General features: G+C 51.7%; 1 protein-coding gene across 1 annotated transcript; it reads left to right on the plus strand.

Moving 5' to 3' along the window:
- Window positions 1-13,450: 13,450 nt before the first annotated feature.
- On the plus strand, window positions 13,451-54,105 carry LOC119524492 (obscurin-like; the record flags this gene model as incomplete). The annotated part of the gene is made up of 31 exons (XM_037823195.1): window positions 13,451-13,742; window positions 14,281-14,547; window positions 16,114-16,380; window positions 16,469-16,732; window positions 17,054-17,317; window positions 20,294-20,557; window positions 22,556-22,819; window positions 23,425-23,688; window positions 24,808-25,071; window positions 25,395-25,658; window positions 26,263-26,526; window positions 28,409-28,672; window positions 29,812-30,075; window positions 30,420-30,683; window positions 31,806-32,061; window positions 32,643-32,650; window positions 32,956-33,219; window positions 34,036-34,302; window positions 34,487-34,753; window positions 34,846-35,118; window positions 35,600-35,872; window positions 36,272-36,468; window positions 36,620-36,695; window positions 45,166-45,438; window positions 45,546-45,821; window positions 47,739-48,026; window positions 48,151-48,474; window positions 49,341-49,714; window positions 51,253-52,120; window positions 53,021-53,299; window positions 53,988-54,105. Coding segments are annotated over 31 exons (8,352 nt in total), but the record flags the coding sequence as incomplete, so codon positions are not given.
- Between the last annotated feature and the right edge of the window lie 12,411 nt (window positions 54,106-66,516).

Raw genomic sequence — 66,516 nt, forward strand, 5'->3', positions numbered from 1 at the left:
ACAATCAGGTACCTTCACTGGAGGATGGCCATTGGCTTCTGGAAAACCTCTGTTAGCTGGGAAGGCACATGGCTGGCATCTGCTTGCTCCCAGGTTGCGTTTCAAAATGGTGTTCTCCAAAATGTCAGCTTCAGCCTTCAACAGCTGTCTTCAAAATGTCTCTTTAAGCTGCAGCACTCTCCAAAATGTCACTCTCAGTTGCTCTTGGGGCATTTTGTCCTCTATTAGCTGCAGTTGCTCTTTAAAATATCACTCTCAGTTGCTCCAAGGTCCTTCTGTCTGTGAACTCCTTTATAGGACTCCAGTGATCCAGTTAACACCCACCCTGAATGGGTGGGGTAACACCTCCATGGAAATTATCCAATCAGAAGTTTTGCCCACAGTTGATTGAGTCACATCTACACGGAAACACTCAATAGGTTCCAACCTAATCAATACTAATACGTCTGTCCCCACAAGATTGCATCAAAGATAATGGTGTTTTGGGGGTAACATAATACTTCTGAACTGGCACACCCAGACAGGCAAATTTGGGGGGAGAACCAGCAGCCCATATTATTGTTTACTGGGACTCTTTGCTATTAAAATCTCCATGTTTGAACTGCTTGCTCTCCACAACCCTTACAGGCAGGGTGAAGATTGTTATTCTCAGCCTGTATTAGGAAACTGCAGCTTGAGGTACATCTGTGAGTGGCCCAGGGATATCGGGCAACATAGAACCCACCCCTTCTGGGTGCAGCCTTCTCCAGGTCACTGAGATTTGGGCCTGGCAGATCTCCCGAAAGTCACTTGTAGAGGGCCTGCCTGATCACAGGAGATAACTGATTTGGTGTTTGAAAGACCAAAACAATAATACTTCTTTGTAACATGAACAAGGAAACCTCACTCTCTTTTAAAGTTTTTTCTTTTAATTATCATAATAGAAAATGACAACATAACAGTCAAAGAGAGAAGGTTTCACAGCCACATTTTTATATCCTTTGAGCTTATATACTTTTCATCAAAAGAGCACATGGAAATTCTACATTGAGAAACAGCCTTTTCACTGCAGTAAAAGTTAGTGATCTCTTAGAGAAACTGGGGGCTTGAATAGGAAAGGGCTATAAGAATAGTCAAAATACCTTTTAATTAAATAAATGACTTACATGTACGAGTTGGTTATGAAAGCATCAGTATAAGACACAAACATTTCCGATTATCTTGGCATAAAGAACTGGCATCTGAGCGGTGGCTTGTTGCAAGAATAAGGCTTCTGTAAAACTTTAGTTTAAATAGTATAAAAAGAACTACTGTACCTTCACCTGGGGAAAACAGGGGTAGGGCACATAGAAAAGGGTCAGAAATAAGAGATCTAGATGTTCCCAAAGGCTGTTAGCAGCCCTTACCACCCTCCATCTGCTCTCATTTTCTTTTTATTGCTTTGCCTTTCCTTTTGAAAATTAAACTTTTTAACTCGGTGAAAGCATTTTTTTTTCAGCACAGTAAAAGCCCTTTTATCTAATAAAGTTGATACTCGTAGTTAACCGAAAAAGTCAGTCAAACCGAGAGTCATTAAGCAATAAAAGATACTCTTAAATACTGAAAACATATAAATGTTCTCTAGGCTATTGGTGTGGGACAGACCCTTTTCTCTGTGTGTTGGACCTCTGAGCAGATGGTCCTTGTTTGTTTATTTATTTATTTATTTATTGCATAAATTATTCTCCTCATGCACCATCTATAGGATTTTCCCACATCAGTTCCTTTAAACTGGAGGCATGTGAATGCAAAAGAAATGAAAAAAGGAATCTGAGGCCAGGAGTTGTCTCAATATTTACGAATTCTTTCTAATCAGTTAACATACTAATTCAACAGCAAAATTCTTTTTCCTAGCAATTCACTCTTTTTAAGCCCCCAAAGCATTTTAACTTAACATTTAATATAGCCAGAGCTCAGTTTTTTAAAAAAATTTTGAGAAGTTGTGGGTTTACAGAAAAATGCAGAAAATACACTTCCCAATACATCTCCCCCCCCACAGTTTTTCCCTCTTATTAACACTTTTTGTTAGTGCAGTTACCTTTGTTAAAGTTGATGAATCAATGTTATTATAATTATACTGTTAAGTATAGTCCATATTAAGTATACATTAGGGATCACTGTTTCTATTGTACAGTCCTATATTAAAAAATTTTTTTATCCTGGGAACATATATACAACCTAAAATGTTCCCTTTTAACGACATTCAGATACACAATTCAGTGCTGTTAATTACATGCACAGTGTTGTGCTACCATCACCACCCTGCATTACCAAAATTTTTCCGTCACCCCAAAAAGAACCCTTGTACCAATTAACCTTTCACTCCCCACCCCCTGACCCCCATCCCAGCCCCTGGTAGTATGTATTCTACTTTCTGACTCTATGAATTTGCTTACTCGACTTTCTGCATTTCAGTGAGATCATAAAGTACTTGTCCTCAAGGTTCACCCACGTTGTCACATGCATGAAGACTTCATTCCTTTTTAAGGCTGAATAATGTTCCATCATATGTATATATCATGTTTTTGTTATCCACTCATCTGTTGATGGACACTTGGGTTGTTTGCATCTTTTGGCAATTGTGAATCATGCTGCTGTGAACATCAGGTGTGCAAATGTCTGTTCGTGTCCCTGCTTTCAGAACCTGCCGGGTATATAACCTACTCACAGGGTTGTACTTAGCTGCCCGAGGGAAGCGCCAAACTGCCTTCCACAGCAGCTATACCTTCTCCATTCCCACCAGCAGTGAATTAAGTGTGCCTGATTTCTCCACATCCTCTCCAGCATTGTTACTTTTGCTTTTTTTAATAGTAGCCATGCTTGAGGGTGTAGATAGTATCTCATGTGGTATTTGTTTGCCTTTTTTCTAAGGGCTAATGATGTTGAGCATCTTTTCATGTGCCCGTTGGCCATTTGTATATCCTCTTTGGAGAAATACTCTTCTAGTCTGTTTGCCCATTTTTAAATTGGGTCATTTTCTGTGTGTTGAGTTGTAGGATTTCTTTTTATTATTCTGGATATTAAACACTTATAGATATGTGGTTTCAAATATTTTCTCCCATTTCTGTAGGTTGTCTTGTCTACTTTCATAAGGAAGTCCTTTGATGAATAAAAGTTTAAAATTTTTATGTAGCCCCATTGTTCTAGTTTGCAATGCTGCCGAATGCAAAACACCAGAGATGGACTGGCTTTTATAAAAAGAGGGTTTATATTTGGCTACACAGTTACAGTCTTAAGTCCATAAAGAGTCCAAGGTAACGCATCGGTAATTCGGTACCTTCACTGGAGGATGGCCAATGGTGTCCGGAAAACCTCTGTTAGCCGGGAAGGCACGTGACTGGCGTCTGCTCCAAAGTTCTGGTTTCAAAATGGCTTTCTCCCAGGATGTTCCTCTCTAGCAAGCTTGCTCCTCTTCAGAACGTCACTCACAGCTGCACTGAGCTTCCTTCTCTCTGAAGTCAGCTCATTTATATGGCTTCACTGACCAAGGCCCACCCTGAATGGGTGGGGCCATGCCTCCACGGGAATATCTCATCAGAGTCATCACCCACAGCTGGGTGGGGCACATTCCAAGCAAATCTAATCAGCACCAAAACGTCTGCCCCACAAGACTACATCAAAGATAATGGCGTTTGGGGGACACAATACATTCAAACTGGCACACCCATTTGTCTATTTTTTCTTTGGTTGCTCTTGCTTTTGGGGTAAAGTCTAAGAAATTGTTGACTAACTCAAGCTCCCGAAGATGCTTCCCTATGTTTTCTTCTAGGAGTCTTATTTGTTTGGTTTCCTTTATTTAGGTCTTTGATCTATTTTGAGTTAACTCTTGTATATGGTATGAGGTAGGGGTCCGCCTTCATTCTTTTACATGTGGATATCTAGTTTTCCCAGTACCATTTGTTGAAGAGCCTGTTCTCTGTGCCACATCTACTGCAAGAATGAAGACCATTCTCAGCAGCCAGCCCTTGACATTCCAGAAAAGGTAAACATCATGCTGAAGAGATGCACAGTGATTGTGAAGGGCCCCAGGAAACCCTGTGGAAGGACTTCAATCATATCAGTGATAGAACTCAGTCTACTTGAGAAGAAAAAGAAGAGGCTTTGGGTTGACCAATGGTGGCCACCATCCACACTAACTGTAGTCACATACAGAACATGACCATGGATGCTACACTGGGCTTCTGTTACAAGATGAGGTCCAGGTATGCTCACTTCCCCATCAGCATCGTTATTCAGGAGAGTGGGTCTCTGGTTGAAATCCAAAATTTCATGGGTGAAAAATACATCTGCAGGGTTCGGATGAGGCCAGCTGTTGCCTGTTCAGTATCTTAAGCTCAGAAAGATGAGTTAATTCTTGAGGGAAATGACACTGAACTTGCATCAAATTCAGCTGCTTTGATTCAGAAGGCCAAAACAGTTAAAAAGGATATAAGAACATGTTTGGATGGTATCTATGTCTCTGATAAAGGAACAGTACAGTAGAGTTGTGCAGCAATGGAAACAAGATGCCAGACCTATTTGTGATTTTAAAGATGCAATAAATTCGTCTTTTGTTCTAGTTTGCTAATGCTGCCCTTAAGCAAAATACCAGAAATGGATTGGCTTTTATAAAAGGGGATTTATTTGGTTACACAGTTACCGTCTTAAGGCTATAAAGTGTCCAAGGTAATGCATCAACAATAGGGTACTTTCACTGGAGGATTGCCAATGGCGTCTGGGAAACCTCTGTTAGCTGGGAAGGCATGTGGCTGGCTTCTGCTCCAGAATTCTGGTTTCAAAATGGCTTTCTCCCAGGATATTCCTCTCTAGGCCGCAGCTCCTCTTCAAAAATGTCACTCTCAGTTGCTCTTGGGGCGTTTGTCCTCTCTTAGCTTCTCCAAGCAAGAGTCTGCTTTCAACAGGCGTCTTCAAACTGTCTCTCATCTGGAGCATCTCTCTCAGCTCCTGTGTATTCTTTAAGGTGTCCCTCTTGGCTGTAGCAAGCTCGCACCTTCTGTCTGAGTTCTTATATAGAGCTCTAGTAAACTAATCAAGGCCTATGATGAATGGGCAGGGCCACACCTCCATGGAAATTATCCAGTCAGAGTTATCACCCACAGTTGGCTGGGGCACATCTCCATGGAAATACTCAAAGAATTACAAGCTTAACTACACTAATGCATCTGCCCACAGAAGAGTGCATCAAAGATAATGGCATTTTGGGGGCCAAAATACATTCAAACTGGCACATCTGTTAAAAAAATCAGTTGACAAGAGGATCGTGGCAAGATGGCAGAATAGGGAGCGCTGAGGACTATGTTATTCCACCCAAACAGCTATTAAACAGGAAGGGACTGTCTGAAACCACTACTTCAAAACTGTGGAGTCCAGAACACTGTGTAGCATCCAGGGAAGAGCAGGAGAAAGAGGTTGGCAAAGTATGGGGAAGACTAGTAAACTGCTCTCTCTGCATGACAGTTACCACTGCCCATCCCACATTCTCGTGGCAGGCTACCATGGCATCCAGCTGGCTCACCAGTGTGAGAAATGATGCAAAAATCCTTTTCCCTGACATCAGGGGGTGGGCATGACTGATGGCTGATCATGGTTTTGGATTAGCAACTTCGGATCACCCAGGGCCTGGTTCTGAGTGCGTCTGTCATCCCAACCTGTCTCTGACAAAGGTGGCTGACAAGATTTAAAGATGCTGCACTTCCTCGGTGCTGCAGGGGATAGTGGGAGGGCTGCATTTGCTGGACAGGTCAAGAAAGAGCTGCTCTGGGGAACCGTGAAAGGAGCACCTGGTCCCCTTCCTGAGCTTTTCCCCAGGGCAGTTAACAGATAGTCTGCAACTCTTTCATGCATCCCTGTCCATCTGTTGGCTGGGAAAGGCTGATTTTAGAAATTCCTCTCTAGCATGCCCCTCTCCCAGAATCTGTTTTCCAGGCAAAAGCAGCATGAGACAACAAAAGGAATGTAAAAAACTGCAGAGGTGGGCATTCTGGGACAGAGGCCTCTTGGCTTCAGACACCTGGGAAACAGAGGAGACAGGTAAACTCCTGTAAACAGGGGAACTCCGAGACAGCTAACAAGCATAGGCCCAGAAAGACAGAGAGGGCCCTATGTGCCAGTTTGGATGTATTATGTCCCCCCCAAAACCATATTTTTTTAATACAATCTTGTGGGGGCAGATTGATTAATCTTTTTGGTTAGGGTGTGACCTCTTGATGGAGAGTTGACCCCACCCACATTCAGGGTAAGTCTTGTTTAGTTTACTGGAGTCCTTTAAAGGGAGCTCACACAGAGAGCAGAGAGATGAAAATGCCCTGGGATATGCTAAGCCAGGAGACACAGACGCTTGCTGAAGCTTTGAGATGCTAGCCCAGAGTTTGCTCCAGAGAAGCTGAGAGAGGACAAAACACCCTGATAGCAGCTGAGAGAGACTTTTGGAGAGATGCTTGGGAGCTGATGCTTGGAGATGCTTAGAGATGCTTGGAGTTGTGAACTAAAGGATGTTTGGAGATGCTAATCTGAGGACTCACAGGAGCTGAGAGAGAAGCCAAAATGCAACCCGCGAACAAAGCACCAGCAGAGTGTTCTAGATGACATAAGCCTTTCTTCAGTGAAGGTATCCTCTTGTTGATGTCTTACTTGGACACGTTTATGGCCTCAGGACTGTAAATTTGTAACCAAATAAACCCCTTTATAAAAACCTAACTGTTTCTGGTATTTTGCATAATGGCAACATTAGCAAACTGGAATACCCTGTGCTTCATATTTGCCTTGTGCAGACATTCCTGATTGGAGGGCTGGCACTCAGGGAAATCTCTGTCATATCATCAGGTAATTGCAAAAAGAAACAGATGTATTGGACTAAATCTTAAGAGTTAACATTTTAAAATATTTAAAATATTACAATGTATGCAGCATAAAACAAAAGATTATAAGACAAAGAAACAGAAAATGAAGACCCATCTAAAGAAAAAGGCTAAAAATTCAGAAAATGCCAATGAAGATTATGAGGTTGTGGACAAATCAAACAAAGCCTTTAAGAAAATGATCCTAAAAATGCTTAAGGAAATGAAGGAAAATGCAGAGAAAGAACTAAAAGATACCAGGAAAGCAATGAATGAGTAATATGAGAATCTTAGTAAAGATGTAGACACTTATGAAAGGAACCAAACAGAAATACAGGAGGTGACCACAATAACTGAAATGAAAAATTCCCAGGCGGGTTTCAACAGCAGAATGGAACTGGCAGAAGAAAGAATCAGTGAACTCAAAGACGAGAAAATTGAAATAAGTCAGGATGAGAAGTAGAAAGAAAAAGAATTTTAAAAGGTGAAAATAGCCTAAGAGACCACTGGGACACCATCAAACATACCAATATATGTAATATGGGAGTTACAGAAGGAGAAGAAAGAGAGAAAGGGGCAGAAGGAATATTCAAAGAAATAGTGACAGAGAACTTCCAGAACTTAGAAAAAGACATGAATATGCACATCCAAGAGGCCCAGAGAACACCAAACAGAAAAAAAATGAAGAAAAACACACTGCTTCATATATTGATCAAATTATTGAATTCAAAGAACAAGTAGAGAGTTCTGCAAGCTGTGGGAGAAAAACAATGTGTTGTATACAGGGAATTCCTAATTAGATTGATTGCTGATTTCTCATCAGCTACTATGGAGGCAAGAAGGCAGTGGGTTGAAACACTTAAAGTGCTGAAAGAAATCAACTACCAACCAAGAATTTTATATCTGGTGAGACTTTCTTTCAAAAAACAGAGAGATTAAGACATTCCCAGATAAACAAAAGCTGAGGGAGTTCATCACCACTAGATCTGCCCCACAAGCAGTGCTAAAGGTGGTTCTTCAGAATGAAAGGAAAAGACACTAGACAGTGGTTGAAAAAGTCATAAAGAAATAAAGATCTACAGTAAAGGGAACCATTTGAGTAGTCATAAGTGCCAGAATTATTGTATCGTTTATTTGGTATGTAACTCCACTGCTTACTTCCTATAGGTGCTAAAATGAAAATTCATGAAAAGTAATAATAAATCTACAGTTTTGGACATACAATTTACAAAGATATAAGTAGTAACAGGTACAAAAAAAGGTAGCTGGACAGAGGGATCTAGGAAAAGAATATGTGTATCCTATTGAAGTAAAATTGATATCAAACCAAATACGATTTTTCTGTACTTGGGGATGTTAAATTTAAACTCTGTGGTAACCACAAGGAGAATATATGAAAAATATATCCAGATAGAAAAGAGAAGATACTCAATATGGTACAACACAAAAAAATCAAATAAATATAAAAGGAATTAGAAGAACTGAGGGACAAAAAAGGTATAAGACTTACAAAGACTAAATAGCAAATGACAAGAAAGTCCTGCATTATCAGTTGTGACTTTAAATATAAATGAATTTAACTCTCTAGTCAAAATGCAAAGATTGGCAGAATGGATCAAAAAGGCATGAACCAACTGTATGCTGTCTGAAAGACACTCACCTTAACTTCAATCACAAGTAGGTTAGAAGTGAAAGGATAGAAAAAATGTATCATGCCAGCACTGAACAACAGAGGGCTGGGGCAGCTATACTAATATCAGATAAAATAGAGTTTAAGTCAAAAACAGTTACAAGGAACAAAGATGGTGATTATATACTGATCAAGGGGTCAACTGAAGAAGAGAATGCAACAATTATAAACATAAATGCACATAGCCCCAAAATATATGATTTGAAGGGAGACGTAGACAGTTGTACATTAATAGTAGGAGGATTTAGTATACCACTTTCAATTATGGATAGAACATCTAGACAAAAGACCAGTAAGGAAGTCTAAGACTTGAATGATACTCTAAACCAACTAGACCTTACAGACATATATAGAATTCTTCACTCAACAACATTAGAGAACGCTTCTCGAGTGCACTTGGATCGTTTTCCAGGATAGACCATAGCTTAGGTCACAAAACAAGTCTCAATAAATTCAAGGTAATGAAATCATATACTGTATCTTCTTCAACCACAATGGAATGAAGCTAGAAATAAAAAACAAAGGGAGACCTGGAAAATTCACAGATATGTGGAAATGAAACAGGTACTCTTAAACAACCAATGGGTTTGGAAATTTGAGTGAAAATGAAACAGAGTGTGTGAAAACTTATGGGATGTAGCAAAGTCAGTGCCAAGAGGGAAATTTATGGCTCTAAATGCTTACATTAAAAAAGAAGGAAGATCAGAAATCAGAGCCCTAACCTCACAACTGGAGGATCAAGAAAAAGAGTAAACTAAATCCAAGGCAAGCAGGAAGAAGGAAATAACAGAAATCAGAGGGAAGATGAGTGAAATAGAGAGTTAAAAAACTAAAATAATCAACAAAATGAAAATTTGGTTCTTTGGAAAGATCAATAAAATCAATAAACACTTAGCTAGATTCTGAAAGACATAGAGAAATAACTAAAATAGGAAATGAAAGGGGGCATTACTACTAACCCCACAGATATAAAGAGGATTACAGAAGATACTGTTGATAACTGTATACTAACAAATTAGACAACCTAGATGGAATGGAACAAATTCCTATAAACTCGTAAACTACCTACACTGACTCAAAAAGAAACAGACATTCTCAAAAATGCATAGCTAATAGAGGCTAAAGCAATAATCAAACCTCCCAACAATGAAAAGCCCAGGATCACTGGCTTCACTGGTAAATTTTACCTAATATTCCAAGGAGACTTAATGTCAATTCGACTCAAATTCAAAACTTGGGGAGGAGGGAATACTTATTCTATTAGGCTGACATTACCTTCATACCAAAGTAAGATAAAGATAGCACAAGGAAAGAAAATTATGGACCAATATCCTTTATGAATATAAATGCAAAAATCTTCAAAAAAATTAGCAAACCAAATCCAACAGCACGTTAAAAGAATTCTTTTAATACACCATGACCAGTTGTGATTTATCCCTGGTATGCAAGGGTGGTTCAACATAAGAAAAATCAATTAATGGAATATACCACATTAACAGAACAAAGGGAAAAATGATAATCTCAATTGATGCCAAAAAAAATTTGATGACCACCCATCCCCCGCCTTCTTGATAAAAACTAGGAATAGAAGGAAATTTCCTCAACATGATAAAGGGCATATATGAAAAGTCCACAGCTAACATCATACTCAATGGTGAAAGACTGAAAGCTTTCCCTCTAAGATTTGGAATGAGACAAGGATGCCCACTGTCACCACTGTTATTCAACACTGTACTAGCAGTTCTTTGCAGAGCAATTAGGCAAGAAAAAGAAATAAAAGGTATCCAATTTGGAAAGGAAGTAAAATTTTCCCCATTTGCAGATGACATGATCCTATATAAAGAAAATCCTGAAAAATCCCCAACCGAGCTCCTAGAGGTAATAAATGAATTCAGAAAAGTGGTGGGGTACAAGATCAATGTGAAAAATCATTAGCGTTTCTATACACAAGCAATGAAAAATCAGAGGAAGAAATCAAGAAAAAAAATACCATTTACAATACCAACTGAAAGAATAAACTACCTAGAACAAATCTAACCAAGTATATAAAGGACCTGTATACAGAAAACTACAGAACAGTGCTGAAAGAAGTCAAAGAAGACCTAAATAAATGGAAGGTGGTCTGTGTTCATGGATTGAAAGACTAAATATCAAGATGTCAATTCTACCCAAAGCAATTTACAGATTCAACAGAATCCCAATCAGAATTCCAACAGCCTTCTTTGCAGAAATGGAAAAGCGAATAATCACATTTAAATGGAAGGGTAAATGACTCCAAATAGCCAAAGCCATCTTGAAAAAGAATGCAGTCAGAGGACCCACACTTCCGAATCTTAAAACTTATTACAAAGCCACAGTAATCAAAACAGCGTGGTACTGGCACAAGGGTAGACATATAGATCAATGGAATTTAACTGAGAGCTCAGGACTCAACCCTGCCATTATTGATTTCAATATTCATTATGCTCCTTCCTTTCTACTCCTTCGGAGACTCATTATGCATATAGTGGTATGCTTGATAGTGTCCCATAAGCCTCTTAGGTTCAGTTTTTTCCAATTCTTTATTCTTACTGTTCCTCTGTCTTGTCATTCCAATTGTCAAAAATTGTTATGGGTTACAGTTCCACAGTTTCGGTTCTTTCCTTATTATGAAATATAAGCTATACACAGAAAGGCGAAGATTTTCAAAGCACAATTCAGTGAGTAACCATAGAAAAAATTTCAAAGGATGTTATAGGTTATAGTTCCACCTCCTTCCAACTATCCCAACATAGCAGTGTCATATTTATATATATATATGTAGTTTCAGTATTCATAGACCTTTTGAAATCTTATCTTGTTTTTGCTACCCCTTCCTCTCACTTAATCTTTTTCCATTTTCAGGGGTGTCTAGGCAGTGAGCACCCTAACTTGTACATATTGAAAGAGGGCTGTTGACAGTATGGGGAACGTGGCTGCATCTGATTGTGGTTCTTAGAGAGGTTGTTGCTTCTGGGTTTTAGGACTTGTCTGGTATAGGAACACTCTGGTGGATTTAAGTGTCTGCGAGCTAAAACACAGCAAGTGAATCGTTTATAGAATCTCAGGTAGGGACCTAGGTATTTGGGGACTACTTTTGGAAAGGGCCTGGCATACTTTGGCCATCTGGGATGTCTAGCTGGAGCTTGCATAAGAGAAACCTCCAGGGTAGCCTCTCAACTCTTTTTGCGATCTCTTAGCCACTGTGACCTCAGCTTGTTATCTTTCTTTGCCCCTCTTTCAGTCAAGTAACATTTTCAATCGCTCGATGCCAGGGCCAGGCTCAGTCCCATGTCACCAGGGAGATTAATTCCCCTGGGGGTCAGGTCTCTCGTTGGGGGGAAGTTAATGAATTTATTTGTGGAGTTGGGCTTAGAAAGAGAAAGGCCACATCTGAGCATATGTTCAGTTCATTTTTAAAAAAATTTTATCTCTTTATGGGGATTGTCATATTGTTCATTTATTGTTTTCCTGATATCCACTGGTTTTTCCTTTGTGTTTTCCTTTATCTCCTTGAGCTTATTGAGGATCATTTTTTAAAATCTTTGGTATCTTCAAAGGGTTTTTATCTTGTTTCTTTCAATGGGCCATCATTTCCTGTTTCTTTGCCTTGTAATCTTTTGTCGCACACTGTAAAATTTAATATTTAGAAGTGTTAACTCTGGGAGTCAGTCCCTGAGCTGTCTATTCCTTAAGTTTGTATCCAGCAAGTGATAGAAGTTTCTTTGAGTGCCAAGAATTAATGAAAACAAACAAATGCAAAAGCACCTTTTCATAATCTTTGCAAATTGGGTCTGTGTTGGCTGGTGTTTTCCTTCAGAGTTTAGCCTTCCTATCAAGAATATCAGCCCAAGATAAATGTAAAGGGTAGGGTCCTCTCATTTCTGAGCCTGTCTTGTTTTGAGCTTGTGCTTGCTAGTGGCCTTAGTGTAATTCCGTTGTTTGAAAAATTTGAATGCCTCCTCTATTGTATGTCTTAAAGCAGGTAGCCCTTTGCCGTAGGCCACTTGGACTTAATGGTTTCTTGACTGCTTTAGCTTTCTGCAAGCTGTTTGTGCCTGCAGGACAAGTTCTTGGAAGGTGAGCCAGAGAGAAGTTTCCTGGCTCAGTCCTTCAGGTTGCCAGAGGTAGATTGGCGTGGATATACAGACACTCCAAAAGGCACATACAGCTTACTCTGCCTCCTCCAGAACAGGGTTAAGGACCCAAAATGGGAGCACACACTGGCTCCACACCTGTGCCAGGGAGAGGGTGGGGGTGGGGGCCGGGAAGGTCACCACGAGCCTCTCCTACCATGTTTTAAAGTTGCACGTTCTTGATTCGGCCCTCACCCAGTTACTGCAGCCCTTTAACTGTTTCCAGGGGTTCTGAGGAAAATGGCTCTACCAGCTCTTGCTGGTTGTTTCTGTGGGGGAGAGGCACCCTGAAACATCTTACGCTGCCATCTTGGTTGCCTGGAAGGTGTCCACAACTCTTTTTTCACACTCCTGTTTCAAAATCAGGTTTATTTACATTGTTATAATAACAAGCACAACTGGGGTAAACAGGTCTGGGAGCAAACAACCCACTCTTGGTAAGCTCAGCTAGCTTACAGGGTAGCTCACTAGCCCAAGGTATCAGCAGGATGTGGGAGTTACCCGGCATGTTTTGAAGAAAGACCAGACAGGTTGGTGGAGGTAGATTTGGGGCTCATAGGTTGACTTAAAAAAATTTTGAACAACTCAGCTCTGACCCAGTAACTGTTTCCTGGGTTGCATCAACGTGATCTTGTTAAGCAAAACTGCTCTAGCTCCTGGCTGTGATACCCGGCCTTGGTCTTGGGTGGCACCGTATTTCCTTCGGCAGCTGGCTGAGTCTGCACCGAAATGGGCTGGTGCCCCCTGACTAGCCCACACGTGTCCTTGCAGGTCAGAGAGTGCTCATTATTGAGGACCTGGAGGACGTGACTGTGCCAGAGGGCTCTTCAGCCACCTTTTGTTGCCGTGTCTCCCCTCCTGAATATGGGCCTGTCTATTGGTTCTTGGATAAGGCCCCCCTGAGTGCCAATGAGCTCAATGAGATCAAGGTCCATCCTGGGGGCTACCACGTGCTGACCCTGCGGCAGCTTGAGCCTAAGGACTCGGGCACCATTCACTTTGAGGCAGGAGACCAGCGGGCTTCGGCAGCACTGCAGGTCACAGGTGGGTTGCATGTCTGTAGAGTAAGGATGTGTGCATGGCACTGAGTTTGGGGCCATGAAAACCTGCAGGCCATACTCCATGTTATGGAGGTGCATTGACTTGCACATTCTTGATTCAGCCCTCACCCAATTACTGCAACCCTTTAACTTTCCAGGTGCTCTGAGGAAAATGGCTCTGCCAGTTCTTGCTAGAACTGCAGCTCAGCCTCATGGGGAGTGCTGTCCTGGGACTCATGGAGAAGGCATGACTATCTGCCTGTGTGGTTGAGGCTCTGAACCCTGGGAGTTGGGCTTGGGAGGCTGGGTTTGGCTCTTTTGGGATAAATTGGTTATATGTGATATGCTGTGGGCCCTTTGGGTTGGAGAATCACACATAGCCCACCCTATCCCCTCAACATCACTCCCTGCGACCATGCCTTGACTTGGAGCATTGGCTGATCTACCATGAATTCTGGGGCTTCTACCTATGGGCACCTCTGAGCAGCCAGCAGGGCAGCCACAAAACCCACGCATCTTGCTTCTCTTTCTTGGTGTCCCAGAGACGCCGACTGTCTTCTCCCGGGAGCTTGTGGATGTCACAGTCGTCGAGGGGGAGGACCTGACCCTCGTGTGTGAGACCACCACACCAGCCAGCCCTGTGCACTGGACGAAGGATGGGAAAGCCCTCCAGCCATCAACCCGGTGCTGGCTGAGTTATGAGGGCCGTGAGGCCCAGCTGGTCATCACCGGTGCCACTGTGCAGGACGGCGGGCGCTACAAGTGTGAGGCTGGGGGCACCTGCAGCAGCTCCATCGTCAGGGTCCATGGTGAGTCCTTGGGACCGGCAGTGACTCTCAGTAATGCCTGGGGCAAGTATGGGCTTGGGAGGGGGAGGTCTCTGATGAATCCAAGGCAGGGAGGACCCCAGCACCCTGTTCAGTGCCTTCTCTGTGTATCTTTACCACCCATGTGTGTCGGACAGAGTGGTGGGGGGTGGGGGTGAGGATGGGGAGGGAATCTGCAGCTTTCCTCCATTTCATCTGCATCTGTCTCTGTCTGTCTCCATCTCCAACTATCTCCATCTCCATTTGTCTCCCTCTGCGTCTGTCTCCATCTCTGTGCCTGTCTCTGTCTCCATCTGTGTCCATCTCCATCTGTCCCCATCTCTGTCTCTGTCTCCATCTGTCTCCATCTCTACCTGTCTCCATCTCCATCTGTCTCCATCTCCTTGTCTGTCTCCATCTCCATCTGTCTCCGTCTGTCTCTATCCATCTCCATCTGTCTCCATCTCCATCTGTCTCCATCTGTCTCTATCCATCTCCATCTGTCTCCATCTCCTTCTCTGTCTCCATCTCCATCTGTCTCCATCTCCTTCTCTGTCTCCATCTGCCTCTATCCATCTCCGTCTGTCTCCATCTCCATCTGTCTCTGTCTGTCTCTATCCATCTCCTTCTGTCTCCATCTCCATCTGTCTCCATCTGTCTCTATCCATCTCCATCTGTCTCCATCTCCTTCTCTGTCTCCATCTCCATCTGTCTCCATCTCCTTCTCTGTCTCCATCTGTCTCTATCCATCTCCATCTCTCTCCATCTGTCTCCATCTCCTTCTGTCTCCATCTCCTTCTCTGTCTCCATCTTCTTCTCTGTCTCCATCTCCATCTGTCTCCATCTCCTTCTCTGTCTCCATCTCCATCTGTCTCCATCTCCTTCTCTGTCTCCATCTGTCTCTATCCATCTCTATCTCTCTCCATCTGTCTCCATCTCCATCTGTCTCCATCTCCTTCTCTGTCTCCATCTGTCTCTATCCATCTCCATCTCTCTCCATCTGTCTCCATCTCCTTCTGTCTCCATCTCCTTCTCTGTCTCCATCTTCTTCTCTGTCTCCATCTCCATCTGTCTCCGTCTCCTTCTCTGTCTCCATCTCCTTCTTTGTCTCCATCTCCATCTACTTCTTTCTCCCCTGCTTCCATCTCTGTCTCGCTTCGCTCCCTCATTGTCTCTGGGTCTTGCTTCTCTCTTGCTGGCATCTGCCTCACCATCTCTTGGTCCTATGTCCCTGCGTGTACCTGTCAGTCTCTGTTATTCCAGCTTGTCTGGTTTTCTGTGATCTCTGTGTCCTCTCCTGCCTTTCCTGCCCCCCTTCTTCTTCCTTTCTCTGGCTCATCCCCATCCTTCACTGGGTCTCCTGCCAGCTGGCTCACATTCCCTCTCACCCACCTCCAGACCCCACATTTGCCCCTCCTGTGATAGCCAGCCACAGATCGCAGGGTCACCATCATGTAGAAGGGCTAACATGGGACTGCCCTGCACCTGCTGGTGGCTGCCCCAGAGCCTGGGCTGGGCAGGGTGTTGGGGTTGTGAGGGCCTGAGCTGAGCCCTGTCCTCTGACCACAGCCCGGCCGGTGCATTTCCGGGAGGGCCTGAAGGATGTGGAGGTGCTCGAGGGGGGCGCCACAACGCTGCGCTGCGTGCTGTCCTCCGTGGCTGCACCCGTGGAGTGGCGCTGTGGAGACACGGTCCTGAGGACGAGCAGCAAGTACGGTGTGCGGCAGGACAGGGCTGTGCTGGAGCTGGTGGTGCGGGACCTGCAGCCAAGCGACAGTGGGCAGTACTCGTGCTCCTTTGGGGACCAGAAGACAGTGGCCAAGCTCACCATGACGGGTGAGGCTCCCTGCCCCCTGTGTCTGTGCAGTCTCTTTCCACTACGGCATGATGTACACAGTGGACATTGGACATTTCTCTTTTTCAGCTTCGGGGGCAAAGTTTATAGGGAAACTGAGAAGCAAAGAGGCCACGGAAGGGGACATGGCCACGCTGCGATGTGAGCTGAGCAGGGAGGCCCCCGTGGAGTGGAGGAAGGGCTCCGAGACCCTCAAATCAGGGGGCAGATACAGCCTGAAGCAGGACGGGGCTGTGTGTGAGCTGGAGATCCATGGCCTGGCCATGGTGGACGCTGGGGAGTACTTGTGCGTGTGCGGGCAGGAGAGGACCTCGGCCACGCTGAGCGTGAGGGGTAAAGACCACATGTGGCCCAAAAGAGCAGTGTTCTGATGTCCAAGTATTAATTTTATGCCATCTGTCTGCACACACACTGCCATCCCTCCCTGTCTCTGTGACACCTTCTCCCATAACCCTGCAATCCCCTTTCACCCATGTGGGCTATTCCTATAGGCTGACCCAAGAAGAACCAGAATTATAGCCAACTTCCCACTCATCATGCTGCCTGCTCCCTGTCCCATTGGATTTGGGGTCTTATTCTCTGTCCCATCATGCTCTGTCCCCCAGAAATTCTCCAGACATTCTGATGTTCTCTCTGTCCATTTGGTTTCCCCAGCTCTCGATGCCCAGTTTATAGGAAGACTGAGAAACAAAGAGGCCATGGAAGGGGCCACAGCCACGCTGCGGTGTGAGCTGAACAAGGCAGCCCCTGTGCAGTGGAGGAAGGGCTCTGAGATCCTCAAATCTGGAGACAGATACAGCCTGAAGCAGGATGGGGCTGTGTGTGAGCTGGAGATCCGTGGCCTGGCCATGGTGGACGCTGGGGAGTACTTGTGCGTGTGCGGGCAGGAGAGGACCTCGGCCACGCTGAGCGTGAGGGGTAAAGACCATGTGTGCCCACCTGGACCGTGGCAGTGCCTGTCTGTGCTGCAGCCTTCCCTGCTGTGTCTGTGGGACTCCCATTGCTTCCTCCAGCACTCGCGTCTCAGCACCTGCTGGGTGTGACCTTCTGTCATTGGGAAACAGCAGAGAAGGAGAGAAGCCCCTCCCCACCCCCATGAAAGCCACGGCCTGGGGTACAGGAGGCAGAGAGTAGTGAGATAAGTACAAAAGCAGAGCACATCAGCCCTGCTGTGGCCTCCTGTAGGTGGCAAGCCCAAAAAGGGGGACAAGGAAAGGAGAGGTTGGAAGGCAGAAGGGGGTTTTCCAGGGGAGGATCAGCCTGGGTACGTGCACAGAGAGCATGGCACACCTGGAGAGAGCAGACAAGCTGCTGGGGTGAGACGGGGAGAGGGGAGACCTGGAGCAGTGGGGAGGGAGAGGGTGAGGCTGCGAGCCATGGATGCAGCCCCGGTGGGCACCCAGGGGTGGCAGCTCCAGACAAGTGGGAGGAGGGAGGAGCGGTGCATGGGCCCAGAGGTGGACAGAGATGTGGGCCACCAGGGTCGGAGAAGGCTCTGTCCTGTGAACCTACCTTTGCAGGCACCCTCCCCTGTGACCAGGCCTGGAGAAGGGGTGAGCCGAGGGTGCTAGAGCTGGGTTCAGCTGGAGGGTGAGAGCTGGGGGTGCAGGCAGGAGAGAGCTCCAGACTGTGCAGTGGGAGCTGGGGTTGGCCCGGCAGGGGGAGGGAAGAGGAGGCCCCCCGATTGGAGGGGGCAGGTAGAGGTCTTGCACACATTCAATCCATGCTTATGGCCAGTGAGGTCACCTGGGTGTCTCCCAGGGTCTGGGGTCTAGGGAGTGAGTGCACTGAGGAAAGGAACGTCACCTGCCACCCTCTGTGGTCCTGTCTCCCCCTGACCCTGGCTCGTGTGTGTGTGCGTCCCCCTCTCCTGGCCTGTGAGCAGCAGAGATCTGTGAGTCTGTCTGACCCTCCCCAAGTGTGACCACCCACATCACTAAAGGACTGAGGTCTGAGGAGGCCACAGAAGGGCCACAGCCATGCTGCAGTGTGAGCTGAGCAAGGCACCCCCGTGGAGTGGAAGGAAGGACGCCGAGACCCTTAGAGTTGGGGACAGATACAGCCTGAGGCAAGATGGGGCCATGTGTGAGCTGGAGATCCATGACCTGGCCATGGTGGACGCCGGGGAGCACTTGCATGTGTGTGGGCAGGAGCGGACCGTGACCAGAGCTGGGTCTCTAGGAAGGGAAGGCCCTGGGCCCCATGTCTCAGCTCAGGAGCTCATGATCTCTGACTTAGAGGAGAAACTGCAGGCTCTGGGGTGCCCTAGTTTTCTCCCCAGAAGGAGCTGGCCCTTGAAGTCTAGTCTTGCATTCCCATGGAGCCGGACCCTTGCCCAGGCCTGGCTGGCAGGTGAAGCAGGCAGGATGGAGCCTGGAAGGGTGTGAGGTATCTCAGAAAGCAGACCCAGCCTGCCTTCCTTCTGAGCAAGGGACACCCCCCCACCACCACCACCAGCACCAAGGGGCCCAGCCTGGGACTCTGGGCTCTGCGCCAATACCTGACCCTGCCTCCAGTCTCCTGACAACGACACACCTCAGAGCAGTGCAGGAGAGGATTCCGGAGGCCGGGCTGGGCACTGCAAGGCCGTCTGTCTACAGGTCTCTGGAGGACGGAGGTGCTGGGACTTCTTCAGTTGGCCACGCAGGGGACCACAGATGCCCAGAGGCCTGCCGCTTGGCTGGGCTCTGAAAGAGGTGTGGGGAGGCAGCCACGCCCACCGTCACACCTGGAAGGGGTGGTCGAGGGCTGCAGAGACCAGGCATGGTGGCCAAGAAGGAGCTTCCAGAAGTGGGGTGCTCCCCGTGTCATGTGTGTGTGACCTGTAGGGGTCACCCACACAACTCAGACACCCCTGGTAGAGGATGCTGTGCTGGGATTCTGGCACTTTCTGGAAGGTTACAACTCGACTGTTAACTCCCAATGATGCCATGAGCCTTCTCTGGAGAGCACAGAGGGGAAGGGACTGGGGTCTCCAGGGCTCCAAGTTATCTGCTGGTGTTCGGGGAGGCTGGCTCTGCGTGGGTGGACAGGCCAGCTCCTCTTCTTCCATCTCTGTGCTGTGCAGGCTGGACTGGCTTCAGCGCTGGCTTCCCATCTGTAAGGTTCCACGGTTCCCCACACTGCCCAGTTGGATTGTTTGCTCAATTCTTCGTTTGCTTGTTTATTCATCCATGCAACCCCTGCACCGGGGAGCTGCTGCTGACCAGGCAGATTTGGGCCAGGGACCAGGGCCTCCCACCCTCCACTGACATTCCAAGGAGGAGGGGCAGTTCCCACCTCCCTCCGGCTGTCATCCTGATTTGGGGCCCGTCATGATGGGTCCTGGCTTTGGACCACATGAGCAGCACAAGCAGGATGAGAAGTTGGAGCCAGTGTCACCGGGCATGGGCGTTTTAGCAGCCTTTGTGCACATCTGCTTCCCCCAGCTGCATCCATCAAAATCATGGACCAGCTGTGAAATATGGAGGCCACATTTCAGCAGGAGCTGAGCATGGTGGCCCACGTGCAGTGGAAGAAGGCCCTAAATCTGGTGTCAGAGCAAGAAGCAGGAAGGGGCCACGAGTGTCCCATGGGCTGGCTACAGATGATGCAGAAGATCCCCTGTAGTCACCTCCTCTGCCCCAGCCATCTGTCCTCGTACCCTGTGGCCGTTTCCTGGTGCCTCCTCTGTCTTGTCGTGACATCCTGTCCTCTGTCTCCTCACCAGCCTGGGCTTGACCCAGCCAGTATTGGCTCCTTTCAGTTCGCTGCTTCCCCTGCTGCATGTCCATCAGTCTGCACTTTTATCCTGTGCTCCCCCTCTGTAGTGTGTGTTTCACCGTGGTATCCGTGCCCTGTCCCTAATGTGCTCCACAGAGCCTGATGCTCTCTATTTCCATTTGACCCTCTCAGCTCTGCCTGCAAGATTTATACAAGATTTGAGACCTGAGGAGGCCACAGAAGGGGCCACGGCCATGCTGCAGTGTGAGCTGAGCAAGGCGGCCCCTGTGGAGTGGAGGAAGGGCCCCCATTCCCTCAAATCTGGGGACAGATACAGCCTGAGGCAACACGGGGCCGTGTGTGAGCTGGAGATCCGTGGCCTGGCTTTGGCAGATGCTGGGGAGTACTCGTGTGTGTGTGGGCAGGAGAGGACCTCGGCCACGCTAAGCGTGACAGGTAAAGAACGTGGTCAGCTGGATCCTGGCTCGTGTGTGCAGTGTCCCCACATTTTCACCTCCTGTTACCCTTTGTGTTTGAGCCACTGGGATTCTCCGTGGATGTCTGTGTTCTCTCCAGTGGGGGTCCCCAGGGTTTGCCCACTCCTTTGGCCTGTTGATGTTATGGAATCAGCTCTCATCTCTCTGTCTTCCGTTCGTCTGGGGACATCTGCTCCCTCACCAGTCACACGTCCATTGCTTGTTCTTCCTTTTGTTCCTTTGGCATTTGTGTGTTTCATGGTGGGCATCCATGTGCTGTATGAAGTGTGTCCATCTCTGTGCTGTCTGTGTGCTCTGGGCTCCCACCAATTCTGAACTTCACGCTGCCTCTAATACCTTCTAGTCCCCAGCATGGGTCCTGGGTGCTCTGTGACACACACACAGGCTGGACTGAAAGCCAGAATCCACAGCCCATGCTCAGCATGTTTAGCACATGGCATGTGTCTATATGGAACTCATGTCTTTCTTTTGTGTCCTCCATGTCCTGTCTCTGGCATGTACTGAGAGCATGTGCTGTGTCTGTGTCTCTCTGACCTTCACAGTCCTGCCCACCAAGTTCACAGGATGAGGAATAAGGAGACCACAGAAGGGGCCACAGCCATGCTGTGGTGTGAGCTGAGCAAAGTGCACCCTGTGGAGTGGAGGAAGGGCTCCCATCCCCTCAAATCTGGGGGCAGATACAGCCTGAGACAAGATGGAGCTGTGTGCGAGCTGGGGATCTGTGCCCTGGATGTGGCACATGTTGGGAAGTATGTGTGTGTATGTGAGCAGGAGAGGACCCTGGTCATGCTGAGTGTGATGGGTATAGACTTGGCAAGTGGCCGTGCAAGTGACTTCTCTGTTACTGCCATCTCCTTCTCATGACCACTCATCTGTCTAACCCATCCCACAACCACCCACTTGAGAATGCACTCAAAGAACATGCTCTGCAGGCATGGGGGATACACTGGTAAGTCAGCGGACCTCGTGGCTGTTGTCTGCAGTGCTGAGGATGGGGTAATGAGAGGGTCCATGAGGGAAGCATCTGGCCAGGACTTGCCTGTCATGCATCCCTTTCCCCAGCCCTGGAGCCCAGTGAGCACAAAGCATGACCACTGGAGCAATGGGGATGGTTCCAGAATTGAGGTCTGGTATCCAATATGGCAGGAAGAGGCAGGCCAGGTTGACCACGTGCTCTGCCTCTGTCCAGAGTGCTGACGACACCCCAAGAGTCCCGCACAGCCACAGGGTTTCACAGGTGGGCGTCGGACAACATTCATTTCTGAAGCTGCACCTGCCTGGAGTCTGGAGGGAGGAGTTGAGGACAGATAGAGGCTGGGAGAGCTGATGGGAGACCACACTGGAGACCATTGGGGTCCATAGGATGTGAGCCTACAGTGGGGCAGCTGTGATGGAGGAAAGTATTAGGGACAGGGTACAAATGTGTGAAGTGGAGGAGGCAGAGCTCCATGAGGGGTGGGATGTGGTGCTGGGGAGCTTAGGAGGTGGATATGGGCTCAGATGTGGAGGGATGGTGCCACCCTGGGATGGAAAGCACATGGATGAGCAAAGACAATGGTGGCAGGTGGGATGTGATGCACTGGTGGTGATGTTGGGTCTCCTGTTAAAAATGTTCACCACGTTATTAGAACATGGGTTAAGAGCTTGGAAGAGACCATGCATGGTGGCCTAAGTGCAGAAGAGAAAAGTGCCAAGCTGGTAATGAAAGGGCATGGGTGATGGCAAGGTGCCCTCTGAGAAGAGAAGAGGACAGGGTTGGAGCCAAGGATTCTAGCTACTCTGTGGTGTTTAGCAAGCTAAGTGCAAGAAGACCATACTTGGAAACACGATTTGGTTTGCTCTCTTCCCACATGCCTCCAACCATTTCTGCTTCTTTTTCCTCTCCTGGGTGTGTTCAGGTCTTATCCCCATATCCTCCAGAGACTCTGATGGCTTCTCTTTCCCTGGCCCTTCCTAGCTTTGCCTGCCCACTTCATCCAAGAACTGAAGGCCAAAGAGGCCACAGAAGGGACCATGGCCACACTGCAGTGTGAGCTGAGCAAGGAGGCCCCCGTGGAGTGGAGGAAGGGCTCCCATCCCCTCAAATCTGGGGACAGATACAGCCTGAAGCAGGATGGGGCTGTGTGCACGCTGGAGATCCATGGCCTGGCCGTGGCAGATGCTGGAGAGTACTTATGTGTGTGTGGGCAGAAGAGGACCTCAGCAACACTGACCGTGAAGGGTAAAATCCCTGTGTTGCTACCTGGACCCTGGCTATTGTCTGCACAGTGTCTCTACACCTTGACCTCCTGTCTCTGTTTGTGTCCGAGCCATTGGGCAACTCCATGGGTGTCTGTGGTATCTCCAGTGGGGGTTCCCCAGAGCCTGCCAGCTCTTCTGTTTTCTTGGCCAGTTGATGTCACAATATCCATGTTCATCTCTTTTGTCCCTTATACATCCAGGGGCATCTGCTCCTTCACTATTTGCATATCCATTGCTTGTACTTCCCTTTGTTCCTTTGGCATTTATGTTTCCTGGTGGGTGTCTTCAAGTTGTACCAGGTGTGTTGACCATCTGTCTGCTCTGTTTCCTTTATGCTCTGGGCTCCCACCATGTCCCCATTTTGCCCTGTCTCTAATGTCTTCTAGTCCCTGATGTGGCATCTGGATGCTCTGTGAGATGTACACAGGCTGGACCAAGAAATCCAGAATCCACAGCTTGTCCTTGGTACATCCAGCATGTGGTCCATTTCTATTTGGATGTTGTGTCTTCCATTCGTGCCCTCCATGTTCTGTCTCTTGCATGTGGTCAGAGAGTGTGATGTGTCTGTCTTTCTGATCCTCACAGCCCTGCCTGCCAAGTTCACAGAGTTCCTGAGGAATGAGGAGGCCACAGAAGGGGCCACGGCCACCCTACATTGTAAGCTGAGCAAGGCGGCCTCCGTGGAGTGGAGCAAGGGCTCTGAGATCCTCAAATCTGGTGGCAGATACAGCCTGAGGCAGGATGGGGCTGTGTGTGAGCTGGAGATCCATGGCCTGGCCGTGGCGGATGCTGGGGAGTATTCGTGTGTGTGTGGGCAGGAGAGGACCTCGGCCATGCTGACTGTGACGGGTAAAGACCATGTGTGGTTGAGCAAGTGACTTCTGTGTGCTCTCAGCCTGAGCCACCGGGACTGTGCTCTCCCAGTGTCAGTGTCATCACCATCTTATTCTCATAGTCACTTGTCTGTCTAATCCACCCCACATAACCCCCATTGAGAAATCCCTCAATGAACACACTCTCTAGGTCTTGGGGATACACTAATAAAAGACAGGAGACCTTGTGGTGATGATCTGCAGTGCTGGGCACGGCCACAAGGAGGGTCACATTGGAGGCAGTCACCAGAAAGAGATACCTGGCTAGCCGTTGCCTGCCCAGGACCTACAGGGAGTGCACATTCTCACTGATCACCAGGCTGCATCTACTCAGACTGCTGATGTCACCCTGAGTCCTGTATGGCCAAAAGGGGTTCACAGGGGCCCCTGACAGCATCCCTTTTGAAGCCTACATCTCCCTGGAGTCTGGAAGGAAGAGTGGAGGGCAGCCAATGGAGGGCTGGGAGAGTCACCGGGACAGCATGTTGGAGTCCATGATCCAACATGGTCCAACTGATATAAGCTTGGAGAGTGGACGCCATGATGGATGGAAGCAAATAGGACTGGGGTGGGAATGTAGGAATGGGTGACATGGAGGGGCAGAGCCAAGTTAGGGCTGAGATGTGGTGCAGGTGAGCCCAGGTCAATACGGGCTGAAGCAGTGGTGGGTGGGTGCCCACTACAAGGTGGAAATCCTATCTATGAAGGAAGACAGTGAGGGCTGGTGGGATGAGGTGTTGTGGCAGTGTCCATTGGGTCTTCCAGTCATGTGTCCATCACATCATTCAGTCTATGGGTTGAGAGCTCATTAGCAACCTGGAGTGGAACTCGAAGTTCAGAAGAGATAGGTGCCAAGTTGGTAATGAAAGATCACGGTGAAGGACAAGGTGACTTCTGAGAAGAGGAGCAGCCTGTGATGTAGCCACTGTGCACCACTACAAGTGGTGAGGGAAGATCACAATGTCAAACACTGGTCTGCACTTTCCCCAGGTGCCTCCAATATTTGTGTTTCTGCTTCCCCTCCTGGGTGAGTTCAGCTCTTGTCCCAGTGTCCTCCAGAGACTCTGATGGCATCTATCCATTTGACCCTTCCTAGCTTTGCCTGCCCGGTTCATCCAAGTTCTGAAGACCACGGAGGCCATGGAGGGGGCCATGGCCACGCTACATTGTGAGCTGAGCAAGGCAGCCGCTGTGGAGTGGAGGAAGGGCCCTGAGACCCTCAGAGCTGGGGGCAGATACAGCCTGAGGCAGGACGGGGCTGTGTGTGAGCTGGAGATCCGTGGCCTGGCTATGGCGGATGCTGGGGAGTATTCGTGTGTGTGCGGGCAGGAGAGGACCTCGGCCATGCTGACTGTGAAGGGTAAAGATCAAGAGTGGTCAGTGGGACCGTGGCCGGTTCCTGCACATCATCTCTGTGCTCTCTGTTCCCTTTGTGCTTGTGTCCTACCACCTTTATGCTTCCTCTGTGTGCAGTTCCTTCCTGTTCCATCATGGTTCACAGCTGCTCTGTCAAATGTACACAGTCTGGACCAGGAAAGCCAGAATCCAAAGCTTGTGCTCAGCATGTCTAGCACCTGGCCCGTGTCCATTTGGATGTCCTGTCTTCTGTTTGTATCCTCCATATCTTGTGTTTTCCATATTCTCAGAGAGTGTGATGTGTCTGTGTCTTTCTGACCTTCTCAGCCCTACCTGCTCAGTTCATCCAAGCTATGAAGGCCAAGGAGGCCACAGAAGGAGCCACGGCCATTTTGTGTTGTGAGCTGAGCAAGGCAGCCCCCGTGGAGTGGAGGAAGGGCTCTGAGATTCTAAAATCTGGAGGTAGATACAGCCTGAAACAGGATGGGGCCATGTGTGAGCTGGAAATCTGTGACCTGGACATGGAAGATGCTGGGGAGTACTTCTGTGTGTGTGGGCAGAAGAGGACCTCGGCAACTCTGACTGTGAAGGGTAAAGACCTTGGTTACCTGGACCATGGCTGATGTCTGTGCAGTGTCTCTGCATTTTCACCTCCTGTCTCCATTTGTGCCTGAGCCATTGGGCAGCTCTGTGGATGTCTGTAGTCTCTTCAGTGGTGGTCCCCAGAGTCTGCCAGCTCTTCTGTCTTCTTGGCCAGTTGATGTCATGAAATTCTTGTTCATTTCTTTTGTCCTTTGTTCATCCAGGGGCATCTGCTCCTTCACTATTTGCAAATCTATTGCTTTTTCTTACCTTTGTTCCTTTGGCATTTGTGTTTCCTGGTGGGCATCTTCATGCTGTACCAGGTGTGTCCACCATCTCTGCTCTGTTTCCTTTGGGCTCTGGGCTCCCAACAGCATATCCTCATTTTACCCTATCTCTGATATATTCTAGTCCCTGTTGTCATACCTGTATGCTCTGTGACAGCTACACAGGCTAGACCAAGAAAGCCAAAAATCCACAGCCTGTCCTCGGCATGTCCAGCACAGGCCCATTTCCATTTGGATGTCATGTCTTCTGTTTGTGTCCTCCATATTCTTCTGTCTCTTGTATGTGCTCAGAGTGTGATCTCTCTTTCTCTCTGTGACCCTCACAGCATTACCTGCCAAGTTCACAGAGTGCCTGAGGAATGAGGAAGCCACAGAAGGGGCCACGGCCATGCTACATTGTAAGCTGAGCAAGGCAGCCTCCGTGGAGTGGAGGAAGGGCTCTGAGATCCTCAAATCTGGCGGCAGATACAGCCTGAGGCAGGATGGGGCCATGTGTGAGCTGGAGATCCGTGACCTGGCCATGGCCGATGCTGGGGAGTATTTGTGTGTGTGTGGGCAGGAGAGGACCTCAGCCACGCTGACTGTGACGGGTAAAGACCATGTTGGTTGTGCAAGTGACTTCTCTGTGCTCTCAGCCTAACTCACCTGAACTGTGGTCTCCCAGTGTCAATGTCATCACCATCTTGTTCTCATAATCACTTGTCTGTCTAATCCACCCCACATAACCCCCATTAAGAAATCCCTCAATGAACATACTCTCTAGGTCTTGGGGATATGCTGTTAAAAGACAGGAGACCCTGTGGTGATGTTCTGCAGTGCTGGGCACAGTGCCACAAGGAGGGTCACGAGGGAGGCAGTCACCAAGGAGAGATACCTGGGAAGTTTGCACCTACCCGGGGCCTACAAGGTGTGCACATTCTTGCTTTTCACCAGGCTTCATCCACTCAGACTGCTGATGTCCCTCTCAGAGTCCTGCAGACCCCAAAGGGATTCACAGGGACCCCTGACAGCATCCCTTCTGAAGTCTACATCTCCCTGGAGTCTGGAGGGAGGAGTGGAGGGCAGCCAGTGGAGGGCTGGGAAAGTCACTAGGACATCATGTTTGTGTGTGTTCCAGTTTGCTAGAGCTGCCATTATGGAAAACACCAGGAATGGAATGACTTTTGATTGACTTTTATACAGGGGATTTATTAATTTCAAATTTATAGTCCTAAGGCAATAAAAGCATCAAACTAAGGTATCAGCTAGAGGATACCTTCACTGAAGAAAGGCTGATGTCATCTAGAACACCTCTGTCAGCTGGGAAGGCACTTTGCTGTTATGTGCTGGTCGTTTGCTCCAGGGTTGTGTTTCAAAATGACTTTCTCCAAAATGTCTCTGGGAATCTCTCTTGGTTCCTCTCTCAGCTCCTGTGTGCCCTTGCTTCTTTCTCCTAGGACATTTCTCTCTAAGTGTCTGGGGTCCTCACTTAGCTTTTCTGGGGCAAACTCTGGGGTTATTTTCTTAGCATCTCCAAATGTCCTTCTGTCCATATCTCCAAGCATCTGTAAGTGTCAGTGAGTGTGTTGGCTCTTAGCTTCTCTCCAAATATCTCTCTTAGCATCTCTCAGCTGTCTGTGTGAGTGTCCTTTAAAGGACTCCAGTAAACTAATTAAGACCCATCCTGAGTGGGCAGGGCCAGACATCCATTGAAACAATCTAGTTAAAAGTATCACCCACAGTTGCGTAAGTCACATCTCCATGGAAACATTCAACTGAAAGTTTCTACCCTAACCAAAAGGGTTGTAAATCTCCCTCCACAAGATTGCATTAAAGAACATGGCTTTTGGGGGGACGTAATATATCCAAACCGGCACCGAGTCCATGATCCAACATGGTCCAGGTGATATAAACTTAAGAGAGTGGATGCCATGATGAATGGAAGCAAGCAAATGGGACCAGGTTGGGAATGTAGCAATGGCTGACATGGAGGAGGCAGAGCCCAGTGAAGGCTGAGATGTGGTGCAGGTGAGCTCAGGTCAGTACGGGCTGAAGCAGTGGTGGGTGGGTGCCCACTACAAGGTGGAAAGCCTATCTACGAGGGAAGACAGTGAGGGCTGGTGGGACAATGTGTCGTGGCAGTGTCCATTGAGTCTTCCAGTCATGGTGTCCATCACATAATTGAATCTATGGGTTGAGAGCTCATTAGCAACCTGGAGTGGAACTCGAAGTTCAGAAGAGATAGGTGCCAAGTTGGTAATGAAAGATCACGGTGAAGGACAAGGTGACTTCTGAGAAGAGGAGCAGCCTGTGATGTAGCCACTGTGCACCACTACAAGTGGTGAGGGAAGATCACAATGTCAAACACTGGTCTGCACTTTCCCCAAGTGCCTCCAATATTTGTGTTTCTGCTTCCCCTCCTGGGTGAGTTCAGCTCTTGTCCCAGTGTCCTCCAGAGACTCTGATGGCATCTATCCATTTGACCCTTCCTAGCTTTGCCTGCCCAGTTCATCCAAGTTCTGAAGACCAAGGAGGCCATGGAGGGGGCCATGGCCACGCTACATTGTGAGCTGAGCAAGGCAGCCGCTGTGGAGTGGAGGAAGGGCCCTGAGACCCTCAGAGCTGGGGGCAGATACAGCCTGAGGCAGGACGGGGCTGTGTGTGAGCTGGAGATCCGTGGCCTGGCTATGGCGGATGCTGGGGAGTATTCGTGTGTGTGCGGGCAGGAGAGGACCTCGGCCACGCTGACTGTGAAGGGTAAAGATCAAGAGTGGTCAGTGGGACTGTGGCCGGTGCCTGCACATCATCTCTGTGTTCTCTGTTCCCTTTGTGCTTGTGTCCTACCACCTTCACACTTCCCTCTGTGTGCAATTCTTTCCTGTTCTGTCATGGTTCATGGCTGCTCTGTCAAATGTACACAGTCTGGATCAAGAAAGCCAGAATCAGCAAACTGCTTTCACACATGTCCATTTGCATATCTGGTCTTCTGCCTTTGTCTTTCATGTCCTGTGTCTTTTTGTGTTCAGAGAATGTGATGTGTCCATGTCTTTCTGACTTTCTCAGCCCTGCCTGCTCAGTTTGTCCATGCTATGAAGGCCAAGGAGGCCACCGAAGGGGCCACGGCCACTCTGCAGTGTGAGCTGAACAAGGTGGCCCCTGTAGAGTGGAGGAAGGGCTCCGAGATCCTCAAATCTGGAGGCAGATACAGGCTGAGACAGGATGGGGTGATTTGTGAGCTGGAGATCCATGACCTGGCTGCAGCAGATGCTGGGCAGTACTTGTGTGTGTGCGGGCAGGAGAGGACCTCAGCCAAGCTGACTGTGAGGGGTACAGACCACACATGATCAGCTGAAGCATGGCTGGTGTCTGTGTACTGTTCCACGTCTCTACCTTTAACTGTATCTATGTCTGAACTCCTGGGGCAATCCAGTTATCCATGGTCTCTCTAACAGGGTCCCCAGGGTCTGCCAGCACCCTTGTTTTCTCAGCTAGTTGGTGTGAAAAGTTCACCTTCATCCATTCTGTCCCCCGTGCCTCTGGGGTTGTCTGCTCCCTCACCATTTGTGTATCCATTGCTGGTTTCTCCCTTTGTTCCTTTGGAAGTCATGTCTTTCTTGGTGTGTCCATCACCCCCGTGCTCTTGTGCTCTGGGCTCCCACCATACCTGAACTTTACCCCACCTCTAATACGTTCCATTACCTTTCATGGTTCCCAGATGCTCTTGACACATACATGGGCTGTTGTAAGAAAGCCAGAATCCACAGCATGTGGTTGCCACATCTAGCATATGGCCTGTGTACATTTGGATGTCGTGTCTTCCCTTTCTGTCTTCCATGTCCTGTATCTTCCATGTGCTCAGAGAGTGTGATGTGTCTTTGTATTTTTGACCCTCACAGCCCTGCCCACCAAGTTCATGGAGTGCCTGAGGAATGAGGAGGCCATGGAAAGTGCAACAGCCACGCTGCGGTGTAAGCTGAGCAAGGCGGCCCCCGTGGAGTGGAGGAAGGGCTCAGAGATCCTCAGAGCTGGGGGCAGATACAGCCTGAGGCAGGATGGGGCTGTCTGTGAGCTGGAGATCCATGGCCTGGCCATGGAAGATTCTGGAGAGTACTCATGCATGTGCGGGCAGGAGAGGACCTCCGCCAGGCTCAGTGTGAGGGGTAATAATCTCATGTGGTCACCTGACCTCTGCCTGGTGTCAGTACGTAATGTTCACATCTCCACCTCGTGCCTCCATCGGTGCCCAAGTCCCTGTGGCAGCTCCATGGATGTCTGTGCTGTCTCCAGTGGGGGTCCTGAGGGTCTTTCCATACCCTGTGTTCTCAGCCAGTAATGTCATGATGTTTCTGTACATTCCTTTTACCTCTGTTCCTTCAACATCTGTGCATCCATTGTTTGTTCATGGTTTGTCTTTGACATGTGTGTGGTCCTTGGTGGATGTTCATGTCCTGTACTCAAAGTCCTTCAGGTGGGTTTGATGTTGTCCTTGATTGGCTCTTCCCAGCCGTGCCTGCCAAGTTCACTGAGGGTCTGATGAATGAAGAGGCCACCGAAGGGGCCACGGCCACGCTGCGCTGTGAGTTGAGCAAGGCGGCCCCAGTGGAGTGGAGGAAGGGCTCTGAGATCCTCAGAGCTGGGGATAGATACAGCCTGAGGCAGGAAGGGGCCATGTGTGAGCTGAAGATCCATGACCTGGCTGTGGAAGATTCTGGAGAGTACTCGTGCGTGTGCGGGCAGGAGAGGACCTCCGCCAGGCTCAGTGTGAGGGGTAAAGACCATGTTTGGCCATGCAAATGAATTCTCTGTGTTGCTATCCCTTTTCCACAACTGCTCATCTGTCTAATCCATTCCATACCCACCCATTGAGAGTGTACTATGGTTGAACACACTCTCTTGGTCCTCAGGATATACTATAAAAGACAGCAGAGCCCATGATGATGGTCTACAGTGCTGGTCTTGGGGCCAAAGAGGGTCCGTGACAGAGGGTGTGATGAGGGAGAGCTGCCCAGCAGCTGGCATCTGACCAGGACCTGCAGGCTATGCATATACTCACCAGGCTCCAGGGCCAGAGGAAATGGGAAAGGCTCCAGGATGAGGTCCAGTGGTGGGTCTGGCAATAAGACATGAGTCTAAGAGACCAGGCAGAGGCTGATGACAGACACCCTCAGAGTCCTATGGAGCTCAAAGGCTTCCACAGAGGAACCCTGGTCAACAGTCATTTCTGAAGCTGCATCTGCTGTTAGTCTGGAATAGGTGTTGAAGAGAGATAGAGGCTGGGAGAGTTGATGAGAGACCACACTGGAGTCCATCCAGGTCCAGAGGATGTGAGCCTACAGAATGGCAGCTGTGATGGAGAGAACCATGAGGGTCCAGGAAGGAATGGGTAAAGCAAAGGAGGAGAGCTCTTTATGGATAGGATGGGCAGGTGAGCCCAGGTGGGTACGGGTGAGGCAGTGGGGGGGGGGGGTACCTGCCCCAAGATGGAAAGCACATCTGTGAGGGAATAAATACATTGAGGGCAGGTGGGACGTGATGCCCTGGAAGTATCTTCTGTCATGTCTCCTGGTGGAGATGTCATCACATCATTGGATTCATGGATTGAGAGCTTGGAAGAGACCTGGCTTTCAGCTCTAGAGGCAGAAGAGATCAGTGCCAACATGGTAATCAAAGATCATGGGTGAGGACAAAAAGTCCTCTGGAAAGAGGAGAGCATTGGGATGGAGTCGACTCCTGCTCATTCTACGCAGGAAGACCATGCTGGGAAACACTGGTCCACTCTCTCCCCACGGGTCTCCAGCTACTTGTGTCTGTCCCCTTCTGGGTGTGTTCAGGTGTTGTCTCCAAGTCCTCCAGAGACTCTGATGCCTTCTTTCCATGCGACCCTTCCTAGCTTTGCCTGCTCGGTTCATCCAAGAACTGAAGATCAAGGAGGCCGCAGAAGGGGCCACAGCCACTCTGCAGTGTGAACTGAGCAAGGCGGCCCCAGTGGAGTGGAGGAAGGGCTCTGAGATCCTCAGAGCTGGGGACAGATACAGCCTGAGGCAGGATGGGGCCATATGTGAGCTGGAGATCCATGACCTGGCTGTGGAAGATTCTGGAGAGTACTCGTGTGTGTGCGGCCAGGAGAGGACCTCTGCCAGGTTGTGGTCACCTGACCTGTGGCTGGTGTCTGTACATCATGTCACGTGTCCACTTTGTGCCTCCATCTGTGCCCAAGTCCCTGTGGCAGCTCTGTGGATGTTTGCTCTCTCCAGTGGGGGTCCTGAGGGTCTGTCCATACCCTATGTTCTCAGCCAGTGATGTCACGATGTTCACATACATCCCTTTTACCTCTGTTCTGTCACCATCTGTGCATTCATTGTTCCCCCTTTGTTCTTTGACGTGTGTGGTCCTTGGTGGATGTCCATGTCCTGGACTCAAAGGTCCTGCAGGTGGGTTTGATGTTGTCCTTGATTGTTTGGCTCTTCCCAGCCCTGCCCGCCAAGTTCACAGAGGGTCTGATGAATGAAGAGGCCACCGAAGGGGCCACGGCCACGCTGCGCTGTGAGTTGAGCAAGGTGGCCCCTGTGGAGTGGAGGAAGGGCTCTGAGACCCTCCAAGCTGGGGACAGATACAGCCTGAGGCAAGACGGGGCTGTCTGTGAGCTGGAGATCCATGGCCTGGCTATGGTGGATGCCGGGGAGTATTCGTGTGTGTGTGGGCAGGAGATGACCTCGGCCATGTTGAGCGTGAGGGGTAAAGACCATGTGTGGTCAGCTGGTGATCTGCACGTCATTTCTGTGCTCTCTTTCCTTTGTACTCTGGTCTCGCCACATCTGTGCTTTCCACTGTCCATACCGCCTCTTAGTCCTTGTCATGGTTCTTGGCTGCTCTGTTCCTCGGTCCAGTGGCTGGTGGAGTCCTCCAGCCTGCACTCGGCATATCCAGCACATGGCCCATATCCTTTTGGCTGTTGTGTCCTCTCTTGGCATTGTCCATGTCCTTTCTCTTTGTTTTGCTCCAGAGCATCTGATGTTTTCTGTGTCTTTCTGACTCCCCAGCTTTGCCCGCCAAGTTCACAGAGTATCTGAAGAATGAAGAGGCCATGAAAGGGTCCACGGCCACACTGCGGTGTGAGCTGAGCAAGGCAGCCCCCGTGGAGTGGAGGAAGGGCTCTGAGACCCTCCAAGCTGGGGGCAGATACAGCCTGAGGCAGGACGGGGCTGTGTGTGAGCTGGAGATCTGTGGCCTGGCCATGGTGGATGCTGGGGAGTACTCGTGTGTATGTGGGCAGGAGCGGACCTCGGCCACGCTGACTGTGACAGGTACAGACTGCATGGGTTTCTCCCACCATGTCCCTAGCCTTGCGCCCCCACTGGCTCACTCCCTGTTTGTCCCACCTGCCCTCCGTGCCTTGCATCCTTGCCCCTGCCTTCTGCCTGCTTTCTTGTCATGACACATGCTCCTTGGGTCTGGGGTCCTGATTCTCTCCAAATAAGTTGAAGTAGCTGACCGTGGTGGTGGTTCCCTTCCGCTGCCCATCTTCCCATTGACCCAAAATGTGCTCTCTGCTGTCATCTGAGTGTCCTGCTGTGTAGCTCAACCCAAGTTTCTTATGTCCTTTTTAGGGAGCAGGATGTCCTGGAAGGAGAGGTGGGCCCCTAGAGTCTAGCTCCCTCCTTTCTAGATGAAATGTGTCTGTCCCACCTCCAGGTCTGAAGGGGCTTGGCTCTGACCTGAGGATGTGAGGGGACACAGCCCTGACCACAGGGGTCTCAGGGGACATGGCTCTGAACTGTGGGTGCTGTGGGGAACACAGCCCCTCCTCAGGGTCTCTGGAGACACAGTCCTACTCTATGGGTTTAGGGGGACATAGCCCTGCCCTGTGGCTCCCTTGTGGAAGACAGGCCTGAGGAAAGCGCTGGGTCAGATCTGAGGCCCCCTCCCCAAGATACTCCTCTTTTTTCCCTATTTTACTCTTGAAACAAACCTGGACCCAGGCGCCAACGCACCCCTGAGCTCCCACACACCTGGGGCTGGCCGGGGTCTGGGGCTGGCTGGGGTCTGGGGCAGGCAGGGTTTGGTTCGGGGGTGGTCTTGCAGCTGACCCCTGCCTCGTCCTGCCCTGTGCACCCCTGCAGCCCCACAGGTGGCGTTCTGGAGGGCGCTAGACAACCTGCAGGTGGAAGAGGGCTCCACGGCCCATCTGCAGTGTGAACTGTCTGAGCCGGACGCCACTGTGTCCTGGAGCAAGGGCGGCCTGGAGCTGCAGGCTGATGGGAGGCTGGAGAGGCGGCGGAGGGGCCCCGTGGCTGAGCTGCTGCTGCGGGACGTGCACCGGGACGATGCCGGGGACTACAGCTGCACCTGCGGCCCTCAGACCACCAGGGCCACCCTCACCGTCACAGGTGGGCTTAGACAGCTGGCTAGCTGAGACCCATCCCCCCGCCGTGCTTGGGGCTGCACAGTCCCGGTGTGCCATGGGGCTGATCCCTGAGAGCCGCCCTGGGGTCTGGGGTCCTCCAAGTCTGGATTGAATGTGCTCTGGGGAGGACCCGCCCTCAGGCTCTGCCCTCCCGCCCCTCCCCGCAGCCGTGCCTGTGGGGTTCCTGCAGGAGCTGCAGGCCCAGGAGGTGGACGAGGGCACGACGGCCCGGCTGAGCTGCGAGCTGAGCCAGGCGGGTGCCAGCGTGGAGTGGCGCAAGGGTGCCCTGCAGCTGTTCCCCTGCTCCAAGTACCAGATGGTGCAGGAGGGCAGGGTTGCGGAGCTACTCGTGTGTGGCGCCGAGCAGGAGGACGCGGGCGAGTACACCTGTGACGTGGGGCTCCGGCAGAGCACGGCCAGCCTCGTGGTCCGTGGTGAGCCCATGGCTGCCTGCCGCATCCCCTGGAGCTGGGGGTGGCCTCCAGGTGCCCTACTGGCCCTGAGTGTCCCCTCCCTTGCTCCCCAGCTCCCAGACCCAAGTTCAAGACCTGTCTGCAGAGCACGGAGCAGGAGGTGGGCGGCATGGCCCGGCTGAGCTGCGAGCTGAGCGAGGCTGAGCTGAGTGGCCCTGTGCAGTGGCTCAAGGAGGGCGTGGCACTCCCTGAGGACCCCAAGTTCGAGATGCGGTGCCAGGGGACCATGTGTGAGCTGCTGATCCATGGGCTCGAGGCCGAGGACACGGGCGAGTACACCTGTGTGGTGGGCGGCCAGAAAACCGTGGCCTCTGTCAAGGTCAGAGGTGAGCCCAGTCCCATCCTCTGTCCCCATCCGCTGGGTTACAAGCTCTTCCCCTCCTTCATCTTTGCACCACACCCCACGTTGACACCCTGAAACAAGGATGAAGCTGTGGTTGTGGCCCCCATACTCTGTCTTGCCTCCTGCCCTCTAGTTGGCTGGTGGGGCAGACTGGCATGGGCCTGCCATCTCTTGAGTTCTCAGGGGTCTTCCCTGAAGACCTCTCCTGGCCATGGTGGATCTGGCTGCCAGATCTGCCTGCCCCTCATCTAGGAGAGCTCCTGCAGAGCTCATGGGAGAAGTAGCAGATGCCATGTGGGGTACACGCAAGCCGTGGTGCAGGGAGAGCGCGAGGGTTGCCAGAAAGGCTTCCTGGAGGAGGAGGAGGAGGTGCATGAGCTCAGCCTGGAAGCCTCTGCTCTGGGCTCAGCTCCTGTTCCCTGAGGGCTTCAGCCTGGTGACAGATCACCCTCTCCTGCCCCCAGAACCCAAGGTGACCATCGTGCGGGGACTGTCCGATGCCGAGGTGCAGGCTGACGAGGACGTGGAGTTCAGCTGCGAGGTGTCGCGAGCCGGGGCCGCGGATGTGCAGTGGCGGCTCCAGGGCCTGCCCCTGCAGAGCAACGAGGTGACCGAGGTGGCCGTGCGGGACGGCCGCACCCACGTGCTGCGGCTGAAGGGTGTCACGTCCGAGGACGCGGGCACCGTCTCCTTCCACGTGGGCCCCTGCACGTCCTCTGCCCAGCTCACCGTCCGAGGTAGTGGGGCGCTGGGGGGCGAGAATTTTCCCCATCGGGGGCAGAGACAGGCTGCCTGCCCTTGGGGGCTTGGAGCAGGTGGGGAGATGGGCCCGTGGGCAGTTTCAAGGTGGGTGTCAGACTGGAGGGTGCTTTATGCGTGGCGTCCTAAGCCTGAGGGTGAGTCCGGCTGGTGGGGCAGATAGCAGTGAGCTCTCTCACCCCCGAATGCAGCCCCCGATCACCACCACCTCTGTCAGTCGGTGCCCAGGCCACAGCCCTTGCCAGTAGATGGAAGGAGCTGAGAGTGGTTCTCATGGGTGCCGTGTCTTCCAGAATTGGGGCAGGGTGCTGGGGGCAGACCCGAGGACGGTGGAGTGGAGCCCCCCGAGGCTGACGCCCGTGCGTCCCCGTGCCTAGTGCCTGAGGTGGCCGTGGTGGAGCCCCTGCAGGATGTGCAGCTCAGCGAGGGCCAGGACGCCCACTTCTGGTGCCGGCTGTCACGGGCCCCCAGCCAGGAGGCACGCTGGACGCTGGGAGGGGTGCCCCTGCAGGCCAATGAGATGAACGACATCACAGTGGAGGATGGCACGCTGCATCTTCTCACTCTGCACAAGGTGGGCCTCATCTGGGAGCTGCCTCCACCAACCTGGAGCTTGGGAGGGGAGAGCCCGGGGTCAGCTCCAGCTCCACTCCACCCAGAGGAGGCTTGCTGGAGGCAGTCAGGCAGGCTGCAGAGACTAAGCATCTCCATCTCTCCTTCCTTAGGTGACCCTCGAAGATGCTGGAACTGTCAGTTTCCAGGTGGGCTCGTGTAGCTCACAGGCCCAGCTGAAGGTCACAGGTGAGCAGCCCCTCTCAGGCCCAGCCCAGCCTCTCTGTCTGCAGGCATCTGCATTTTCTGGCACCACAGCCTCTTATTCAATGGGTCAGCACCCGCTGGCAGCTGTTGGAGGTGGGATGCAGCCAGAAACCCAAGCTTTCCGACACAGAGCCTGCCCTGGGGCTGGCGATTGTCTCATTTCTGTCTGGTAAAGCTATGGCCAGGCTGGGCCACTGGGTTTGGTTGGTGAAAGTTGCCTCAGGAAATTCTGTATTGGGAGCCCCTGCTCTGAATGAGTGCTGCCAACAGGAGGGAGGTGATGAGCAGCCTGCTGTGGGCCTGGGACTGAGGTGGAGGCATAGCTGTCAGACAGCCACCCCTGTGGCCCAAACACTTGCACACATACACCTGTCCGTGTTAACACACATCTGCACAGATGACAGGCTTGTGCGTGGTAAGGGAATAGCTGACCCATAACGTGTGTAAATCCATGGATATTGTACATGGCTTCAGGTGTGCAAATAGGATTTTAAGGACATTGCCTTCAAATTGGGTTGCACCTTGTCCCCAGAGCTGGTCAAAAGCTAGTGCCCGGCCCTGAGGGCCCTTATGCTGCTTTCATGCTCCTGGTTCTCAAAGTGGTGTTCACCCCATCATTCCATCCATCCACCATCCATCTACCCATCATCCACCCATTCCACCACCTACCAACACACCTACACATCATCCACCCATCCACCATCTATCCACCATCCACCCTTCCACCATCTACCTATCATTTACCCATCTACCATCCATACACCAATCATCCACCCATCCATTATCCATGCACCCATCATCCACCCATCCACCATCTACCTATGCACCTGCACATCATCCACCCATAATCCACCCATCCACTCGTCATCCACCCATCATCCATCCACCAATCTACCCACCCATCATCAACCCATCCACCATCCACACACCCATCATCCACCCATCCATCATCCACCCATCCACCTTCCATCCACCCATCCACCATCCATCTGCCTGTGATGTACTCATCATCCATCCACTCATCCACCCACGCATCCACACATCCACCCATCCACCCACTCATAATCTACCCATTACCATCCACCCACCCATCATCCACCCATCATCCATTCATCCACCCATAAACCATCCTTCCACCATCCACCCAACTATCATCCATCCATCCACCATCCATCCACACAGCATCTGCCTATTCACCCATCATCCATCCGTCATCTGCCAAACCACCCATCATCCACCCATCCACCATCCATCCATCATCCATCCATCATGCACCCATCATCCATCCATCCACCATCCACCCATCAGCCATCCATCCATCATCCATGTGTCCACCATCCACCCACCCATTATCCACCCATCATCCATCCATCCACCATCCATCCACACGTCATCTGCCCATCCACCCATCATCCATCCATCCACCCATAAACAATCCATTCACCATCCATCCACCCATCATCCATCACCCACCCATCATCCATCCATCCACCATCCACCCACCCGTCATCCATCCATCCATCATCCATCCATTCATCATCTATCCTTCCACTATCCACCTATCAGCCACCCCTCATTCGCCCATCCACCATCATCACCGATCATACATGCATCCATCCATCCATCCATCATCCACCCACCCATCATTCACCCATCTGCCCATCCATCACCCACCCATCATTCACCCATCCACCCATCAGCAGCTATCATCCATCCATCCACCCATCACCCATCCATCCACTAGCCACCCACCCATCATCCACCCATCATCTGCCCATCCACCCACCACCCACCTATCATTCACCCATCAACCCATCATCACCTATCATCTATCCATCCATCCATCATCCATCCATCCATCATCCCTTCATCTACCATCCACTCATCACCCACCCATCATTCACCCAACCATCCATCCATCCATTGTCTATCCATCATCCATCTATCCACCATCCACCCATCACCCACCTATCATTCACCCATCCACCCATCATCACCTATTATCCATCCATCCATCATCCATCTATCCATCATCCATCCATCCATCCATCACCATCCATCTGCCCACCCATCATCCACCCGTCATCTGCCCATCCACCCATCCACATCATTTGCCCATCCACCCATCATTCTTCCATCCACCCACCTGTCCATCTACCATCCATCTACCCACCATCCATTCATCTCTAATCACCATCAGTTCACCATCCATTCACTCATCCACCATCCATCCCTCCATCCATTATCCATACACTCTCCATGTACCCTCTGTCCATCCATGCATCCATCTGTCCATATTTTCATTCATCTTTCCATCCATCCATCCATCCATCCATCAAACAAATCATCTGTGCCCCTATCTTTTGCCATATTCCAGACCTTGAGGTGAACCAAATATAATTTTGTCCCCAGGAATCCCCTGATCTGCTTGGGGAGCTGGACTTGGAGACAGAGTATGTCCTCCTGTCCCAGATTCCTGAGTCACAGGGGTAGAGGAACATGGTCAGTTCTGTGGCTCCACAGTGCCAGTCCCCTCAAGTTGTGTGGTGGAATAGGAGTTTCATGGGTGTCCTGAGCAAAGGCAGGGAGAGTCTGGTGCAGTCATTGGGGTGGGCAGCTGCGTGGGGGCAGCATGGAGCTGAGCAGGGGGCTTAAGCCTGTGTGAGCCTACTCACAGATGGATGCCCAGCCCCAGCCCACAGTGCCATGCCCGGATCTCCCTGGGCAGGGCTTAGGCATGAGCATGTTTGAATGGATGTCCAGGTGCGTGGCCTGACAGTCAAGCTTTGGATCCAGTGCTGGGGACCAGTGAGGGGGAGTTGGTGGAGCAGGAGCTGGGATGGTGAGCCCGTCGAGAACGCAGTTGAGGAAGCAGTGTGGGGCTGGTGCTGGGGTGTTGATGGTGCATGCTGAGGAAGAAACGAGAAGGACATTAGAGCCATCCTGCCCTGCCAGGGGATTGTCCTGGTGACTCTGAGAGCTCTCTCGTCCCCTTCTGACCCTTGTCCTCCACCTTCTCATACCAGGGCATGAGGGGCGGGAGGGTTGTGGGAAGAGGTTGTCCAGCTTCATCTCTTTATGAGGCATCCCCCAGGATTGCAGAGTGTGGGGGCTAGATAGGAAAGGGGCTCAGGGGTATATACACAGGGATACACAATCTTCCCATCTGAGGGTGAGACTGGGGCAGGGGGCAATGCTTCCATCTTTCCAGCCTCAGACAACAGGTAGAAGTAGGAGCCTTTGGTTTTCCCCAGCTACATGCTGGATCTCTCTTTTTCTCTCTCCCCTGTGGCAGATTGGGGGGGCTGGCCAAGATCCCTCAGGGCTCTTGGTCACCATCTGAGGACGGGTTGGGAACGTATCTGAGAGGTGGAAAGGATGGCAGTGGGTGTAGGTGGAGGGCTGGAGTGGGCCAAGGCGGTCTCTGTGAAGCTTCCTGAGCTCAAGCCCCTCTGTGTAGCAGAGGTAGGGAGCAGTTGCCCCCAGAATTTGAGGGCTGGAAGGTGCTTGCACACCCCTGAGGCAGACCCTCCATCCTCTCTGGGTGGGCCGCAGAGCCTCTGCTTCCCCCACTCCCTCTCCCTGGCTGGCCCAGCATCTCACCTTCTGAGAAGGGCACGAACGCAAGTCCTCCATCTGGGGTGTGTGGGTGCAGGATGGTGAGCTGGGCCCGCTGCTCCCTGAGCTCCCTCCCAGCCCCTTGCTGACCCCCAGCCCCTTGCCTGGCCCCTCTTCTCGCCCTGTCACTCAGAGGCCGTGCTGCGCCTGGTGCGTGGCCTGCACAACGTGGACGTCTTCGCGGGGGAGGTGGCCACGTTCTCCTGCGAGGTGTCCCACACAGGGGGCCTGGAGGCCCGCTGGTGGCTGGACGGGACCCTACTGCAGAGTGGCCTGCAGAGCTCCATGGCGGTGCACAGAGGCACTGTGCACTCGCTCACACTCTCGGGCCTGGGGGTCTCTGACTCGGGCACCGTCACCTTCCGGGCGGGGCCCCTGGTCTCCATGGCCAAGTTGTTGATCAAAGGTATCGGCTGAGGGGGCTGCTCGGCCCCTCTCCAGCCCCCGCCACGCTGTGCTTGTGCTCCCTGCTCTTGCACGCTTCCTGTGGCACCCAGTAGAGGGTGGGTCAGGAGCCGAGCATGGACTGGGCATAGTCCCCATGGCTCTGTCCTCAGGGATGGTCTGTTGCTGCTCTCACTTCATGAGCTCAGGGGAGAGAGGGGGACCCGGAAGGCAGACCCAGCTCCCACTTGCTCTGCAGGCCCCAGGCGCTGCCCACCTGCCCAACCCCTGCCATCTGGGGCTCAGCTCTCTGAGCGTGCCCTGGCCCTGTGTAGCTTGCCCCTGCAGGCCGGCTCGCAGATCCCCTCTGGCTGGGACAGAGGGACTGGGCAAAAGCAGTCTCCCTGGGCCCCTCCAGGGGCTTCCCTGGCCCTGGGTCCCGGCACCCGGCTTGGCACGGCCCCTTCATATGTCTGCTTCCTGCAGCTGTGGGCTCTGTAGTCCTGGGCAGAGGGGCTGCAGCACCCCTGTTCACCCCACTCCTCATAGGGGTGTTCCAGACACCCCCAGGACAGCTCCCCAGTCCTGCTTTGCCTGGTGCATTCACTGATGGGGTTCTTATGGGACCCCTGGGGTCAGGGGGGCCTGGCAGTGCGGTGGTGCTAGAGCCAGAGATGGGTGAGCACGACTTCTATAATTAACTGACTCTGAGTACTTTACGATTAGAAATGCAAGTCATATGTCTATGTCGCAATTCGGGAATTGGGAAATCTCATCCTGGTTTAAAGGGCTAACCATCATTTGCTGAGTAGAGTTTCAACAAGTGGAGATGAGATGGGGGCATTGGTCTCAGGGGGCCTCAGGAAGGCCTGGGAGATGTGATGCTGGGCTGACGGATGGTGTTCTAGTCTGCTAATGCTGCAGAATACAAAACACCAGAGATGGATAGGCTTTTATAAAACGGGGGTTTATTTCACTACACAATTACAGTCTTAAGGCCACAAAGCGTCCAAGGTAACACATCAGCAATTGGGTACCCTCACCGGAGGATGGCCAATGGCCTCCGGAAAACCTCTGTTAGCTAGGAAGGCAGCTGGCATCTGCTCCAAAGCTCCGGCCTCAAAATGGCTTTCTCCCAGGACATTCCTCTCTAGCAAGCTTGCTCCTCTTCAAAACATCACTCCCAGCTGCACTCTCTTTCCTCTTTGAGTCAGCTCATTTATATAGCTCCACCGATCAAGGCCCACCCCGAATGGGTGGGGCCACACCTCCTTGGGAACATCTCATCAAAATTATCACCGACAGCTGGGTGGGGCACACTCCAAGCAAATCCAACCAGCACCCAAGCATCTGCCCCACACAAGACCACAAAGATAATGGCATTTGGGGAACACAATACACTCAAACCGGCACAGATGGGCTTTGTGAGGCCCCTGATGTGGGGGCCAAGCAAGGACGGGGGGCAGGGGCGTCAGGGCAGCGTGCCTAGCAGCAGCTCTGGGACCTGAGCCAGGACAGGGAACTTTTAGTAGGGAGTATTCTTTGTCCCTTGCAGGCAGCGTGAGCTCAGTGAAGTGCAGAACCCGGGTGGAGGGATTTGTGGGGCCCCGAGGCGAGGGCCCTGGGCCCATGTGGTCATGTCTCCTTGGGCAGCAGCACCCCCAGGTGCCTTGCCGTGCTCAGCACCCACCTCCCCTGCCGTGGCCCAAGCCCTGCAGCTCCGCAACCCCATGCTTGCAGCCTGCGCTTGCAGCCGCTGATGCCACCCTCGCCGGCCGCAGACGGGTGGGCCGTCCTGACGCATGTCCCGGCGTGTTGGCTGACAGATCCCTCGGTGGAAGTGGTCAGTGCCATGCGGGACCTGGTGGTGGAGGAGGACGGCACGGCCGAGCTCCTCTGCCAGTACTCGCGGCCCGTGCAGGCCACGTGGAAGATGAACGAGCAAGAGGTCTGCGCCGACGGGCGCCGGGTCATCGTAGAGCAGGACTGGAACGTGGCCAGGCTGACCATCCGGCCGGCCTTGCCCTGCGACAGCGGCATCTATTCTTGTGAGGCCGCGGGCACCCGCGTGGTGGCCCTGCTGCAAGTGCAAGGTGAGGCCGGCAGGTAGGGCAGTCCGGAGCTCCAGGCAGGTGGGGGCACGAGCCAGAGGAGCAAGGCCGCTGGAGAGAACGTGCGAGAGCGTAGCACGTAGGCCGAGCGTTCCCAGCCGTCTACAGATGCAGCCGTGCTGGAAAGAGGTCTAAAATAGCCTGGCTTTGGCTGCCATTGCACCGGGACCTGAGCCCCCTTCCCAGACCCCATTCCCCCCATTCCCCCGTTTCTGGGCTGAGGCTTCTCCTCCGGACTCTGCACCCAGAGCACCTGCAGAGAAGGTGGAAGGGCAGGCACCCAGCGGGGAGAGCAGGCCCTGCCAGGAGATGTGGACAGATAGACGGGAGAGTCTCGGACGGGGCCCAGACAGGACCAGTGGCGAGACTGTAGTCCCATGGCGGGAGAGCTGAGTCCCACCTGTCCTGGGTGCAGGTTCCAGTGTGTCCCTTCCTGGGCCACTCTCGCTGACCCCAGTGTCCCCTGGGACAGTGGACCAGGCAGGGCCGTGGGGCCACATCCCCTGAGGGTGGTCACTTCCTATCTGAAGACCATGAAGCTGCCCCAGGTGGGCTGTGAGCTGCAGGTTGGAGGCCCCGTCGTCAGGGGTGGTCCGAGCCAGAATCAGCAGGTGGAACTGGGTTGCAGATGACGTCACCCCGTCCTCGATTTTCTTGTTAATGCAACGGCTAATTTTTTTAGCACTTTGCCTTATTTATTTATTTTTTGCTATGGGAACAAAGCAGACAGCAATCCCTCCCTTTACTGGGCTGGCATTGCAGTGAGGGAATGAGAGGATAAAACAAGGTCAATAAGGAAAATGCATAATTTGCTGGATTGCTGTGATGAGGGCTGTGGAGGGAAGCAGCGGGGACTGGGGTGGATGGTGGGTGCGGGGAAGGCTGCGGCGCTAAATAGGGTAAACGACGACAGCCAGGAAGAGCCGTCCAAGCCAGGGCACGGGGACCTCAGGGGGAGACCCTTTTGAGTGGCAGGGTAAGCACACTTTGGCTGCGTGGGGAGAGCCAGGGAAGAGGAGATGGGGGACCACCCCCCGGGGCTTTGGGACCCCTGCAACGATTCATGCTATTGCTCCAAGGGAGGTGAGAGTGTGTGGGCAGTTTTGAGCAGATGCAGCAAACGTTTTGCACAGATCCTTCGGAGCCGTATGGAGAACGGTGTAGACTGGTGAGGATAGAGGGCAGGCAGGATGTAGGATTTTGTTGGAAAGCCTCATGCAGCAGTGACACTCTCGCCGATGCCGGGAGTGTGTGGGAGTGGACAGGGGTGCTGTGCTTTCCCTCCCTGCCCGGTGGGGCCCAGTGGGCAGCTCCCCATTGTCTTCCTCCGGTGCTGTCCGGTGCAAATGGCCCGCGGCCATCTCAGGGACATGCATTTCCTCAAAGCCTGGCTGGTGCAGTGATGTCCCGTGGTGCAGAGGGAGGCTGGAGGAGGGGCTCACTGGGGACAGTCCAGAGGCTTTGTGCCTCTTCTCCTCCCCTCTCTAGAGCAACACCGTGTGCCCTGGGATGGGTGTCGGCCTTGCACAGTGAGCTGGGAAGCCCCGTCAGAGCTTCTGGCTCCCGGACCCCCACCCGGCAGTCAGCGCTGGGGGTCGGGGCTGTTGGGAGCGGGGATACTGGAAAACCGTCTTACTCGTGTCTCCACGCCCTGCCCCCTGGCTCACTGATTGCTGTGGCTCCCTTGTCACCTGGGTCAAGGCCAGACCCCTCCCCAGCATCCAGGCCAGCTCCTGGTCACCTGCACTCCTTCCTGCCTGACCTCGCTCCCACGTGGCCCCCCGCTGTCCCCCGTGCACCCCTCATCTGTCCTCTTCCTGCCTGGAACACGCCCCCTGCCCACCTCAGTCGCCCTGCTCGGCTTGGCTCTGAGCTCCTCCTTCTCCAGGAAGTCCCCTATGACTACAGCTCAGGCCAGTTGTTCAGCTCATCGTGGGAGCATGGCTCCTCCCTTGACAAATGTGGTCACTGATTAAACATCCGTGTCTGTGATTATTGGAGAGAATTAAAGAGAGAAGGGGAGACCACAGATGAGGGGGAGGAAGGCAGACTTGGCATCGAGTGGTTGAGCTTCCTGGGAGCCACGGGGATGTGGGCCTGGCACCTTGTCGGCCAGAAGGCACCAAAGGGCCTTTTCCAGATACCAGCTGTGCTGTCGATGAGGCTCTCATTTGCTGGGCTGTGGGGCCCTGAGGAACACCAGACATGGCTTCCCTTTGGTGATCCCAGGGTGGGGGGCCCACGGTCACTTGCAGAGCTGTTCCACAGTGACAGCCAAGGAGGGCAGGGCAGACGGAGGAGCCGGGACGGGCCCTGAGGCTGTGTCCTCTCCTCTGCAGCCAAGAACACGGTGGTGCGGGGCCTGGAGAATGTGGAGGCGCTGGAGGGTGGTGAGGCGCTCTTTGAGTGCCACCTGTCCCAGCCCGAGGTGGCTGCCCACAGCTGGCTGCTGGACGACGAGCCGGTGCACACCTCAGAGAATGCAGAGATGGTCTACTTTGAGGACGGCCGGCAGCACCTGCTGCTGCTCAAGAACCTGCGGCCGCAGGACAGCTGCCGGGTGACCTTCCTGGCTGGGGACATGGTGACCTCGGCGTTCCTCACAGTCCGAGGTGACCACGCTGCAGACAGTGGGAGGCCCCCTCAGCCTCTGGGACCCTTTTCCCCAAGGGAGGCTGGGTGCACCCCCGGCCCCACTGATGCTGCTGTCCTCCTGCAGGCTGGCACCTGGAGTTCCTGGAGACCCTGCGGGACGTGGAGGTGCAAGCTGGCGAGCAGGCCGACTTCTGCTGCACGCTCAGCGAGGTGGTGCCCGTGGGCGAGGCTACCTGGTACATCAACGGGGCGGCCATCCAGCTGGATGATGCCGAGTGGACGGTCAGCACCGACGGCAGCTGCCATGCCCTGCAGCTGCATAGCGCCCAGCCCCACCACGCCGGGGAGGTCACCTTCGCCGCCCGCGATGCTGTGGACTCTGCGCGGCTCACCGTGCTGGGTGGGTGGTCCCGGGGGACGAGACGCCCTCTGGGTGGATGGTGACGGGTCCTGGATGTACCTGCTCTGATCCTTGACTGGTCACTCCCACCCTCTGGGTGCCTTGGCCCTGCTCCTGCAGCCTTGGGCGTTTGCTCACTTTCACCCAGCCCTCCCTGAGGCCTCAGGTCACGGTTCGCCCTGTCCCCAAAGTAGCCTTGGGCCCTGCAGCAGGGACTGCTGGTTCCCTCGGGGTCCCTGGTGTGGGGATGAGCTGCCAACAGGTCTCTCAGTCCCAGGACGAAGCCGCCTCCTTTTTTTTTTTTTTTTTTGAGTTGTATATTTTTTATTGCAATAGGGTACAAAAGAAAACATGCCTTGTGAAGTCAAGTTACTGTTCACCTTGTTAAATTTTCAAAGAGAAGTTAGTTCCCTAAGAAAACAGTAGAAGCAGTGCTCATGTTGAGAGGGGCTGGTGGTCCTTCCCAAGTCCTACCTAATTCTACTACCCACCCTCTTTGATTTCTTAACTTGTATTTATCCCTTTTTTTTTTTGCCCCCATTTTTCTACTCATCCATCCATATACTGGACAAAGGGGAGTGTGGTCCATATGGCTTTCCCAATCACATTGTCACCCCTCATGAGCTACATTTCTATAGGATCGTCTTCAAGATTCATGGGTTCTGGGTTGTAGTTTGATAGTTTCAGGTATTTACTGCTAGCTATTCCAATTCACTAGAACCTAAAAAGGGTTGTCTATATTGTACATAAGATTGCCCACCAGAGTGACTTCTCAGCTCTTGGAATCTCTCTGCCACTGAAGCTTATTTCATTTCCTTTCACATCCCCCTTTTGGTCAGGAAGATGCTGGGTCTAGATTTCTCCCCAGGAGTCATATTCCAAGTTGCTATGGAGATTCACTCCCCTGAATGTCTGATCCCACATAGGCGGGCAGTGCAGTGATTTCACCTTTCAAGTTGTCTTAGCTAGAGAGAGAGGGCCACATCTGAGCAACAAAGAGGCATTTGGGAGGAGGCTCTTAGGCACAATTATAGGGGGGACTAGCCTCTCCTTTGCAGCAACCATCTTCCTAAGGGCAAGTCCTGTGGTAGAGGGCTCAACCCATCAAACCACCAGTCCCCTATGTCTGTGAGCACATCAGCAACCATCGAGGTGGGGCAGGCCAATACCCCTGCATTCTCCACCAGCAATGTTCACATTAGTGGTAGCATATAATATTTCTCTCTTTCTGCCCCAAAGCCTCCTTCTTGAAGAGGGAGATGAGACCTGAGCTGGGTGGGGGGAGGGCAGAGGATTCAGGACCCCCACCCCCATCCCAGAAGGATACCCCAGCTGGTCCTGAGGACACGAGCCAAGCCCTAAGCCTGCAAATTCCTGCTGAGACTGCTGGCCAAGCTGTGCAAACCATCCCGCTGGCCAGAGAGCTCCTGGACGGTGGTGGTGGGCTCCAAGCCATCCCACCCCACCTCCTCATCTCCTCCGCCCTTCACCTGCCAAGCCACACCTGAGCAGGGGCAGGGGCAGGGGCAGTAGGAAGGAGCGGGCAACCTCCGGGTGGTGGGTGCTATCTGGCCGCAGTGCTGCCCAGGCTCCTGGGGGCTCTCTGTGGCCACCCCATGCCTGGATTTCAGATGCACGAGCCTGCACAGCAGTGCCACCGACCTGTGTCCCCACTCACCCCCAGTGACCTCCACAATCCCCAGCCCCCAGGCCAGACCCCCGGACAGCCAGGGTCCCTGGGCTCAGCCCCACCCCGGCCACCTGGGAGGTGGTCCCTTCTGGGTACACCCCAGCTCCGAAATCAGGCCGACCCGACTTACTGCTGGGAGGCTCGGTTGGTGGGTTGGGGCTGGGTTGCCGGTCTGGGGGTGTGGCCCCTGGAGTGGCTGCGCTCACCGGTCACCCACTTGCTCCCAGGCCTCCCCAACCCCCCCGAGGATGCTGAGGTGGTGGGCCGCAGCAGCCACTCCGTGACCCTGTCTTGGGTGGCCCCAGCGAGCGACGGCGGTGGGGGCCTCTGTGGCTACCGCGTGGAGATGAAGGCGGCCGCCACAGGCACCTGGGAGCTTTGCCATGCGCTGGTACCCGGGCCGGAGTGCGTGGTGGACGGCCTGGTCCCCGGGGAGATCTACCGCTTCCGCGTCGCCGCTGTGGGCCCCGCCGGCGCCGGGGAGCCCGTGCACCTGCCCCAGACCGTGAAGCTCGGTAAGTCTCCAGGGGCCTGGGGTGAGTACCAGGAAGTGTTCAGAACTCCCCACGTGCAGGGGTCTCTGCACGCCTGACTTGAGGTGTGCACTGCTCTCCGTCCATGGATGCCGTGTCCCCACAGAGCCCGTGGAGCCCGTGGAACCCGTGGAACCCGTGGAGCTCGTGGAGCCCATAGAACCCGTGGAACCCCTGTCTGCACCTGCTGTGAGCCGGGAGGTGGTCACCGGTGAGGATGTGCATCTGGAGTGCGAGGTGGCAGCCGAGACTGGCCAGGTCATCTGGCAGAGGGGCACGGAGCACATCCAGCCTGGCGGGCGCTTCGAGATCCTCACGTGCGGGCAGCGGCAGACCCTTGTGATCCGGGGCTTCTCGCCAGAGGACCAGGGCGAGTACCGGTGCAGCCCAGCTCAGGGCCAGCCTCCTGCTGCAGCTACCACCTTCCAGGGTACGTGCCTCTGGGACGTCGGGTTGGGCTGAGCCCTCTTCTCACCGGCTCTCCACGGGCTAGCCAGCTGGCTCCTTCCAGGGCCTTCCAGAGTGTCCCTCCCAGGGACACCATTCTCCACCATCCCCTTCTAGTGAAAAGGGCAATTGGGAGCACATGGTCTGTAGCCGTCTGTGGGCTCCAACTCTGGCACCATCTCTTGGTACCTGTGGGACCGGGGACCTGGCCTCTCTGGGATCCTCTCTGGTGCAGCACTAGTGACTGACTTTCCTGGGGTGCTCTGAGGTTGGGTTCAGAGCGGGCTGCCTGTCTCACTCCCTGTTCTTTCCACACAGTGGGTGGGAGACCCTTCGTGTCTGCTGGCCAGGTGTCTTCTGTGGGCTGTGCCGTGCCAAACGCTGAGGTCCAGGAGGGTAGCCAACAGGGCGGCAGAGCCCAAGAAGCCTTTGGTGTGATGGGCCCTGTGAGGGGCTTGCAGAACCATGCCAGGGGTGGGTGGTAATCAGGGCAGTCTTCCTGGAGGAGGTGGCATTTATGTCAGCCAGCATTGCCTAGGCAACATGTCAGCATGGTGAGGGTTAGGGACAGAGCAGCAGGGATTCTTTCTGGGTGAACAGCTTGGCAGAGCCCGTCTCAGTTCTGGAGCCAGAGCCAGGACTTGCTTGATGTGGGGAAGCTGAGGGTCAGACAGGAGTGTCAAAGTGGCTAAGACTTTGTAGAGGTTCTGCCTCCAGTGTCGTCTGATGGCCCGGGCAGGGGAGCAGTGCCCTAGCCAGGGAAGCCACTGGCCCGGCCTGGGGTTGGGTCCCTGGGGCTGGGTCCCAGCGCTGGCTGGGCCCAGTTGACCAGTCTCCTGCCCTCCTCAGTGGCGCTGACCCTGGGCTCGGAAGGCGAAGCCCAAGCGCAGCCCAGTCTGCCCCCCGAGGCGGCCCAGGAGGGCGACCTGCACCTGCTGTGGGAGGCCCTGGCCCGGAAGCGCCGCATGAGCCAGGAGCCCACGCTGGACTCCATCAGCGAGCTGCCCAAGGAGGATGGGCGCCCGCAGCGCCCGCGGCAGGAGGCCGAGGAGGCGGCCCCCGACCTGTCCGAGGAGTACTCCACGGCCTATGAGCTGGCACGCACCGGCGAGGCTGACCTCTCACACACCAGCTCTGACGACGAGTCTCGGGCGGGCACCCCTTCCCTGGTGAGCTACCTCAAGAAGGCCGGGAGGCCTGGCGCCCTGGCTCTGGCCAGCAAGGTGAGATTCTCGGCTCTCCACTGTCTACCCACCCACTCACCTACCACTCCCGCACCTGTTCACCTGTGCATCCGTTAACTGTCAACCTGTCCACCGTCTATCCACCCTCCTATCTTTCGACCACTCCTGCACCCATGCAACTATTCATCCATTCATCCATTCATCTGTCAACCTGTCCACTTGTCCATCCATCTACCCATCCATCTACCACTCTTGCACCCATGCACCCATTCATCCATTCATCTGTCAACTTGTCCACCCATCCATCCATCTACGCATCCGTCTACCACTCTTGCACCCATGCACCCATTCATCCATTCATCTGTCAACCCGTCCACCTGTCCATCCATCCACCCATTGATCGACCACTCCTGCACCTGTGCAACCATTCATCCATTCATCCATTCATCTGTCAACCTGTCCACTTGTCCATCCATCTACCATTCTTGCACCCATGCTCCCATTCATCCATCTATGTCAATCTGTCCAGCCATTCACCATCCATCATCCCTTCCTTCCTTTCTTCCATACAACCACTCATTTGTGTATCATTGCTGCATCTGTGTACCCATTTGCCCATTTATTTATCACCCTGCCCATCCATGCATCTATGCATGCATCCATCCATCCATATATTACTCCTGTACTCATCAGCCTGTCCACCCATCCATCCGTTCATCTGTCCAGCCATCCGTGTATCTCTGTTCACAGCTGCTGCACTCATGAACTCCATTCATCCATTTATCTGTTAGTATGTCCACCAATTCATTCACCTACTCTACCATCTACCACTCCTGCATCTATGAACCAATTTTTCCATCAACCTGTCCATCCTTCCATCAAGACACCCACACATCCACCCCCCATACCCATCCATGATGATTCCTGGACACATCCATCCACACATTTTCCATCCATGTATTTACTCACCAATTCACTTATGTTTTCACTCCTTTACTTACTCGTACCTAGTCCCATCTACTTGACTATCACTCTTTAACTCTTCCTTCCATTCAAACCGTCTGCATACCTACCCATACACACACAGTCATCTGTCCATTACCTGCCATCCCTCGGCCATCTGACTACTCGCCCACCCACCTATCCATTGTCCACCATCCCTCAGCCATCTGCCCACTATCTCAGGTAGTCTCTCTCATTCCCCCCTCCACTGTGTTTCTTACAACTTCTTGAAGAGCTGGCAGTGGACTCTCTGTGTTCTTTCTCACAACCCCGTCAGTCCCAGCTCTGCTTCTGCTGTTGTGTAAAGTGACTTTGGGCAGGTGGCTTGGCTGTTTGGTAAACACAGGAGTGATCCCTAAGGTACTGCAGTTTCACGTGGGTGGGAGGGAGGATGGAGAGCTGGAGCGGCCTGGATCTGGACCAAGAGATCTGGGCTCTGGCTCCAGCTCTGGGTGTCCCTACCCAGGTCCTCTCCCTGTTCTGAGCCTCAGTTTCCCCTCTTTACCATGAGGTCCAGGCTGGGTGGTCCCCGAGGCCCAGGCTGCTCTGACACTATTGGAACCTGTGTCACACAGGTTGGGGCCCCAGCAGCCCCCGCTGGGGAGCAGCCAGAGCAGCTGGCTGCTGTACAGCCTCCCCGGCGAGATTCGAGTGCCGAGGACCTGGGCGACCCATCCATGGACAAGGCGGCCGTGAAGATCCAGGCTGCTTTTAAAGGTTACAAGGTCCGCAAGGAGATGAAGCAGCAGGAGGGGCCCACTTTCTGCCGCACGTTCGGGGACGTGGAGGCCCAGGTGGGCGACACCCTGCGCTTGGAGTGCGTGGTGGCCAGCAAAGCGGACGTGCGCGCGCGCTGGCTGAAAGACGGGGTGGAGCTGGCCGATGGGCGGCACCACCACATCGACCAGCTCGGAGACGGCACCTGCTCGCTGCTGGTCGCCGGCCTGGGCCACGCCGACGCCGGCCGCTACACCTGCCAGGTGAGCAACAAGTTCGGTCAGGTTGCCCACAGCGCCTGCGTGGCGGTCAGCGGGACCGAGAGCGAGGTGGAGAGCTCGGGGTCGGGGACCGAGCTGGACGACGCGTTCCGCCGGGCCGCCCGGCGGCTGCACCGGCTCTTCCGCACCAAGGGCCCGGCCAAGGTCTCGGACGAGGAGGTCTTCTTTAGCGCGGAGGAGGGCAGCGTGGAGCTGGAGGAGCCCGGGGACTGGCAGACGTACCGCGAAGACGAGCGCTTCGTGTGCATCCGCTTTGAGACCCTCGCGGAGGCCTCCCGGGCCGCCACCCGCTTCCGCGAGATGTTCGCCACGCTGGGGATGGGGGTGGAGATCAACCTCGTGGAGCAGCGCCCCCGAGGCGTGGAGATGCGCCTCGGCCAGGTGGCCCCAGACCCCGTGGTGCCTGTCCAGCCGGCGACCCCTGGCCCGCTGGCCTCTGACACTGGTGAGTGTCCCAGTCCGCCTTCCTGATCCCCTGTCCAGGATCCGGAGTTGGAATCCAGGGCAGTAGTGGCGCAAGTCACTGGAAAGCTCGAGCACTCATTGGGGCTTCAGCAGGTGCAGCTCACTGCAGGGGTCAAAGACCTGACTTTGACGTTAGACAGCCCTGAATTTGAACCCTAGCCCTGCTTTTTATTAGCTGCGTGCTGTTGGGCAAGGTACTTAGCCTCTCAGAGCCTCAGTTAACTCATCTGTGAAATGGGTATGTAAATACTTACCTACTAGAATTTTTAAAATATATTTTTAATGAGGGTGTGAGACGGAACCTCTGTACAAGTTGGGATCCCACGTGGCACAGTCTGGGCACTGTGTCCCATTCACAGAAAACACACAGTCCAGCAACTAATAGTAATTAAAAAGTCATTTCTCCGCTGACATGCACCTCTTTGGGAACATCGAAGGGGTTTGAATCATGACCCATAGCATCGTTTCTTGAAATTTCTCCTCCTCTCTCCAGTCTCCTCAACCCTTGCAACCATTTTGGAGTGATTCTCTTTCTCTTAGAATCCCTTACCTGTTTCCCCTGGGCTCCCAGCCTACAAAGTCTTCACCTTTCCTTTATGTCCCCTTTTCTTCCCATTTCTGGTCCTCAATCCCTCTGGCATCATGGTAGCTTGGGAACCAAACAGGCAAAGAGAGAGTTCTCCTTGGAGAATGGGTAAGAGGGAGCTGCCTGTGGACCAAGGCAAAGTGCTCTGAGCGGCTCCTGTATAGATCATGCACATCAACTATTCCTAGGCTGGTGTGTTTTGTTATATGGCGGCTGGGATCATTGGCTTGTCTCGGGGCTTTGGTGCTGGCGAGAGTCCTGCAAATGACTCATGGCCTGCCCTCTGTGCCCCAGCCCCCGTGTTCCTGACTGAGCTGCAGAACCAAGAAGTGCAGGACGGCTACCCCGTGAGCTTTGACTGCGTGGTGACGGGCCAGCCGACACCCAGCGTACGCTGGTTCAAGGATGGGAAGGTGCTGGAGGAAGATGATCACTACATGATTAATGAGGACCAGCAGGGCGGCCACCAGCTCATCATCACAGCCGTGGTGCCAGCGGACATGGGCGTCTACCGCTGCCTGGCCGAGAACAGCGTGGGTGTCTCCTCCACCAAAGCCGAGCTCCGTGTGGACCGTGAGTGTTGGTCGCTGGGGTTTGATGGTTCCAGGAGGGTCAGGATGGGGTGGGGGTGCCCCTCTTGAGCAGGTGGGGAAGGGCAGTGCTGGGGGGGAGGCTGGTTTCAGGCCACCCAGGCTTTAGGGTCTTAGTGTCTTATGTGCAGTGGAGAGTTCTCTCAGAGCTGGGTCCAAGGCCAGGGGTCTCCTCTGGAAAGAAATTTCTGAGAGGAACCCAGGTTGGGGAGGTGCTCACGGAGGTTGGGGAGAGTCACAAGCAAGTGAGTGGCCCTAATGGAGTGTGAGGGGAGATGGAGCAGAAAGGGTGAGTCCAGACTACCCCAAACACTCCCTTGAGGTCCCTTCCAGAGAACCTCAGATGGGTTGGATCAGGAAACACCTCAAGAGGAGCTCAGTGGCATGGTGGTTAAGGACACAGACTTTGGAGCCACCAAGATGGGTTCAAATCCTGGCTCTGCCACTTATCAGCTCTATGACCTGGGACCAGCCACTTTGTCCCTGCATGCCTCAGTTTTCTCATCTGTAAAATGGGAATGATAGAGATGATCCCATGGTACAGCTGTGAGGGTTAGCGAGTTGATTTGTGGAAAGCACTTAGAATGGGCTAGGTCCATAGCCAAGCAGAAACTAAATGTAAGCTGGTATGTGAGGCCATTGTTGTATCGCCTAGCTTTGCTTCTCTGTAGACCCCGGAGGAACTGAGAAACTCCCTCTGAGCCCTTCAGCCCCCAGCTGGTGCAGCTGACACGGCGCTGGGGAAGCATCCTTTGCCCTCTCCTGAGAGCATTCTCCATGGACCAGGCACCTACCTTAGGGATCTCTTTGGGGTTGTATAGATGTGGCTGGCCCCAAAGAACTAATGAACTGAGTTCATAAAGGTCTCAGGATACAAGATCAACATGTAAAAAAAAAATTAGTCACTTCTATATACTACTAATGAACATGGGGCAAATGATATTAAAAACACAAAAATATTTACAACTGCTTCAAATAACATGAAAAAACTTAGGTTATAAATCTGACAAAACACATACTGGATCTGTACCCTGAAAATTAGAAAATGATGATGAAAGAATCAAAGACGACTCAAATAAATAGAGAGACATACCATGTTCATAGATTGGAATAGTCAACCTAGTAAAGATGTCATTTCTTTCCAAATTGATCTATAGGTTTAATGCTATTCCTGTCAAAATCTCAGCACGCGTTGTTGTAGACATAGGCATGCTTGTTCTGAAACTTCCATGGAGAAACACAGAACCTAGTACAGATAAAACAATTTTGAAAAAGAAGATTAAAATGGAAGGAACTCTCTTCTTGAGAGAAGGAACTCTACTCAACATTAAGACTTACAATATAGCTACAGTGTGGTGTTGGCAGAGAGACAGACACAAAGATAAATGGAACAAAATGGAGAACTCGGAAGTAGACTCAAACAAATTTACCCAACTGACTTTTGACAAAGGTGCAAAAGAAATTAAACTGAGGAAGGATAGCCTTTCTACAAATGATGCTGGAGTACTTAGACGTTCATAGCCAAAAAAATCAATCTTGACTTAAACATCACACCTTATATGAAAAATAAACTCAAAACAGATTACATGCTTCAAGTGCTTTGTGCATTTAAAAAAACTGTGCTGTCTTGTTACTGTAGATTATATAAGTTCTTTATATATTCTGGGTGTTAGTCCCTTATCAGAGACATGATTTTCAGAAATATTTTCTCCCATTCTGTGGGTTATCTTTTCACTTTCTTAATAGGGTCCTTTGATACACAAAAGTTTTAAATTTTGATCATGTCCAATTCATCTATTATTTTTTGTTGCTTGTCATTTAGATGTCATATAAAAGATATCATAGCTTAATCCAAGGCCACAAAGATTTATACCTTATTTTTTTTCTAAGAGTTTTATAGTTTTAGCACCTGTGTTTAGGTCTTTTATCTATTTGGGGTTAATTTTTGAATATTGTGAGGTAGGGGCCCAAATTCATTATCTTGCTTGTGGTTATCAGTTGCCCTAGCACCATTTATTAAAAAGACTGTTGCTTTCCTCATTGAATTGTTTTGGCATCCTTGTCAAAAATCAGTTGACCTTAATGCATGGGTTTATTTCTGAGCTCAGTCCTGTTCCTTTTGTGTATGTCTGTCTTTATGTCATTCCCGGCCATCTTGATTACTGTTCTTTGTGGTAAAATTTGAAATTGGGAAGTATGAGTCACCCAACTTCCTTTTCAAGATTGTTTTGGCTATTCTGGATCCTTTGCATTTCCACATGAATTTTGGCAAAAGCATGTCAATTTCTCCAAAAATGACTCTGGGTGTTTTTGAGATCTTCTTTTTATCACTGGTTTTGAGGGACCTGATTATGATCTACCTCAGCATACTTTTCAAGTTTCTCATGCTTTTTATTCTTGAGCTTCTTGGAATTTGGGGTGTATAGTTTTCATTAAGTTTGGAAAACTTTTGGCAATTACTTCTTCAAATATTTTTTCCTGTCTCCTACTCATTCAGGGACTCCCACTGTGTGTACATTAAGCCACTTGAAATTGTCCCACAGCTCTCTAATGCTCTTTTTACTTTGCAAAATACTTTTCTCTCTCTTTTTCATTTCAAAGAGTTTCTATTGTTATGCTTTTCCATTAACTCTTCTTTTGCTCTGAAATATCTAATCTGTTGTTAATCCTATCCAATGTATTTTTCTTCTCAAGAAGTTCTGTTTGAGTCTCTTTTATATATTCCTTGGCTGTGGTCAACCTTTTGAACATGGAATACGGTTCTAATAACTATTTGGATGCCTTCTGCTGTTTCTAACATCTGTGTCAGTTCTGCGTTGGTTTCAGCTGATCAATTATGCTTCACACTGTGGGTTTGTTTTCTTGCCTCTTTCCATGCTTGGAAATCATCTTTGATTGGATGCCTGCCATTGGGAGTTTTCCCCTGTTGGGGACTAGATATTTTGTGTTTCTGTAAATCTTCTAGAGCTTTGGACTGGAATGCAGTGAAGTTACCTGGGAAACAGTCTGATCCTTTTGGGTCTCACTTTTATGGTTTGTTAGCTGGGTCTTGAACAGTGCTCAGTCTAGAGCTAATTACACACCATGGCTGAAGCAAGACTTTCTTGAGTTCTCTACCCATTGCCCTGTGAATTATGAATTTTTCCTTCCAACTGCTGGGAACAGGCAAGACCCCTGTTCTGGTTTGCTAATACTGCCATTATGCAAAATACCAGAAATGGATTGGCTTTTATAAAGGGGGTTTATTTAGTTACAAAGTTATAGTCTTAAGGCCATAAAGTGTCCAAGGTAAGGCATACAACAGGGTACCTTCACTGAAGGATGGCCAAAGGCGTCCGAAAACCTCTGTTAGCTCAGAAGGCACATGGCTGGCATCTGCTTGCTTCTAGGTTGTGTTTCAAAATGGCGTTCTCCAAAATGTCAGTGTCAGCTTCCAAAGGCCATCTTCAAAATGTGCCTCTCAGCTGTAGCTCCTCCAAAATGTCACTCTTAGTTGCTCTGAGGTCTTTCTGTTTGTAAACACTTTTATAGGACTCCAGTGATTTAATTAAGACCCACCCTGAATGGGTGGGGTAACACCTCCATGGAAATTATCCAATCAAAATTCTTGCCCACAGTTGATTGAGTCACATCTCCACTGAAACACCCAATCAGTAGGTTCCAACCTAATCAACACTAATACATCTGCCCCCACAAGATTGTATCAAAGAATATGGCTTTTTCTGGGGGACATAATACATACAAACCCTGATCCTGTGTGAGCTCCCAGCACCATTTCCTCATATCCTTCCAGATCATTCTTTTCCTGGCCTCGTGGGGTTTCCTTGCATGCATAAGCCCATCAGTATTTTGCTGAGTGCTGGAGGGGGATTTTCTCTCCTCTCTGGTGTTCTATCAGATGAACTGTGTCTTTCTTGCTTTCCCAGCACTCTCAGCTCTGTATCTGCGGGACACTGATTACGTGCTTCAACTTGGCGGGCCTGGGCTGGGGGACCGGATCCACCCCTGGGGAGGGTAGTGGGTACGGGTGACAGCGCCCTCCACAGCCCCCCGGGCCTGGGAAAGTGAGGCCGGAGGCAGGCCCCATTTCCTCACCCAAAATACCAATATTGGGGGAGGCTTGCCGGAGGGAACCGCCTTTTCCCCACCCCCTTATCTTGCCCGGACACTCCCCGTTGCCAGTGCAACTCCCATCACCACCGGTGCGCATACATTGTTGCCAGACACCGTTACGGGAGCAACTCTCGCCCCTTTTCAATCAACCTCCGCACCCTCTCAGAACCAATCCAAGCCTTTAACCTCTACAGCTACCCCGCCCTCTAAACCGCCCGATATAAGCTTGTACTCTCCCCTAATAAACTCTCTTGGTTTTCTTCACCGAAAAAGAAACGTGTTCCGCCTGTTCCTTTCTCGCCGCCCTCCATACTTTGCACGCCTCCCGCCGGGGACCTGGCCAAGTCCCCCGCCTCGCCCTCGCCTCCGGGAAAGAGCCCCCGCCGCCGGTACCCTCGGAGCAATCCTGAGAGCCTAGGATTTAGCAACCGGCCGCCACCCTCCCCCAGACGAGTCAACTGCGACCACAACTGGCGCCCAACGTGGGGCACCTGGAATTAAAAGTCCTCTCCACGCAGCGGTCCAGTAAAACCACCCGCTCGCCTGGACGCCTCTCCAGCTCCCCTTCTCCTCGCCTGCAAAGTAAGGGCTGCCTCTCCCTCGCCGCCCCGCGGAGCCACCTCTCCCTCGCTGCTCCACGTCTGGAGCCGCCTCTCCCACGCCGCTCCGCACCCGGGCCGCTCTTCCTTTCCCGCATTAACCTAACTCTTGCCCCCGACTACCTTTCGTCTTCTCTTCCTATATCCCCCCCATTCCTCCTAACACTCTTCCTCCAGTAGCTTTCCCTCTTCCCCTCCATTACTTTGCTGTGGTCCTCTGTGTCTTTGTTTCTTTGTTTAGCGCGGTGTGCCTCTTTGCAACCGCCCCCCCAAACTGCTCTCGCTACTAGAGGGTCCTGCCTTCTATTCTCACTGTCTCTTTCAGCCTCGCGGCCACGGTTTACCTCATTTTCTTTACTCAATAATCAACCCCCCTTTTTTCTTTTCTCCCTCCGCTATGGGTAATCGTCTATCTGCACGCCAAGCACCCCAAGTTCGCGCTCTGGCGGGTCTCCTAGACACACATCGCTGTAAAGTGTCTGTCCGGCAGCTGCAAGTATACTGGGACCTCCTGCTGCCCTTTAACCCATGGCTCACCACTTGCCATCTTTGGGACCCTGTTACTTATGATCGCCTTATTGATCGGGTCACCAATGCCATGGAACATGAGAGCAAGCGCTTCCCTCCCGGCTTGCTCCCCACCTTAATAACCGTCCGCTCCTGCCTTCAAGGCTCCCTCCCCCCTGATCGAGGCCCCATTAAATCCAAGGAGGCCCTATCAACCCAGTCAACAGATTCAGACAGTGATACTAATGTAGACCACGATTCGGACACAGAATCCTTAGTCGAGCAAATTAACAACGCGCTCGAAGTCGCCCCCCAAAAACAAAGCAATACTAAGCCTCGCCAAGATGGTGAACTTCCTCCTTCTTCTTCCATCGAGGGGAGGAAGTTCTCCGGCGATGACGTCAGCCCTAAGCTGGGCCGGAAACCGCATGCGCTTTACCCCGCCCTTTCACAGGGCGGAGTTAGTCCGCCATCTTATGCCTTGGGCCCCGCCCTTTCACAGGACGGGGCTAGTCCACCATCTTATGCCTTAGCCACTCCCACCGCGCCACCGTCTTGCGACGCTTGGGGCCTCCCACTTCCGCCTCCCCCTTCGGCGAGCTCCCCCACGGAGCCGCTACTGGCAGCTGCTGCCGCTTCTCCCACCCTGCCGACTAACAACCCCTGGCTGCCTTCTACACCTCAAGGCAACCCTTGGGGCAGCGCTCCCCCTACCCCCACTCCAGCGCCAAGCCCTCTGCAAGCGCGCCCTCCTTTCTCTCGTGCTTTTCGCTGCTTTCCTCTTAACCTTACCCCCACACCGCAGAAACCGTACGACTGGTATCCCATTGACTTAGATACTATCAAGCAGCTTCGCAGGGCCGTCAAGGAGGACGGGTTAGGTAGCCCATACGCTTCCCAAATACTGCAGGATCTCGCCATGGACTTTTGCCTCCCCCAAGACTGGGCCTCGCTTGCCTGTTCCATTCTTAACCCCGGCCAGTTTGTTGATTGGCGTGCTCACTTCCAGGCGGAAGCAGCTAAGCAAAGTGAGCAAGACGCAGCCACTGGAGTCTATCATCACCCCGAAGCCTATTTAGGCACGGGAGCGTTTATAAATGCATCTGCTTATATTAATGTCCCTGCCACCTTCTGGACTATCCTCAGAGGCATCGCCTTACGCGCATTTGCCAACTGCTCTGCCCGTCGACCTGACAACTTTACCAAGCTCCTCCAGGAGCCAAACGAACCTTTCGCCACCTTCGTATCCAGGGTCGAAGAAACCTGCGCTAGAAAAGTTAGCAACCCCCAAGCCCAGCTAGCTCTCACCCGGGAACTCATTCTAGAAGGGGCTAACCCCCCCTGTAAGCAAGCCATTCTCCCCTTGCGGGAAAAAAGTCTAAATGACTGGGTTCTCGCCTGCAGCGCCTTTGACCCAGCTGCCGCGTCCCTAGCCCAGGCTGTCTCTGGCGCTGTCACTGCCGCCTTAGCCACCACCACCGGTTGTTTTAAGTGCGGGCAGAGCGGTCATTTTGCCCAGGAGTGCCCCAATGCAGAAGTCAACCGCCCGCCTTTCATGCAGCGCAATGGGCGCCCCCCTCCCACTCCTTGCCCACGCTGCCAGCGTGGCTATCACTGGGCGCGCGATTGCAAGAGCAGCCCCAGAGATCCTAGCAAGGATAGCTTAAAAAACCACTGCTATCCCTGGTGCCCTGATAGCAGTCGGCGCCAAGACACTGAGCAAGCTTTAAACTCCAAGCAGGGCAAGCCTCAGCCCCGCCCCTAAGAGGCAGCGTGCCGGCCGGTTCTAATAAAACTAATCACCTCACCAGCAGTAAAACGCTTCTCTGGACAGTCCCTATCACTCCAGAAAAGCCTACTCGTAAGTTAAGAATAGGGGGGCAATGGTACACGGGCACGCTCGATTCAGGGGCAGAAGTCTCTTGCATGCCCGCTCAGTATGCCACCATGTGCATGGTTCTCGATGGTCCCTCGGTAGTGGGAGCCACTGGTACCTCCACCTCTCTTCAGGCCATAGGGCCCATTAAGTGGGAGGATGAAGAGGGCCACTCAGGCACCTTCCGCCCGTTATTTCTACACACCATAGACCAAATTTTATGGGGCCGTGACATCCTCGCCACCTCTGGGGCAGTGCTTACCACCCAGCCCCCCCAATAATGTGCGCCACTGCTCGTTTAACACCTCCAGCGCCCGTTCCTCTGCAGTGGGATACTGAGGAACCTATATGGGTGGAGCAGTGGCCCCTTCCCACGCATAAATTAGTAGCACTCCAAGCCCTTGTCCAAGAACAATTGGACGCTGGCCACATAGAGCCTTCTACTAGTCCCTATAATTCGCCAGTGTTTGTTATTCATAAAAAATCCCCTCTGCCATAGGTCCCAACCAAGTCATTAACCCCCTTTTTCCACAGCTCTCCAGCCGCACCTCAGCTCCAACCAGCCGCACCTCAGCTGCAAACGGCGCGTTGCCAACACCACCACCCCAACCTCGTCCGCCCCCCGCCCGTTACTCCTCTCCCCTCCTCGGCCTTATCCAAGCGGCCTTCATCTCAGTGAATTCTTCCAACCCCAATCTTACCTCCTCTTGTTGGCTTTGCCTCTCCACTTCCTCCCCCCTGTATGAGCCAGTTGCCTCCAACCTCTCCTTTTCAGAAAATACAGAGGACAGCCCCTCAGAATGCAATTGGAATACCTCTGCCGTCCCCCTAACCTTTCATTCAGTCTCCTTCACAGGAAAGTGCATCCGCCCTCGCTCAAGTAACTCTCCCAGCCTCACTGCCTGTGCCAGCTACTCATCTCCCAGCAGCTCTGCAAAATTTCTCATTCCTCATAACTCCTCCCAATGGCTCTGCTCCTCTACAGGACTTACCCCCTGCCTTAACGTGCAAACCCTCAATACAACTAATGAAACGTGCCTCCTAATTGTCCTTATCCCTAGGGTCCTATACCACAGCGAGGAAGACTTCTTCCTCCGCCTGGAAAGAACTGCAGCCCCTGCTCCTCTGCAAAAGCGAGAACCCATCACCGTCCTCACGATTGCCTCCCTCCTAGGTCTTGCAGGCGCTGGCACCGGAATCGCTGCATTAGCCAGTCAAGGCTCCGCCCTAACTCACCTCCGGGCGGCTGTTGACGAGGACATTCGTCACCTACAAGACGCTATTTCCCATCTTAAAAATTCTGTCAATTCCCTCTCTGAGGTCGTACTCCAAAACCGCCGAGGTCTCGACCTTCTCCTCCTCAAAGAAGGAGGCCTCTGCGCCGCCCTAGGAGAAGAGTGCTGTGTATATGCCAATTCCACAGGTCTCGCCGAGGACAGCCTAAAAAAGGTCCGAGAGGGACTGGAACAATGCAAAAAAGACCGTGAAGCCACCAGCTATTGGTCCCACATCTTTACCCCCCTCCTCCCATACCTCCTCCCTCTCCTTGGCCCCCTACTAATGATTATTCTAGCTCTCACCTTAGGACCCTGCATTATCCGCAGAATTGTCCAGCTTGTAAGGAAACAAACGGATGCTATTTTTTCCTCCTTCGTGCAAGTCCAGTACCAGCGACTCGCCACCTCTGACGCTCCCTACTCCGAGATGACAACCAACCCTCCGTGACCTCACCGCCACCGGTCAACCCGCCGACCGCGAGGCCCTTCTCGATCGCCTGAACATCGCACCAACCTCGAGCTCCAGCTTCTCTGAACCTCCAACTTTAAACCCCCCACCCTCGTCCATCCCGCAAGCAGCAAGGCCCCTGTCGAGCGCCCGGGCGCCACACCAACGCCGAGCTCCAGCCTCGCTGAGCCACCGTCAACCCCTTTTCCCCTCCCCGACCTCCCCCTTCCCTCATCCCTTAGCGGACCTCTCCGGTAAGCTTCTTCCTTTAATTAGAAAAGAAGGGGGAAATGCGGGACACTGATTACGTGCTTCAACTTGGCGGGCCTGGGCTGGGGGACCTGATCAGCCCCTGGGGAGGGTGGTGGGCACGGGTGACAGCGCCCTCCACAGCCCCCCGGGCCTGGGAAAGTGAGGCCGGAGGCAGGCCCCATTTCCTCACCCAAAATACCACTGTTAGGGGAGGCTTGCCGGAGGGAACCGCCTTTTCCCCACCCCCTTATCTTGCCCGGACACTCCCCGTTGCCAGTGCAACTCCCATCACCACCAGTGCGCATACATTGTTGCCAGACACCGTTACCGGAGCAACTCTCGCCCCTTTTCAATCAACCTCCGCGCCCTCTCAGAACCAATCCAAACCTTTAACCTCTACAGCTACCCCGCCCTCTAAACCGCCCGATATAAGCTTGTACTCTCCCCCAATAAAGCTCTCTCTCTTGGCTTCTTCACCCTAAAAGAACCGTGTCCCACCTGTTCCTTTCTCGCCGCCCTCCATACTTTGCACGCCTCCCGCCGGGGACCTGGCCAAGTCCCCCGCCTCGCCCTCGCCTCCGGGAAAGAGCCCCCGCCGCCGGTACCCTCCGAGCAATCCTAAGAGCCTAGGATTTAGCAACCGGCCGCCACCCTCCCCCAGACGAGTCAACTGCGACCGCAGCAAACTGGAGTCTATGGTCAAAAGTAACATTGTAATATACCTCCATTAAATGTAACAAAGACAATATGCCCATGCTAAATGTACATGAGAGGGGGATATAGGGGAGGAATATGGGATTCTTGGTAGTGGTGTTATTTTCTGTCCTTACTATTATATTGTATTGTATGACATGTTATTTTTCTTTTTATCATTTTTTTATTATTGCTAAAAAAAACAATTTTTCTTGTAGTAATCAATATGTTCAAGTGCTGATTGTGGTGATAAATGTACAACTTTATGATAATACCATGAACAACTGATTGTATACTGTGGATAAATGTATGGTATGTGAATATAACTCTATGAAATTGTAGGAAAAAAAATATATATAGGAGTAAAAGTGTTGGAGAAAACATGGTGAGAGGGATGTACCTATCCACTGTTGATGAGCAGGTAGAATGGTGTAGACTTTCTGAAGCTCAGTGTGGTTGTTCCACAAAAAGTTAAGTACGTGGGGACCATAAGGTCCTGCAACCTCATTATGGGGTATGTCATTTGAAGATCAGAGAGCAGAGACATGAATGGACATTTGCAAACTGGTGTTCATGGAGTCAGTAATCATGATTTGCAAAGGGTGGAGATGACCTAAGGGTACATTGACTGAAGAACGGAATGGTGTACTGTGGTGTACACATACATTGGAACATTGAGCAACTACAAGAAGGAGTGAAGCTATGAGACCCACAATGAGGTGAATGGACCATGTAGACAGTATTTGAGTGAAGTACACCAGAAATAAAGGCACACACTTTAATCCCTCACCAATATGGTCTAACTACAATGTGTAAACTCAGAATTGAATCTTAGAACATAGCCTAAAATGGACATAATTATTGTAATAGTCCCTAGATTGTAAGCTCTTACAGCAGTTAACTCTATCCCTGAATTGTAAAGCCTATCTCTAAACTTTGAGATGCTGATCCCTTAGCGTATAACCTGATTGGTCTCTGGAACAATGCATATCTCTGAGACACCTGAAACTCAGAACTAGAGCTCAGCAGCTATGAATGTCAGTATTAGTGCATACAGCCACTGTTAAAAAAAAGAGCTGAAAAAGAGCCCAGACTTCAATTAGTGATATGAATGAAGCAGGTCAGGTTAAAACCAGGGCAAACCAAGCCAAAGGGTAAAGTTTGAAACTGACTGTATCTTAAAACTTCAACTTCCATATGAGACCAAGGGAAGAGATGTTTATTTGGTACAGGATCTATATTTTGTACACAGTACAATTCTACAGTCAGTTTGTTCAAACACCACAATTACATGAAACTTTGAATAGGAAGTGAGATATGGTAGGTTAGTATAGGCTGGAGTGAAATAGTGACACATTCCAAAGTAATTTGGGCAGATAATAAAAAATATATCTACAGCCTCCCCCACTGCCCAGCCCTGAGTAGCTGGGAGAAGGTGTAGAAGTGTTGGACTTACTCACCTGGACTGGTGTTGATGTTGTCACAAACATTGGGACTGGCGGTTTGATGTGCTGAGCCCTCGATCATGGGACTTGCCCTTATGAAGCTTGTTACTGCAAAGGAAAGGCTAAACTTGCATATAATTATGCCTAAGAGTCTCCCCCTGAGTAATCCTTTGTTGCTCAGATGTGGCCCTCTCTCTCTCTAACTGAGCCACCTCGACACGTGAACTCACTGCCCTCCCCACTATGTGGGACTCAACTCCCAGGGGTGTAAATCTCCCTGGCAATGCAGGATATGACTCCCAGGGATAATCTGGACCCAGCATCATGGGACTGAGAGTGTCTTCTTGACCAAAAGGGGGATGCAAAACGAGATGAAATAGTTTCAGTGGCTGAGAGATTTCAGATGGAGTCGAGAGGTCACTCTGGTGGACATTCTTATGCACTATATAGATAAAACCTCTTAGGTCTTAATGTATTGGAATAGCTAGAAGTAAATACCTGAAACTACCAGACTCCAACCCAGCAGTCTGGACTCCTGAAGATGATTATATAATAATGTAGATTACAAGGGGTAGATCACAAGTTGCGAAAATCTTGTGGATCACACCCCCTTTATCTAGTGTATGGATGGATGAGTAGAAAAATGGGGATAAAAACTGAATGACAAGTAGGGCAGGATGGGGGATGGTTTGGGAGTTCTTTTTTCACTTTTGTTTTTTATTCTTATTCTGATTCTTTCTGATGTAAGGAAAATGTTCAGAAATAGATTGTGGTGATGAATGCATAACTATGTGATCATACTGTGAACAGTTGATTGTATACCATGGATGATTGTATGGTATGTGAATATATTTCAATAAAACTGAATTTAAAAAAAAACACACACACAATGCATAAAATGACATAACAAAGAATTTTAAAAAATCATAGTTGGAAATGTAAATACAGTTCAGCAAATAAAAGAAATGTGAAATCATCATCAGTAATGGCCTAATACATAAACAGTACAATTGACAAACTCTCAGTGGTGCAGAATGCACATTATTATCAAGTGTACATTCATCAGTGTGAAATAATAAAGTGTTTTGTCTAAACAGAGTAGAATTAAATTGGAAATCACTGACAGGTGAAGTAGCACTTCTAAAATGCGTGCTGAGGCTTCTACTTTCTTAACAGGATCTGACAGATTCACTCGTATCCTGACTGTGAAACTGAACAATAGATATTGCAGCATTTACTGATGTTCACTTTGTGCCAGGCACTAGGCTAAATGTTTCACGTTTCGCTTCTCAAATGGAGTATGATGGTGGACACTGCAGTTAATATGTGAAGAGATGAAGAAAGTGGAGCACCAGAGATAAACCTATGTGCTATCGATCTTAGAGTTCACAGGGCACAGGCCAGTTCACATGCTTGGAAGCCAGGCTCACACAGGTACTTTGAGCAAGTTCAAAAAGCCTGTTTCTCACTGAACCCATTAGCCATAGTGTTAGTTTTTCCAGACTAGTATAAATCACACTTTCCCTAAGAGGAAAACCCTGAATATAAGCAGGAAAAGCCGGTGTCCCTGTTTGGCTGAGTTTGGGCTTTGGTTTCTCCTTGTCTGCTCCTTGGTTTCTAGGATCCAGAGACCTTGAAGACCTCCAAATGTTAGGGGACCTGTGATTTACTTTGTTTTCATTGGTTCAAATGTACTAACATTTTTTTTTGATATAGGAAAGTTGTGTTCATGGACATATTGTACGTGGACCCTGTTCCTTTATCATCTAGAAACGATTATGTCATTTAAATTACGTCTGGGCACTAGGTACTTATGGTGCCAATGCCTTTGTTCCCAGGGGTTTCCTGATACCATTGGAGTCTTCCCTTTTGGAAATAAGACTGAATGTGGAAGCTCTTGCTATAAACATAAAGACCACTCAGGATATCAGGCATGACAACTAAATATGCCTACTTATCCTAGCTTGTGTGTAAACATCATGGACCCTTA

The sequence above is a fragment of the Choloepus didactylus genome, assembly GCF_015220235.1.
Source record: "Choloepus didactylus isolate mChoDid1 chromosome 11 unlocalized genomic scaffold, mChoDid1.pri SUPER_11_unloc10, whole genome shotgun sequence".
Lineage (NCBI taxonomy): Eukaryota > Metazoa > Chordata > Mammalia > Pilosa > Megalonychidae > Choloepus > Choloepus didactylus.